The sequence below is a fragment of the Populus trichocarpa genome, chromosome 5 (genome assembly GCF_000002775.5).
Source record: "Populus trichocarpa isolate Nisqually-1 chromosome 5, P.trichocarpa_v4.1, whole genome shotgun sequence".
NCBI classification, from domain to species: Eukaryota; Viridiplantae; Streptophyta; class Magnoliopsida; order Malpighiales; family Salicaceae; genus Populus; species Populus trichocarpa.
In genome coordinates, this window is record NC_037289.2 from 6061395 (window position 1) to 6123440 (window position 62046).

A 62046-nucleotide genomic window follows, 5' to 3' on the forward strand; every position below is an offset into this window, starting at 1 on the left:
TTAAAGTTTTTTTTAATTTAAACTACTAATTAAGAGAATAACCTCTCGAGATCAAAATTAATCTCTTATTTTTAAGGCCCCATTTATTTCATGAAAGTTAATTTTCTAGAAATTATTTTTTAAATTTTTCTATATTTGTTTACCAATCAACAAAAAACACTTTTCAATCAACGAAAAAATTGATTTGGTTTTCAGGAAAGTGTTTTCCTTTTATTTTGAACGGAAAACACTTTTAAAAAACCATGAAAAATTATAAATGTCTTGCTATATGTTGATTATATCAAATTTGATCATCAATATTTTGATTATTATATATTTTATTTTGAATCTTTTTTTTTCAATTTTATCCCTTATAATTTTATTTAATTTTATTTTTATACCAATTTTGGTCTTTATTCTTTTGATTTTTACTTGCTTTTCTCTTATAATTTTCTTAATTGAAATTTTTATCTATAAAATTTGATCCCTATTCTTTTGATTGTATTTATTTTATTTGAAATAATTTATGAAATTATAATTTTTTTAATTTTATCATATTTCAATTTTTTATATGCCAGATTTGGTTCTTAATTTTTAATAAACTTGAAAAAAAATAAAACATTAATGAGTTATTTTCCAGTTTATTTTCTGTGACATCGTCAAATACTAAAAAGTATTTTCTAACTTATTTTTCATGATACATAAAAAAATTAATTTATTTTTCACAAAAATTACTTAAAAAAATACTTTACAGTAAATAAACAAGTTCTTAATATTAAATATGTATGGCTACCGCTCTCTTTGAACATTAACAACTGAACGCCTATAATAAAAGGAGCCCATAATATTCAAGCCGAAATGGGCACCCAGCCCAAGTAATTGACCTCCAGCCAGCAGCGTCTGGATTGTTCCAGTACACAAATCATAGCCGTCCATGACTATCACGCATAAACCCTGAAAACCCCAACCCTCTTCCATGCCCCCTCGCCGAAATGGGCACCCAGCCCAAGAAATTGACCTCCAGCCAGCAGCGTCTGGATTGTTCCAGTAAACAAATCATAGCCGTCCATGATTATCACGCATAATCTGTGTCTGTAATTTAGTACCTAAATTATAGTATTTTTTTTACAAGTAAGCCCTTACATGTCAAATTTTAGTAAGAAAGTCGATAAATAATGATTTTTGTCTATTTGCATTGGAGAAACTTATGACAAGAATCTTGTATTGGAGACAACTATTGTGAAATTTGAATTTGATACGTGTATTTATAAAACAATCAAGATGTATAAATAAATTTTTAAAATAATTGTGAATTATGAATAATAACTAAAAATTAAATTGAGAAGGGGAGAAAAAAAACATTAAGATATCTGATCAGAGCTCTTATTGTTTTATTTAATTATATGAGAGTATTTTTTATTGTAAAATTTAAATTTGATACGTATATTTAATAAAATAAATTAAGAATTAAATATATAAATAAATATTAAAAATGATTGTGAATGTTAACTAAAAACTATATTGGGAAGCTGGGAAAAAAAATATTAAATATCTTATCTTGTGTCATGTATAGCTCTTATTATTTTATTTAATTATATGGGAATTAGCTATTTTGTAAGAAAAATAATAATTTAAATTCTATTGAAATAAAATAATATACTATTATAATTCATCCTTTTCTTATTAATATTTTTTTATTTTTACAAAAAAAATTTATTTTTTTGTTCTTTGTTACTTATTTAATAAAAATTAAAGTAATCAAAACACATACTAAAAGAGAGTTGCCTTTTTTTATTTTGTTTTAGGTCGGGTTTCAAATTGAATCGGCGAGAACTGATCTTATATGACCATGTCAACCTAGTTGGTCCAAATGCGACCCAAAAACCTAGGTTGTTGTCAATAATTTTTTTTTAATACGACATAGTTCGAACCCCTTTTTGTATATACTAAGACCATGTTGTTATGGATCAATTTAAGCTAATTCGACAAACTTGCAACCCAAACCATAAATCCAATATCTTCTCAGATTTGTTCGTCAGCTGTAATTTAAAAAATTACATTTTATATTTCCCATCAACAAAAAATTTTAAATATAACAAAATAACTAAATTATCTTCATAGATAGATATTACATATTAATTTTGATTTCATGACACGAATCAAAGTTTTAATTTTATATTATATAGAGAATATATCATCATCCATAATATATATAAATTATATTTTACGGTCTTATCTAACCATTTAAATTTTTAGACTGTGATGATTATTTGACATGTTATAAGAGTCTTAATAATCAAATAATTAATTATGGACTTAAGTCTCATCATCTTCATTTTAATTAATAAAATTAACCTTTAGATTGAGATAATTCTTTAACATTATATATAGCAAAATATACTTATATTATAAAACATAATCTATTAATATTTTGAGTGATTGGTGGCATGAATTCAATGGCTGAGTTTAAACCATACAAGATGTTATTTTTTGAGTGAACTACCAAAACAAAATAATAATTATTTTTTCCTTTTATGAGAAGAAGAATAAGTTTAATGTTAATACATTTTATTTTTTATTTTTTATTTTTTTGATTTACGTGGGGTGTCCGGGCCAGCTTACGCGCACCACGACTATTCCCCACGGCCCACTGGACATCCTGCAAGCCCAGGAGCAGGTAAGGCACCGCGGGGGTGACAGGCGTGCACATAGAGGGTCGAACCCGGGACGGGAGCGGAACAAGTCACACGGTTGACCACAGCAGCTAGACCCTCAAGTGCATGCTTAGTACTATTACTATATCATTTAATTGCAATATAAAAGAAAACATGGATAGTTTTCGTATCATTGATCAGATTGGACTTTAATCTCATTGCATGTCAGTTAAAGCCCAAAGAAAAATCAATAAAATTTTGAAAAGAAAAATATTGTTAGTTTCAGCTCACTTAAAACTAAATAATCTAATTTTCCGAGGAAGAGAGAAGGACAATCCATGGCGTTATCTCATATTCCAACAAAGCCTCAAGGAAAGTTCATTTTCTTCAGACTACATATGAAAACTTTCGCCATGGAGCAGTCAACAGGCAAAATGTCTGTGACCGAGGGTGCTTCGGGAATTTTCTTGAAGTATTCTGCACCAAGACAAAGTCTTCAAGAAACAATTTCCGGGCTTATGTACAGGAAGAGATGCCCATGCGTCTAGCCCGAGAAGTGAAAATAGATGATTCAGAGGGAGACAGTCGAACAAAGTACAAGACAATCTAGAAATTGATAATGATTAATGACCTCTTAAAGATATCCCAGCGTCGTGATGCTGTAGAGGCTGATAACAGTTGAAGCTGAAGGCAGCAGATGCTGAGTTCTCTTTGCATCAGGAATCTCAAGTTGAGCCATTGATGAAACACGCTTATCTCGAAACATGGTAGAAAAAAGGGAGGAGTTTGGGAACTTGTTTGAGATTCTTGCAAATAGTACGTAGTTTTTTATAGCAAGATTTACAAGATTTAGATGCCGTGTGATTTCTTTGATAATAGCACATATATCCTGGGAAGTTATTGGAGAACCCCATTTCAGATAATAACATCCTAATAAATCTATACTCGTTGAGGACATGATAAAGATATTAGTCATCATGGAAATCTATCACATGAGTAGAAACTAGAAATCTTTCTAGTTCTGGAAAGCGACTATCCAGTTCTGGAAATCTATTTAGATATAATGCGACTCAAAAACTAGAAATTTTTCCGGTTCTCAACCTCTCCCACCATCACTAAAATTGCCACCAGCCCATCCTCTCCTCCTCCCTCATGGTCTTTCTCATTTTAGCCAACCCACTTCCACAAGATTCCACCTCTGCCAAGAGTACGTGAAGATTGGGTTCGTTGCAATATCTTTTTCACCCGTTGCAAGGCAAATGAAAAAGTTTATGATGCAATTATTGATAATGATTTATAATAATTCATGTGTTTTAATGTTGTATCTACTGATATAATGAACAAGCTGCAGCTGAATACCGAAGCATAGGACTCAGATAAGGTTAGAAAATTTGACTAAATAATAAGGGAATTTTATAAAAAAAAATTAAAAAATTTATAAATGGTAGCTGACAGCCTGACATAGGACTCAGTTATAAATGGATATACGACTATAGGGATTTCACATTGGTTTCTCAAACCGAAAGGATTAGATATTTATATTGCTAAAACAACAGGGACTAAAGAATAATCTAATGAAATGGCATAAAACAACAAAGCATTTTTCAATCTTCGCTCTTTCTCTCAACCAAAACACCTCCTCCATTAGGGTTAGTAAGGTGCTGAGCTGAACAGAACTTTCTCCGACTCAAGATGGTAAGAATCTCTATCAGATCTAAAATTAACTTATTTCAATAATTTTTTCTTTCGATTTCGCTTCGATTTTGTGTTTTTGTTTTAATTTATGAACAAAAAATCAATCAGGAGGGAAAAGCGAATTTGGAAGCGGCGATAGAACAACTGCAGAATGTCGAAAAGCAGATGAGGCTTGCCGGAGACGTCGCCGGCACTAAGAAAGCCGTTACCGAAATTCTCCAACTCTGCTTCGAAGCTAAAGATTGGAAATCTCTAAATGACCAAATTGTCCTTCTCTCTAAAAAACGTGGTCAACTCAAACAGGTAACATTATTTTTAATTAATTTGTAAATAAACTCAACTAAATTATGTGTTTTGTATGCTATGATTTGTTTGGTGGATTTTGATTTTTTTTTTTGGTTTAGGCTGTAACTGCAATGGTCCAGCAAGCAATGCAGTACATTGACGAGACGCCGGATCTTGACACTCGTGTAGAACTTATTAAAACACTTAACAGTGTGTCTGCTGGCAAGGTTTGATTGATTTTCACGCTCCTTTTATGTATATATCTATTTGGATTTGATTTTGTAATGTGGGTGTAAACACGCTTGTTTCTGTGAATTTTGTGGGTGTTGTTTTTGTAAGCTTGTTTATTTATATGGTGTGTAGATATATGTTGAAATTGAGAGAGCAAGGTTGATTAGAAAACTAGGTAAGATCAAGGAAGAACAAGGGCTTACAGCTGAAGCTGCAGATCTGATGCAAGAAGTTGCGGTAAGATTTTGGTGCTTGTATTCTTAATTTATAGAGCTGTTTGTTTTCCTGTAAGAAGATTGATGCATTTTGATTTTTTTGAGTTGCAGGTGGAAACTTTTGGTGCTATGGCAAAAACTGAGAAAATTGCGTTTATTCTTGAGCAAGTACATATCTCTTTCTTTTGTTTGCGCTTTTTTTCTATTTGGTACTTGTTCTTTTATGTTAATTAATGTCTTTGAGATCAAACAAAGAAATCGGATAGCTAAGAGGCTAGAATTGCAACTATATGCAATTAATGGTGAAGGATATGATTGTATCTAAGGCGCCTTAACTGGGGGTCCTACTGCTGTAGACCATGGACGAGTAGTGGTCTTTTTAGCTCTGGTTTGTTAAGTTCCAGGCCCTTATTTGGGTTGTTTCGAGGTTTTAATTTGAATGTGCAACAATTTTGTTGGGGCAGGTTCGTCTATGCCTTGACCGCCAGGATTATGTTCGTGCACAAATTCTCTCAAGGAAGATTAGTACAAGGGTTTTTGATGCTGATACTTCTAAGTTGAAGAAGAAACCAAAGGAAGGTGATAATGTTGTGGAAGAGGCTCCTGCTGATATACCATCACTGTTGGAGTTAAAGCGGATCTACTATGAATTGATGATACGGTATGTAATTTCCATATATTGTTTGTCATGTTCTTGCTTTAATTTTCTTTTGAATAATTTTACTGAGTTTCTTTAGTTTCTTTGTTTTATGTGATGTTCAATAGTTTCATGATCTCCTTGGTTGCACAACCTTTGTATCTTTTTAAAGTGCATCTTTGAATTTTGCTGAGCTTATTTGGCCGTGTTTCTTCTTGGTTTAGCAAAATTTACTTCTAATGCAAAGAAATTACAGAAACGGTCCTCAGGATCTTTATAAATTCTATTTATGTACTTGCATGCCCCATGGGATGCTGGAAACAGATGTTTTTTACTTGTTCTGAAGTCTGTATTTGGTCTGTACAAGGCCTTTGATTTGGTCTTTGGATTGTAATTGTTAGCTTTATTAAAAGTAAATTGGAGTTGCTTTTACATACAATGTGTTCAAGTGACCCTGTTGGTAGGGTAACACACAAGATTACATGTTTTTCATGTGGATGTACAATGGATTCTTGTTTGGAGCAAAAGGAAAAGGCCTTCCTCTTTTGAGATTATTTGTATTCTTTAATCTGGAGCGGTAATGCAGATAAATATGTTAGCCTAACTTAATATGCATACAAATCCATGCCCAATTCTATATATCCTGGGAGTTGATTTATTTTCAACTATGCATTTGAGTTGGCAAGCCCCTGTATTGCTTTCCAAGATTTTAAGTCATGCAGTGAGAACTATTGAATAGCGCTGTGATCCTGCATTATATTTTGCTGCTCATAGTTAGCAATCTGGATTGGCGATGGATTTAAGCCTGGTTGTCATTTGTCCTTTAACAGTCACATTCAGTTCCAAACTCTAGCAAATTAATATGCTTGATTTAACCAAGTAATAAGTTGTCAAATATGATTTCTAATAAAAGGTTTGAATATGCTTGCTCAGAATGCTCTGCTGCTTATGCTGGAAAGTTTCTTTTTCTTCCAACTTTTTTTTTTCAATTTAAAATAACATGTTGAAGGAAAATCAAAGTTCCTAACATCGAAAGCAGGCAAACTCGAACTTCAAATACATTGCTGATACTATTTTGTGATTTTTGATGGCAAACTGATATGACCATGCAATTGTGGATTTCTATAGTCTGATAAATATCTGTTGAGATTTCATGTTTGTACATTCTACTGTAAGAATGGTCTCCGTTTCTTTTGAACAACAACCTGGAATTTCCTTCAAATACAGTAAAAAAACCCCTGCAAAAAGGGTCTTTCTTTGCAGTATCTTTTCTGAATATCTCTGTGACGTGATTGCCATGCATACTTCTTCTACAAGGCCAAGTTTACTTGGTGATAAATTTTCACTGAAAAGATCTTTTTGATTGAAATTCCTTTGATTTAAAAGTTAGTAAAAAATCCAAAGCATCCAACATGTCCCTGCCAATTATTATTCAAACTCCATAACTTGATTTTTTGTTTGCTAAGTAGATTTTGAGTAAGAACTCTATGCAATGACTTTTTTCTTTGTGCTTTCCACTCATGTTCTAGGTACTACTCACACGACAATGATTATCTGGAAATTTGCCGTTGCTACAAGGCAATATATGAGATTCCTTCTGTAAAGGAAAACCCTGCCCAATGGATTCCGGTAAGAATTCTTTTTTCTAGTTTTTGGTCTGTTGAGACTTCTATGGATTCTATTGGACGGCCTTGATATTTTACAACACGTAGGTCTTGAGGAAAATCTGTTGGTACTTGGTACTTTCACCTCACGATCCAATGCAGTCAAGCCTTCTGAATTCCACCTTGGAGGATAAGAATCTTTCTGAAATTCCAAAATTCAAGTACGTGTTGCTTTAGTCAGTTCCTGCATGTTGCTGGTCATTTAATTTATCAATCTTGTCATTTGGTGTGTCTTTTCATTGGATGCTATTCCATAGGTTGTTGTTGAAGCAGTTGGTGACAATGGAAGTCATCCAGTGGACTTCTCTTTGGAATGAATTCATGGATGAGTTTGAAAGTGAGAAGAACTTACTTGGGGGATCTTTGGGTGACAAAGCAGCAGAGGATTTGAGGCAAAGAATAATTGAACATGTAATCTACTTTCAATTGTCATATTTGCATAACAGTTATGCCTTTTTCTTCAATCTACTGTTGAGTTTGGTTGTTCATTCATTTGCAACGTGTTTTCTTTTCAGAATATCATTGTTGTTTCAAAGTATTACTCGAAGATTACTGTGAAGAGAGTAGCAGAGTTATTGTGTCTCAGCATCCAGGTTCTCTCTCTCTCTGTGGCTGTGTTGTACACATGCTTTGTTTGCTCGCATTAATCTTTGTTTTTGCATTTGTGTCCATGGTGTAATTATGCCGATCTTTGTTCTTCATTATGTGAACTTGAGCAGATTTGTGTGAATGTGTTTGTTTCAAAGATTTGAATTTTATCAGGCCTTGGTTAAATTAATAAAGGCTTCATGGTTGCATGATGCTTCTGTTTAACTATTTATTCTAATATTCTATAATGGTGGTTAAAATATAAGCAATTTGCTTCAGAAATTATTTTGTCAACATAATACTCAAACTATACTGTTCCATCCTAATTGTAACTTCTGGTGTTTTTATCAGAATTTAGATGTTGTGTTCAATTGTTGAACAGAGTCACAGGTAATATTTAAAGGTCTGGTGTTCAGATCTAAAGTGGTCAATTTTTAGATTAATTGGTAATATGGTTGTCGAAGGTATAAAAAGCCTATCTGTGACTGTTACCTGATAACTTAAGTTTTTGAGTAGAGTGGTCAGTTAATAGTATTAGAGCCACTTTGACCTAATGTTTAGGAGTTGGAATCTTAGAAATCCCATTATTTGTAACTTAATTTGATGACATTGCAGTGGCTAATGCATTTGTGTTTAATCCATGTTGGAAGCCCAATTAAGTTTCTAATGATCTGGATGGTTAATAGTTAAATGATCTTTGTGTTCACGTAATAACTTGAACTTCTGAATCGAGTGGAAGTTTGATAATGGCACTGGATCTTGGCATTCAAGAATGACTTTTGTAATCCTCTTGATAGGCATTCTCCTTGAATCTTGTTTCAAACATATCGGGGTGTAAGCTTATTAGCAATCATGAGCTCTGCTTTGCAGTTGACATTCCCATGTAACCTCGCTGCCTATCCATAAATATTCTTTTACTTTGTATTACACTTTCATTCCCTTTCTGTATGCATTTCATATTTTATTTTTATTGTCAGTTAAAGACAACTAGGCTAAGGGTCAGGTTGGCTTTGAGGGGAATAAGATCTGTCCATACCCATTTTGTGAAATCTAGGTTCTTGGTGACTTGCAAAATTTGGCAGACAACCATCTATCTTCTTCGGTGACGCGGGCTTGAAAAAACAATAAATCAGGGCATTGCATTCTCTTGAACCGTCTAAAGGGTCTTATAGACGCCCCTTTGAAACTGGTAGCTCGTATAGACCAACAATGATAGCTATTTTTTTTTGTTTCTTATGCTGAAATCATAAGAAATAAAAGTTAAACTAGTACCTGAGCAAAAAAGGTCATCAACCATGTTTAATGAGATGTTAAGTATGTATATTGTTCCAGTTCTTTTGCATTTAATCCATCCTTTTCTCCAATTTAGGAAGCTGAGAAGCATCTATCTGATATGGTTGTTTCCAAAGCTCTGGTGGCAAAGATTGACAGGCCATTGGGAATAGTGTGTTTCCAAGTAGCAAAGGATAGCAATGACATTCTCAACTCGTGGGCAATGAACTTGGAGAAGTTGCTTGATCTTGTTGAGAAGAGTTGCCACCAAATACACAAAGAAACTATGGTCCACAAAGCTGCTCTAAAAGTTTGAAAGGTCTGATTTCGCTGAATGCATGGAGGTCTGTGTTTTAATGGCAGTGTGCAGATGGAAGTTATCTGAGAACCCATTTAAATATCTGCTGACTGGGTTTTGATTGGACATTCATCATGTCCCAAAGATGTTTCTTTTGTTGGTGAGGCTGTTAAATCATGTATGCTTCCTATAACTGAGAGTAAGATTATTGTTGTATACTTCTGGCACAGACTGTACCGCTGACTGACGGCAGGAACCCAAAGGGGCTTTGTTTATAGCAGTGGATGGAAATTTCTTGAGTTTTGTTTAAGATTCTTTTGTTTAGCATGGTTTCTCTTTATCACTCGTGATCACAACTGGGGGCATTTATTTTGTGTTTCTCGGTGTCCTTTTACTGTAGGCAAATATGCTTTACTTTTCAAATGTTTTTGATTTAGAAATATATTAAAATAGTATTTTTTTATTTTTTAAAAATTATTTTTGATATTAGTATATTAAAATGATATGAAAATATATATAAAAAATATTAATTTGAAATAAATAAATAAATAAATTAAATTAAATTAAATTTTTTTCAAGATTTTTTGAAACGTAAAAAAATCAACTGGAATTAATGTTTCCCCATGTACATATTTGTATGAGATAGCTGGATGTCATTCCGTTCTGGAGATTTAAAAACCAGGAAATTTGATTTATTATTGTTGATACCCGGATTTAGGGGTGTCGTTTGCCCATTTGACTCTCTCTATCTATCCCACGTGACAGCTTGAGATTGACCCGTGACAGTTGAATATGACGGGTGGTTTTAACTGTTTTAAAAATATGTTAAATTAATGTGTCTTTTAAGTGTTTTTTTTTTTGTCAAAAATAATAATAAAATATATATATTGCATTTTTGCATTGCTGTTGATATCTATCCTCCTCCTTAAAGAGTGTTGGTGTTGGGCACTAGTACAAAATGTGCATATGTTGAAGTTTTGTTTTGATCTGTGCGGACGCTATGTTTTTTTCATACTTCTCCCCACCGGAAACGGAATGAAAGTTGGGAGGAAGAATTCTTAATTGAAATACCAATTTTGATACCAGTTTCCCACCATAGTGGGCACAGAAGAGTCCTGTGAATTCACCATTATTGCAAGAACAAAAATGTTGCTGCCGAGATTTATGTTTTGATAAATGATATTTTATTTTCTTTTAATAACGAATTACACCTTCGCCAACAGGAAAAAATCGATGGTAACATAGAAACACGGGTATCCTACCAAAGCAGGTGGAAAAAGTTGTGTCGAAGAAAAATAAAAGCTGAGATGTATGGGCTATCCAGAAGACGAAGTATAGTAATGGCTATAATCTGACCACGCTGGCAACTGAAATTCTTCCCCACCACTTTGGCTACTAGTGGCAGGCATAATCTCGCCTGGTTGCTGAGCTGGTAAAAACATAGGATCGGAATACTCTGTTGAAGAAGACATCGAAGGATAAGACGAAACAAGTGGAGGTGACAGAAACATTTGGTCGTATAGACTCATGGGTTGCCTTTGATAGCCACCAACACCTAAGATCAATTGAGGTTGGTTCACCTGCTCTCTTGAAATCTCACGGTTCTGCGTATGGTGAAGAGCTTGGGAATGAACTATGGCCTCGGTGGATGTAGGAACGGACAGAAGGCCGGTGCTACTCGGAGAATCAGAGACGGTCAACTGGTTTGCTATTGGATTTGGGGGAGTCGGTCGTAGCTTGACGTTTTCTGGGAAGTTTAGTTTGGCCTTGTTGCCTCTAAATCTGAGAGCGGCTTCATCATAGGCTCTTGCTGCAGCCTCAGCTGTGTCGAAAGTGCCTAACCAAACTCTACATGCCTTGAATGGATCCCTTATTTCAGCAGCCCACTTGCCCCATGGCCTTTGCCTCACTCCCCTGTATTTTCTCCTCGGCTCGTCTCTGCAGGTTTCATTATATTCATATACGGGGGTGAATGCCATCCGTGTGGCTGCAGGTGTCATGGTGATGATGGATTTTCCTGAGGCTGTAGATATTGGGGGGACGAGTACATCATTAATCAGCATTTTGGTGCTCATGAGACAAGCATAAATCAAGCTCATGCAACCATAAGAGATGGCAGAAATTACGCGTATAAAGTTAATAGAGATTTGCGAAGACAGGGCAGACTATTATATTAAGGTACATGCAATATTATGTTTTCATTTAACCAGCTCCAGAATAACTCTCACCGTAAAACCAGAAAAAAAGAAGAAAGAAAAACTAGTTAGCTTACCTCTTCCAGCAGAAGATGAGCCCCCATGCAAGAAGTCATCGCCAAATGCTCTACCGTGCCTTTTATACTCTTCACTGCCACCACCCCCTTCTTCCCTTTCTCTCTTCGCTGACAAATCACCATGAGCACAATTATCTTGATTATTTGGAAATGCTTCACTTATGCAATCAGAATCATCTGCAGGCACATTTCCAGCCACTACATGTGTCAAAGCAGTCACCATAACTGACATCTCTCTTTCCCTATTCAACCCAGAAAGCATTACTGGTAGCGGCCATTCTTCAACACTACCCGCTTCTTTTTTAACAATTTTATCTCCTTTGTTCGCCACTTTAGCTTGTACATGCAGCGACTTTGAAAAACTGTAGCTACCTAACCTGATGAATCGCAAAACAAAAAAGGGAAGGAAAGAATGAAAATTAATTAATATTCTACAAGTTTCAACTCTCCAGAACTAAGACCCTTTAAGAATGTCTTAAAGGAACCGAAAAAAGTCGTCTGTCAAAAGATATAACCGCCACAATTGACATGACATATTGTAATTCAAGTCGGTATTGAGGAGATACTTCTTCTTGATCGTGAAGGAATTAATTCGGTGTGTAAGATTAGTATATTTAATTATTTATTGTCGAAAATTCAATTATTGTTTCTTAGCTGCAGCGAGTGGCTAAGACATATCACGGAAGGTAAAAGCCAAAAGATGGTCAAAATCTGTGGTGTGAACCTTGAAAAATAACACCCACAAATTATTTCAAGCCGGTGCTGAGATGAAGACTCTGACAGCCGACAAGTGTATGTCGGCCCACTCTCACCTTGAGGGTGTCCAGTCGGCCCAATAGCTTTTTTTCACTGTACAAATAGTCTACTCCCTACCCACATATCTGTTTGAACAAAAAAAAAAAAATCATGTCTTTAATCATTTATCTCTCCATCATGTTTTTCACACATGCATATTTGAAAATACCTTTGACATTTCTTCTGAATTAAACAAAGTCTTTAAATCATTCCTCCTTTTAAATAAAACACTTTGAAAAATTGAAGTTCGGTCGATTGAATATCATTATCGAATTCAACCAACGATAATGTTTGGTTATTGTTTTGAAATAAAAAAAATATAAACAATAGAGATAGATGAGATAAGAAAAAAAACAAAACATAGATAAAATTCTATTTGGTAATAGTGTATAAGATAAAATGATTATCTATGTATTCTGTTTGGTTATGACGGACATGACATAATAAAATATAAAAAAAATTATTTTACCCTTAATATGTATTATTATCAAAATTTTATTTTTTAAAAAAAAAATTAGATATTGCACTTTAGTTTATATCAAGTGTTAAAATTAATAATATTATAATAAATATAATTATAAAACCAAGACTAGTATGGTGGGTTGACCCTGAATCAGGCCAATCTGGGGGCTGGACTAGTCTGAGTTTAAAACAAAATAGAGAAATGATTGACTTAACCTAACTTTTTCAAAAACCTGGGATAAAGCACGGATCAAAAACCTGTTAATTATTTTGAAAATTTATTTTGGTCGAAACAAGGTTGTTTTGATACTACAATGACAATAACTTTTATTCTTACATTGACCCGAGTCAATCAGGGTTGACCCTCCTGACCCGTGTGATTCGAGCGTTGCTTCGAGTTAGCTCCCAAATCGAGTTTTAAAACTATGATAATAATTATTTTTATTTTTATGTTGACCTTCTTGACTCGGGCCTTGTCCCGGGTCAACCCTAGAATCTACTTTTAAAATTGTAATAATAATCACTTTTATTCTTACGCTAACTCGGGTCCACCAGGGTCAACTCGACCTATGACCCGGTTCTTGACTAGTGACTCGGGTTTTGTCTCAAATTGGCCCTCTAGTTGAGTTTTAAAACTATGATAATAATTATTTTTATTCTTATGTCATAGTTTGATAATTTTAGAATTGAGAGTTTTTTACAATGATATTTTAGGGGATAAAAATAATAAATATAGACTCTGGATACATGTTTTCTATAGACCTCATGTTTTGAAAATAAAAGAAATTTATTTTCAAAATTATTCTCGAGGCAAATTTATATTTACATTTTTATTATTATCTCTATAATTAAATATATTTTCATCTCTATTATTTCTTTTTTTTTAATTAGAGGAAGCACCCAACCTACTCGAGAGTTGAGGTGAATAATATTTTTCTATTTTGTATATCAATAGAAGATAACTAAACTTCCTTTTTTCACTTTAGGAACTGTATATCTCAAGAGTGATAAACTGAGATCATTGCAATAGCCATGACCCACGAACAAAGTGAAAACTGCAGTTCCTGTCGTCACCGCTGCTGATACCGCACGCTCCAACAATGGTTAAGGAGGGTAGAAACGTCCAATGCGATCAAATCAAGTCCACGTCATGAGATCGATTTTTAATCCAGAGCTGATGCCGACATGAGAAGGTACATCCTGCTCTTATCCACATTGGTCCAGATAACCTAGAAGTCCCCAAACACATCTTTATCTCTGAGATCGGACGCTGTCTTGTTGTTGCCGATGCAGATGTATCTCTCGCGAGTTGTGTGCACGCAAGCAAAGGCCTGTTCCATTCGCTAAAGAGGCTTCTGTGACAGTCAACGTTGACGGTGGTCAACCAACGCGTTCTTACAGGGAGTGATGATGTGGTAATCTATAGTCAGTCTTTTACTTTATTGAGTGCTGTGTCATTCCTTAATTTACAAGGCCAGCAAAGATTTTTTTAATGTGTTGGATAATAATTAAAAAAAAAATCTTATCCCAAAACTAAGTTGCTGGTCTCCATTTCTCAGTATTTTACTCAGTTAATCCACACTGCTAATTGCAATTAACAGAGCTGTTAATTTTAGAGCCCACAAGTGGCAGAGCTTTGACATGGGAAAACGACATTATTTATGGGCGCATCAAATCCAGTGTGAACAAGCTTTAGGTTGGGGGAATTTGGATGAATGCTGTCATCTGCTTTTGCATCACAGACCTTGTTTTCATATTTACTAGGTCGGGGTGTGAGTTAATAATAATTTTTAAATATAAAATAAATATAAAGAATATAAAGACTCCGACCTAATTATTATTGGGTTGATTGTTATTGGGTCTCAGAGCATAGCAAAACCTAAATGTATTGGATCTCGCTGTTGAGTTAGACTCAATATCCTACAAAAAATACAATTAGAAATATCTTAAAATATTTTAAAAATATATATATAGAGATAATATTTTTTATTTTGTAAAATATATTTTTTATATCATCACATCAGAATAATACAAAAACATCAAAAAATATTTATTTGAAGTAAAGAAAAAAAATTCAATTTTTTTTAAAAGCATTTTTGAATAGTAAAAACAAACATGCTTTAATACGGAAATTCAACCTAATTTCAAATGAAAAAAAAATTATCTTCACCCAACTTTTGTATAATATAAAAAAAAGTTCCATCAATTTATTTTCTCTTTACAGTATGGAAAAAAAATAAGAGAAAAGAAAATTTAAGAGGAAAAAAATAAAATTGAAAATCTCTTAAAAGGAAAAAAAAATTAAAGGAAAAAAAATTAGTTGTCAGTGTATTGGGCGTTGCTCTGCTATGCGTTATTCATGGTGTGTATTGGGCGCTGCCATGCTATGTGCTATTTATTGAGCTACTATAGAAAATACATTATTGAAGATGGTGATGGTGTAAATATATTTTTGCATTTGAAAAAAAATTATTATTGAACCGTTGCGAAGCGTGGGCCAATATGCTAGTTATTATATTATTACGTAATAGTTATTTTGAAAATATTTTAAAAAATATATATTGAGATAATATTTTTTATTTTTAAAATTTATTTTTTATATCATCACACAAAAATAATACAAAAACATCAAAAACTATTAATTTGAATTAAAGAAAAAAGTAAAAAGTTTTGAAAGTTTTTTTAAAACATTTTTGAAATGCAAAAATAAACATGCTTTAATAAGAAAATTCAACCCAGTCTCATATGAAAATAAATTATCATCACCCAACTTTTATATAATATAAAAAGAGTTCCATCAATTTATTTCTTCTTTACCGTATGTAAAAAAAAATTAAATAAGAGAAAAGAAAAAAATCTAAAAAGGCAAAAAAACAAAATTGGAAATATTTGGCGGCCCAGCTAGATCCAAGATTGGTGGGTCTAGCTGGGCAGCCAACCCCCAAGCAAGACCTAATAGCATTGGATCTCGCTGCCCAGCCAAACCCACCACCTTTTAGAAGTGATTTGAGTCTAGCTGTCAAGCCACATCCAATAGAGTTAGGTCTGACTGCTAACCCAAACCCAACAAGTTTAGGTAAAAAAAAGATAACGCCCTCAATAATATTTTTTTACTAAAAAACCGCAAAGACAACGCTCTCTATGGCACTACAATGTCGTCCACAGTACAAGCACTCTATATCTACAGTATGGTCTACAGTGCAATGAGTCTATATCCACAGTACATACATAGTATTTTTCTTACACCTTTTAAAGTGTAGTATAATATCGTTTGGATCCATAGAAAACACCATGTTTTAAAAATTATCAAGACTTTAATAAATGATGCTGTTTTTCTCTTTTCAAAATGTATCTTCCTGCACAAATATGCACTTGAGAAAGAATATAAATGACTATAAATAGGGGGCTTTCTTTGAGAGGTGTTTTGTACAAATAGTGAAGTTTGTATTTATATAATCTCTTAATAATATTTTCTTCTAAATTGGATGGAGTTGATTAACCTCACTCCTGGTCAATACAAACACCGATAGTTTGGAGAATTGAATTTGAGAATTTTCTTTTAAATTGATGATGTCAATTTAGTACCAACTTTGAAAATTTACATTTATGTAGCCTCTTGATAATATTAACTAAAACTAAAAATTATGTGGGGGATTCATTGTGCAAAATGTACCATGGATCCTCTCATATGGCACTATGGATGGACTGTTTACAATGACAATTTTTTTGTCTCTCTCTCTCTTTCTTTTTTATAAGTTGGCCCTTATTAGACCAGATTATAAACCAATTTGTTGGGGGATGGTGAGATTAAAAGATATGTAACCAAAGTAAAAAACACATAAGGAATGAATGACTTTAAAAAGTTTGGGCAAAATGTTTATTGTAGTTCTATACTTTACAAATTATAGATATTAGGTCCCTTTAGTTTTCAAAATTAAAAGGAAAAATCAATTTTGGTCTCAAACTTCATTTTCCCTGTTTTCTAGCCCCTCGTGTCTAGAATCCAGCGCTAGAGAGAGAGAATTTTTATTGGCATCTATTCTAGCCACCAAAACAGTTGAAATTGGTATTAAACTGTTTCTTTTAATGAGAGGAGCTCACATTAGGGTTTTTTTACCTTGAAATTGCCAAGAAAAACATACGTAATCTTAATAAGATTTTTTTATTTCGGGTTGATTTCGAGTTTTGTGATATTATTTTAGGTTTTTTTAAGGGCATATATGAGTTTATCATGTTAGGGTGTTTTAAGTAAAAAACAAATGGGCTAAAAATTTAGTTTTTGGGTTAAAAAAACCATCAGCCCAGCTTTCTTGGCCACCATAGTGGCCGAAAATTGGGCAATACAGATGACGTATTGTCTGAATGTTTTTTTAAAAAAAACAATTAGGGCAAAGTTGTCCACCTCAGCTGCAAAAACATAAAAGGGCCTAGTCACACAGGCCCTAATAAAATGGGCTAGACGGGCTAGCATGGCTTGCCTGACTCAATAGCGACTAACCTTTTCTTTTCTATTCTTTACTACTTTTTTTTAATTAATGATTTTTTATATGTATATTTTTAGGATCACCTTTTTATTTAAATTTATATGTAGGGAGTGAAATTCAAAAAAAATAGTACACAAATTGAAAAAAATAATAGAACAAAAAAGAGGATAAAAAAAATACATCACCTTAAAAAAAAAGGCAAACCCGAACAAACCTCTTAAACCTGGTCTAGCATCTAAAACTCACAACCCGTAAAATTTTGGACCTGGATTCAACCAAGAAGCTTAATCATCAACCAAATTTATTTTGAAGAATGAAATTGGTGAAAAGGTACCAATAAAAGAAACTAGCGAAAGCAAAAAAAAAATAACAACAAAAAGAATAAGAAAAAAATTTGATAGAAAAAAAACCCAAGGAAGATGAAATTTGAGGGCAAAAAACCAATTTTAAAAATGATGCCAAACAAGATAAGTAGTTATTTAAAGAATAATGACCAAATTAAAAAAATTAAAAAAAATATCATAGGGGGTGAAATTGAAAAATATTTGTAAATTGACAGACTATTTATATATTAAAAAATGGCAAGGGGAGAAATAAAAAAATATTTGTTATTTGAAAGATTATTTATATATTAAAAAATAGTAGGGGATGAAATTAAAAGTCATTTATAATTTTATAGCCTATTCTAAAATATAAAAAAAATAGTAATCAAAAGCATATGGACTAAATGTGAAGGAAAAAAAATTGAAGGGGTTATTCTGAAATTTTGCAGGAGCTGGCGCAAAACTCAAGGAGGAGAGAGACAAGAAGAAGGTAAAAAAAATAAAGAAATAGTTGTCGGTGTCAAACTAGCGGTCATTATGATACACGCACCACACCACCATGTTGAGGGCTCCGAGATCTTCCAAACATTGCCCTAGAAGGTGGTGTCTGATGGCTGAATGACCCAACATCGATGCTTGAACAACACGAGGGGTGTCCACACATTGGTGCGTAACGCACGCACCACCATGTTTTTGTTTAAAGAATAATATCAAATGAATGATTATTACAGTATTGCCTCTAAGAAACCTTTGAATCTAGAACAAAACCAAAATAAAATGACAAAAAAAACCCGAATAAAAGAGTTGTATTGTTCTTGTCTTCAAAGGCACTAAAGTAATTCCACTATCCTAATAAAAAAAAGAAGATAAAAGAACTTGTGAGTCGAGCATTAGAATTATTTATTCCAAGGCTAAAGCTGTAATTTTATTGACATACATAACCTATGCAATATATTGAAGATAATTGTGTGATGTTGAGAAGACAATCCCACTTCTAAAGCTTAGGTCAATGCTTTTTTTTTCATGGGCAGATAAGTGTTGACATGTGAATTTTTTCCTTTGACTTCCTTGTAGTACAATTTAAAATGTGTTGACCACTGACTCGGTCCTTCTATAATATAATGGATAGACACGGAAATCATTAATTCCTTCATATAGTACGTGTCATTTTAATCCAGCTCTTTTTTTTTTCTTCTTGATATTGAAAGGGACGAGTTAATATTTAATTTACGACCGTAGAAGGCTTGAATCTCTTTCAAGAAAACGAGATATCAGTCTACGTGGCGTCCTAAAAATTATTTAAATAATATTTCTTTTGTAAAATTTAAGGATGCATGTCTTAAAAGATGGAAAGCAAAGATGTTATTCTACCTCATTAACCTTCTCAAAACGGCACACCAGCAACACGATCGATGAAGAAGACGAGGGATCAACAAGCTAAGGTGATCTTTATGATAATACTTATGATCCATCCATAAAAACAAGATATGGAAATTTAGCCTTGCAGAATAAATATGATACTAAAGAGGATGGTGCTTAAGAAATATAATGCAAGTTGTGTTTTCGATGAGGGCAAATCCATCACACACCAAGCTCAAGACTCCATAATGAGAGCATTAAGACAAGCAAAAAGAGATGTCCTTAGAAGCATTCATTTCTCGCATTCTCAGGGAGAAAGAGGCTAGAGGACAAGATGCAGTCATGGGACAAGAGAGCTTTTATCTATGGTAAGAGTGGGCAAATGGCTTGAGTTTGCAATTTCTGGACACATGAGCCTAAAGGCCAGGCAAACGTAAGAGGAGCCATTTATGGCTGAGAGCCTGAGATTACAGAAGAAGAGACAAAAAATAAATGAAGAAGAAGACTTCTCACCAGCAGCGAAGACCTTACTTTCAAAAATAACGTAACCGTTAGGACGTAGCTGTTATATTTAAATATGTTCAACACGACAGCATTTTATTTAGTAGATTTTCACCACTAATACGATGCGTTTTAGTTGGTGTAGTTTGTTAAATGTTGAAGCCATGAGTGGCCAGTAAAGAGGATGAAGGAAATGTCATTCTTCTTACAAGAATGCTGTCATAGAATGGTAGTGGACAAGCAAAAAAATGATTGAAGAATGAATTTAATGATTTATGTTCTCTTTGTCGATCTCTCTAACAAACTCTCATCTTCTACCTCTGGAGTTGGCTAACATCCTCTCCTTGCTCAAGATCACATGGAGAGCCTCCAGGTTGGAACCATTCATATTCAACTTGCGCTAAGTGGTATTAGAGTCACTGATCTTTGGATACTAGCCACAACACTAGACACGATCGAGGTTCGAAGATCTCAGAAGATTGGATGTCAGCTTTAAATTTTGATAAAAATAGATGAAAATGCTCTTATTTTACCTAAACTAGAAACACAACTTTCGATGGAAAAAATCAAAGGAATATCACTATAATTTTATAAATTATTTTAAATAAAATAAATATTAATAAACAAACAATGACCAAATCCGGAAAAAAAAAACTAATTCAAGCACTGCCTTGAAAATTTAAAGGGCCGGCATGATTTTTGAAAAAGAGATAAAAAAAAAAAAATGGTTGTTGACGTCAAACTAGAGACAATGAAGCCACTCACTGCCTAGGAATGGAAAGGCTGCCGAGAGAATTCCATCGCTGCCTTGGAAGCCATGGTTTGGCCGCCCAAAGCCACTGCATGCCACCAGAAGCAAAAGCATGCCGATGGCCCATTATAAACACCAGAAGCAATGGGGGCATTTAAGTAGATTGAGCCTCACACGACCAATATTGTTTGACAACAAGATCATAGTGTGGGGATGCTCAACTAATTCGATGCCCTGTAACTACTGGAGGCCACTATCAGAGCAACTTGAGAAAAACAACACTGCAAATTGCTTTGTTACTTGTCAAAGTTTCTAGAATTGTTAGACTAACATGGAAGTGCGTTGCGTAACTGGTTTCTTTGTTGGACCAGCGATGGGATTTGACAAATTGTGAAGCTTCAAGTTATTGTGAGCTGATAAAATTTGAAAGCATAGTAATTGATTTGTGGTGCTGACTTGAGATGGAAAGCATTGACTACAAGGAAGGTCAGCAGACAATGTTATGAGAGGAATTGAGCAAGTTAAGATGGGCCCAATAATCCATTTGCAGCCCACCAATTCTTCAGAGCCCGATTGTTTTAGTAACATGGCTGTGCCTTCGAAAAACTTGATATTTTTTTTATTGGAATCTGGAAATATGGCATTTCCATTCGCGATTGCAATTTGAAGTGCAGTTTCAGCCACCGAATCCATGGGTTTAACCAGTTGTAGTAGCAGGATTAACCTATACAGCCATTGAAAGTAACATGTATATATATACCTATATAATTGTACTGGATTGGATTTAACCCATAAATAAAAGCCCTCTAAAAGCAACACCTAGCTGCGGTTGCCCAGCCACCGTATCAGAGTCCTCCAGCATCAAGAAGAACCTGAACCGAAATCACATCTTTTCTGGCTCCTAAATCAAACCCTCAACTTCCACAGGCCAAGCAGTCATCACGGTTTGCAAGGGAGCAAACCATTTGAGCCATTTTGGTATCATCATCATCAGCAGCAGCAGCAGCAGCACCATCCGATTTCAGCTTCTTATCCTGAATTGCCCATAAATGAGAATTTCTTTCGGTGAAATACACAAAAAAAAATGGTAGAAAAAGTAGTGATTATCACGGGTCATTACTTGAAGAACAGAAGTATCAACAGTGAACTTGATGGCATCAGCTGCAGCACGTGATCGTAGATAATACATCCCTGTCTTTAGACCCTTTAAACAGGAAAAAGAAACAATAAGACACTGAAATTATTGCAGCCCATTACTACTATTTGCAAAGAGGGCAGGGTTTCATCAAAATTGACTTGGCAATGTAAACTTCCGACAATAGCTATAAAATCACTTGTCCATAGCAAACAAATAAAATTGCTCCTGCCAGTGTCAAAATCATTGGACAAACCCGCTGCAAGCAGACTGCATATATTACCCTTGTAGATATAACATGTTATATTTGTCATCCATGATTATTTTTTTTTGGGTATCGTTTCGATGTGCATACCTTTGACCATGCATAAAAGTGTAGGGAAGTTAGTTTTCCAAAATTGGGTTGGTCCATATGTATATTAAGACTTTGACTCTGATCTATGTAGCATCCTCGATCAACAGCCATGTCAACCAATGTCTTTTGCTTGATCTCCCAAACAGTCCTGTTTGCCAAAATAGTTAATTATCTCAACGGTTAAAAATACGGAGAGGAGCACTGGCTATGAAGAAATTCACTTATCCATACTTGTATATAAACTTCAGATCATTTGGGATTTCTGGAATGTTCTGGACAGAGCCATCTTCATAAATTATTTTGTTCTTCAGAGCAGGAGACCAGAGGCCCATCTCGGTCAAGTCATGAAGAAGATGCTTGTTGACCACAACAAATTCACCACTGGAGAGAAAGAGGATTAGAGAGCAAGCACAAGGCAATTGATATTAAAATAAACTGAATAGGATAGGTTCGCATAGCAAACCTTAGAACTCTACGGCTATAAATGTTTGAAGTATATGGCTCAAAGCACTCGTTGTTTCCAAGAATCTGGCTGGTTGAAGCTGTTGGCATTGGTGCCAAAAGAAGTGAATTTCTAACCCCATTCTTAGATATCATTTCCCTTAAGGCATCCCAGTCCCACAACAGATTTGAAGGAGTTACACCCCACATGTCCGGCTGCAGAATTCCCTGCACAATTAAGTGGATCCTTTACTAATCAGAAGCTGGTGAAAATTACATGTTCTGCTAGTTATTGGACCAGAAGGTCTTGGAAATTCTTTCAAATGGAAACTGAAAGTCTACAGAGTAAACCAACCAATAACTGATGTTCACCAGCAATGAAAATTTTCTCACAGAAGACACAAATGAAACTCAATTCAAGCAAATCAAAGTGGAAATGTTATTAGTAAAAAATGTATGGCTGTGCATAACAAAAGTATCTAGAAGCAATAAAAAGATAACAGCAGCACAATTGTGACTTTTTATAAGTTGAAATGGGAAATAGTGTCCCAGAAAACAACATATTCATGCAACTGCACTTGAGGTGTTAGCATTTGAAGAAATCCAGCATACCTTGCTCACAGGACTTCCTTCATATGTTTCATAGGGACCTTCTCTTGCAGCAATCTCAGAAGATGCTTTCAGGGCATGGTAATAAATGGTTTCAAATATGTCCTTATTCAGCTTTTGAGCCTGAAATTGATGGCCACTAAATAATCAGACCAACCAACTATTGAAAGTTTATGTTAAAAAAGAAAAGCTGTTGGGAGTAAACTTTACCTCTGGTGAGTCAAATGACATTCCGAGCAGAATGAAGGTATCTGCAAGACCTTGAACTCCAATGCCAATGGGTCTATGTCGGAAATTTGACCTCCTAGCAGTTTCGACTGGATAGTAATTGACATCAATTATTTTGTTAAGATTGGATGTAACCACTCCTGTAACCTGTCCCAAAAGCAAGAGGAAAACATAAATTACTGGCTGAACTTATGAAACAAAATATGAGGCTTCACAAAGCAGAAGATGCAGGTGAGTGCATATGCTAGGAAATGTCCTGATGCACCTATGTGAAACACAAACCTCAGCTAGTTTCTCAAAGTCAAAATATCTACTCTTGAAACCTCTACTCCCAACAAGTTTAGATGGATGAGACTCCACAGGAACTCCCTGCAACAAAGTGCATGACATTAGGTCACAAAACAAACAACATCCCAAAAAAAAAAGCAAAATTTTCAAATAAGCTCGCAAGCATTCCCCACCATCTCTCTCACAAATCGTGGTAGAGCAATTGAAGCCAGATTGCAGACAGCAGTTTCCGTTGGGCTTGTATATTCAATTATCTCAGTGCACAAATTTGAAGATTTTATGGTACCCAGGTTTTGTTGGTTGCTTTTCCTATTGCAAGTATCCTGGAAAAAACAGAAGAGAAATAAGAAAACAAAATACTACAAAGCCATGATACAAAAAGATTAAAATCCAACAGATTCACACAAATCACCTTGAAAAGCATATAGGGGGTCCCAGTCTCTATCTGGGATTTCAAGATCTCAAACCAGAGGTTTTGTGCCTGGACAACCTTCTTGGCTTTGCCCTAGATATATGCATGAGAATTAATAACAATCAGAGTCCAGTAAAAATCGACATTCAGAAAATACAAACTTTAGGTTAAACCAGAGGAAATTACATTTCTTTCATATCGGGTGTATAGTTCCTCAAACTCTTTGCCCCAACAATCTGCCAAACCTGGAGCCTCATTAGGGCAAAACAATGACCATTGCCCGTTGCTTTGAACTCTCTCCATAAAGAGATCAGGAACCCACAGAGCATAGAATAAATCTCGAGCACGGTTTTCTTCCTATAAAAATGAAAAAGTTACAGCTCGAAGTTAAACAGCAAGTTACGTTGGTGCAGTGAAGAAGTGATGCTATCACATAAACTAGAACAAGACAAAGCGGAAGTGGAGAAGTTTGTTCCTTATGAGTCATACCTTTCCATGGTTTTTCCTAAGATCCAGAAACTCAAATACATCAGCATGCCATGGCTCCAAATACACAGCAAAAGCACCTTTGAACATGATAAGCAACGTTTCAATAGAGAACCATCGGGCATTAAATTTAAAACGACAATACAAGAGCAATAAAATGAGCATACCTTTCCTCTTGCCTCCTCCTTGATCAACATAGCGGGCAGTATCATTGAACACCCTCAACATTGGAACAATGCCATTAGATGTCCCATTTGTCCCACGAATATAACTTCCAGTGGCACGGATGTTGTGGGCAGATACACCGATTCCTCCTGCTGATTTACTGATAACAGCACACTCCTTCAATGTATCATATATTCCTTCAATACTATCATCTTTCATGCACACCAAGAAGCAGCTGCTCAACTGCCAAAAGACATCAAATATCTGGGTTAATCTTCTGCAAAAATAAAAACCTCTTTCCCAAACACCATATTTGTAAACTAAATTAAAAATTTGCAGAAGACTTCCATGAACAGATATGCACACAACATAATACATACTTGAGGTCTTGGTGTTCCAGCATTGAAAAGGGTGGGAGAAGCATGAGTGAACCACCGCTGAGACATCAAATGGTACGTTTTGATAGCTGAATCAATATCATCTTTGTGAATTCCAACAGCAACCCTCATCAGCATGTGCTGAGGCCTTTCCACAACCTTTCCTTGGACCTTCAGGAGGTAGGATCTTTCAAGGGTCTTGAAGCCAAAGTAATCATAGTCAAAGTCCCGATCATAGATGATCTCAGAGTCCAAGCGAGCAGAATTCTGAAGCAAAAAGAAAATGTTATTGACAATCCATGGCTCATAAAATTAGGTGAAGCGTCAGGTAGTGGATATATCTATCTCTACAACAAATAGAACAACACATTAAATTTAAAATTTTATTTCAGTCAAGTTGACAGGAACCAGCTAGATGTGTTTAGCCCACATTTTTGGTAACATGGCCACTCTACAACAATGTTAAGAAGAACATTTTCCTTTTCTCTCCTTCTAATTTCAATAAAAAGAAACAATTAAATCCAACAAGCCATAGAATAATAGACTGGAGAAAATACCTTCATTATTATTTCATAAATATCATCAGCAATCAAAGCAGCCTTCAGTCCAGATTTATCATTAAAATGGTTGTACATGATTTTGATCCTGCAGCAACCACCAACCCAGATCAAACAACAATTTCCAAACAATGAAGCCTATTGGTTAAATAGAATAGAAGTAGCATAATATAGTATGAAACTTACGTCTCAGAAAATGATTTCTGAGTGTTCTTATGCAGGTTTGAAACAACAATCCTGGCAGCCAACTGCATCAGCAAAATAATATTTAATGGTTAAATCAGGAAACAGGCCATTTACCCTTCAGTCCTCAATTTTGTTAACCTAAGGAACAGACTATAAAGTAATAATGTTTTTACAACACAAAAATAGTGCCAGGCCCAAGAATTAGTGTGTGTGTGTGTTTAAGTCTGGAAGAATATTCTCCAGATCCCCACCGAACAATTAGTAAATCCACATAGATATGCACCAACTGTAAGGCCTAGAGTGTGCCCAGAAATCAAGAGAAAACAAAAGGGACCAATTCATGAAAAGAAAAAACTCACGGAGGCATAATCAGGATGATTGGCAGTCATAGCAGCGGCAGTCTCAGCAGCCAATTCATCAAGTTGGCTAGTGGTGACACCTTTGTAGACACCAGCACAGACCTTCTGAGACACCAAGACTGGGTCACAGTGGTCAATGCTAAGGCCATAGCTAAGCTTCTTCAGTCTAGCAGTGATCTTGTCGAAGTGGACAGTCTCTTGCCTCCCATCTCTCTTCACCACATACATTTTTGCTTCTTTCAAGACTTTAATCAGACAGGTTTTGGGCACAGAAAGAAGTAGGAGAATGAACGCCTTCTTATATAGGGAGATGGATGAGAGACGACGAGGGTGCGTGGGTTTTAAAAAAAAAAAAAATCTTGGGTTTTCTTCCCTCCTCCCCTCTAAGACTGATTTAGGTTTTATTTTGGAATTTGAATCTTGGCGCCAAATTGGAGGTTTCCAGATTCAAAGGGATGCTATGGCGGGTGATACTTTTGGAGCTGGCAAGGTTGGGTGGTGTTGTGGGGCCCGCGCAATTATTTGTCCTTTACCATTCCAATCCTCATCTTTGGCTTCGGTAGCCTACAGAATAAAATGTTTTTTCTTTTTTTTTATTAAGGATATATTTTTTGAAATTGTGAAAAATAAAATATTTGAATCATATGAATATTTTATCTTTGATTAGATAAACTTAATCCAAGAGAAAAAAAAATGATCGGAAAATATTAATGTGTTAAAGGAGAAAAAAAAAAGAAATCGATGGGAGAAGGGGTGATGAGTTGGACTTGAGAGAGGATGGGAAAGGGAAGGGGGTTGGAGCCTGCTTGTGCGTTGGCGGGGTTTTGGAGGGAGCGCGGGATGCGGTGGAGTTGACAATGACTCGTGTGAATGATTCCTCTTTTTTCTTTCTATTTTAATCTCTTTTTAGCTGGAGACTGCTGTACCGTTTAATGCTTTCAGAATGTTTATTTTTTTATATTTTAAAAATATTTTTAAAAAAAATAAAGATTTTTTATTTTTTATTTACTTTAAATTAATATTTTTTATGTTTTCAAATCGTTTTTATATATTAGAGTTAAGAATAAAATTTTTTTAAAAAGTATTATTTCTATATATTTTTAAATAAAAAAATATTTTAAAAACTAACTATTTTGACTGATCACATTTATTGTTCCTGGTTTTTAGGATGTTACTCATAAAAAATTGGGGTTTTACTAAACACTTAATGTTATGCACACGTTTATAAATATTGTTTTTTTATTAACATGGATGTCCGGATCAGTTTGTGCGCACCTCGACTAATCTCATGGGTCTTGAAGTTAACGATCATATAAGTTTTTAGTGGCCTTAAGATTTGTGGGACTCAAATTAATGACTTTGAGGGAGCAAATCTAGAGCCTGATCAATTGAGATACATCCCTCAAGATTATAAGCATTATTCATTACACTGTTCTGGGAGGCGTATATTTTTATAATTTAGTATTTATAAATTTTAAATTTTAATCATTAAATATTATTAATATTATATTTTAGCATATTAGATTCGCTTAAAAAGAAAAAATCAATAAAGATAGTTGGGTATTAAATCAAGCTAGGAAATGTAAATTGGAATCTAAAAACTATGTTTCAATTTGATTTTGAGATATTAGATTATTTTTTAGGGTTGGAAATAGATCTATGAAGGTTCTTATGAAAGTCATTTTCATGTTTTTAAGTGAAAACAAACTAAACTTTAGGTTTTTGAAATAAAAAAAACTTTGATTCTAATTTTTTAATCACCAAAATGGCTGAAAATTTATGAAAGGCGTGAGATGCCATTTCCTGGGCGGATAATGAATCGTTTGTTGTGCCTTTTTATTTTCGTCAAGGCACATTGGCTCGACTTCAAGGCCTAAACGTGTATGGCTCATCCTTTCAAGTCCATGCGTGGTTGAGCTTGAGTTTTTTAGCCCTTCCTCTATTTTATTTATAGCTTTATTTTTCAACATTATAAAATAAATTCTCTTTAATTAAAACAATTATAATGATATTTTAGAAATTTCATCATGATTCTATACTTTTTAATTAAAATTATAGTTTTTTATAGTAATTTTAGCAATTACTTTATAAAAACTTATATATGATCCTAACATGCATAATTTAAAAACAAAATCATATCAAGACTAATCAATGATAATAAAATATTTAGTCTTTTTTAATTTGAATTTTTATATAATTTTATCTAAATATTTTTTCCTTTATTAACTTGGTATAATTGCATAAAAATTACCAAGAAATAATTGTTTTCTTTTAATTAAAACTTGCTTTCAAACTATTATATGTTCTTATTAAAAAAAAATCATGTTTTGGTGCCTCAACCAAAAACATTTGGCAACAAAACTCTGGAAAAAAGTCTGTAAAAAAAACAAGGAAAGAGGATTTTAACAAGATAAATTTTTGGCAAAAATTCATAAGAAAAATATTTTTTATCCTAATCAATGCTGTCACAACAATATTTTTTCAGAAAACAATCTTTTACATGAATGAAGTGAAACGGATTATATATGCACTTAGATTTTCATTTTTTGTAAAGAAATTAAGATTAAATAAAACTATCAATTTTTCTATATACAGATTATATAGATAAACCAAATTTTTAAGTAAAAAATTTAAAATTTAAAAAAAATCATATTTTTTTACCTCTTCAATGTATTCATAGACTATAATAATAATACAAAGCGTACCACGCTTAAGCAATTAGACTAGTTGTCATCTAATTTAATAGTTTGTTTTGAATTATTTATGAATGAAGAAACCCAAATGTTTATTAAATTAAAATTTATAATTAAGTTTTAAAATATAAATAATATAAAATAATATTTTGATAATATGATAAAAATAAATATTAAAATAAAAATACGATAGCAAATTATATATTAAGTTTTTAAGATTTAGCCTTGGTTACATATATAAATATCTATGAAATATCTTAAAACCACCTAGATAGTAAGAATTAACAAATCGAGATTAAAACATTTATTAAAGAAAATAATTTTAGCATTGTTTACAATTAATTTTGAATTTTGAATTTTTATCATAATTTCAAGGCTAATTTCTTTTAATTAGGTCAAGATGGATAGATTTTTTTATGACGCGCGGTTCTTGTTGGATTATCTTTTGGGAATATGCATTGTTTATACCCTCTTCATTCCTCAAAAATTCTTATAATCAACAAGCTTTTCTCGAGTTCTTCAAATGTAATCGGATTCTCCCTTGCTCTTATAGCGGCTGATCAGATCCTTTTGTATTCAAGACCTAGCCCATTCAACGTGTTGATAACAAGATCGACCTTGTCTAAGGGAGAGATAATTAACAACGCAGGTTCATCCACTATCATTTCGATTGGTTGAATATACTCGGAGATTGATCTAGTTCTCTGAAAGAAACTGGACAAATCATCTCTAAAAGCCATTCACGCTCATGTTAGCGAGATCAATTGTATGGAGATGAACAGGTTTGGATATATATAAAAGACATAACAATTCATAATGTTGATGTGACTATAGCATGCAGTCATAATTGACTCTAGTTTGGATCGGAAATAACAGCTCCTCCTTCCACTGCGGTCTGAGGTGGACAAGGCTTATTGCCATCTACATAACCCGTAAGGTCGTAACCATGGAGAAGCAGCATCATTAATGGATACAAGATTGCTACTAGAACTTGATTGTCGAAGAGTTGGAGCACCATTGATGCTCTGGGATGTTTCTTTAACTAGAATTTTAAGCCTTTTGCAGTTAGGCTAAGAGCTGTGATACTGTGTACACAACAAAGAGATTCGGTACTGGTGGTTATATTTCTGCACATTGCTACGGCGGTTATATATACAGAGGATATAGCAAGCTATATATGTTATGGGAGAAAATAAAGCAAGGAGATACAAAATAAAGATTGTTATCTGCCATTGATTCTATGATCCCTGATCTATAGCATTGAATACTGTAGAATTTCTTTCCTCGATCAATAACTTTGATCGATGGTGATTGTCTTGATTCTGTTACTCCTGTTCTAAAGCCTTGCAAGAATATTGCATATATAGCCGTGACAGTTAGCTAGCTGTCTTTCATCCTTGTTGATTTTGATCTTGTGATTCCATGGTAACCTTGTTTGATTTTGTGTTCATTGCAAACTTAAATCCATGAGTTAATTCTAGCCCATCATAATCAATTTGTTATCAATTGATTATCATAAATGATGTCAAAATATATATTCACTTAAAATCTATTTTAATGAGAAAATTGATTCTCTAAAATGTAATTAGTTCTAATGAGAAATTTAATCTTTATCTCTAATCAATTAATTTTAAAGGGAAATATGAAACTTTTCATGAATGTGAGATTTTCTAAACGAGTTAAAAATGAACAGATCATGAGTTACAACCTCGCACTTAGCTTGATAGAACTGCATGCGTTGAGGATTTGAATCCCCCGTTTGATACAGAAGTGTTGGCAGTGGCAGCCATGGAATCAAAACGGAGCAAATGCATTAAGAAAATCACTTGAGTAAAGGAACCTAGCTAATCAATTCAAAAAATTACTTAATTAAAATAATAAAAATAAAAATATTAACGTATAAATAGAAATTTCATGAAATCAAAACGGAGTAAATGCATTAAGAAAATCACTTGAGTAAAGGAACCTAGCTAATCAATTCAAAAAATTACTTAATTAAAATAATAATAATAAAAATATTAACATATAGATAGAAATTTCATGAAATCAAAACGGAGTAAATGCATTAAGAAAATCACTTGAGTAAAGGAACCTAGCTAATCAATTCAAAAAATTACTTAATTAAAATAATAATAAAAATATTAACATAAAAATAAAATATATTAAAATTCATTTACTTGATTCACATAAAATAAAAACTATAATGATTTAAGAAAGAATAACACGTTATCAAATAAAAAAAATTAATAGAAAATGGATGAAAGTGCTTGATTGAAATTTTTGAAAATGTCGATGTGCTCAAACAAAAAAAAAATCACCATCAATTCCCTTCAATTTTTCTCTTTTTTGCAACTTTCTTGTGTTTTAAAAAAAATTGGATGCTTGTAAATTTATGAAGTTGCAAGTTTTAAGTATAACATTTATATGTTTTAATTTCATGCAAGATTCGACTTCCTGGCATATTAGATGCCTATGATCAGAACTTCTACTTCCATGGGATATTAAGGATTTGTGTTCATTTTTCTCATACATTCTATTATATTTCATGCATCTTATTGTTGCTGGAATTTACAACCATAGTATATGAACTGGGTATATCCATGGCTTGGGCACCATCCTCTCAACAATATTATCTCATCGGGGACAGGGGACAAGGCTCGCTTAGCAAGCCTGCGCACAACTTCAACAGTGAAACGAAGGATCGAGGAAGAAAAGGAGACGGACAAAATTAAAGAAAACATCCCCTTAGGCCCTAGCTAACCAGTGATCCCACTTTAAAAACGCAAAAATGGAAGTTTCATCATCATCCTGTCCACACCAACGCAACACATAATCATCAAGAAGAAGAATTGAACTTAATTCTTATCCATAGAGTGCAAAATCCTGAGTAATTTAAGTAGAGGGAAGAAAAACATTACTTTGAGGGTGTTTTGCTATATCGATTAGCTTCCACTAACGTTGCTAAAACTCTATTAGGGTTTTCATCCATGCTCACCTTGTTTGCATACCACTTAACACTATTCATGGCGCCTGGTAAACACTCACAAGAGACCTGTATCTTTTCTTTCTAGGTCGAGCAACCTCCTCTTCTTTCCCGAAATTCTCTTCAGTCGTCTTTGAAGTGATCTCATTTTGGCTGCTTCGATCGAACTCCTCCTCATCATCTTCAAAATCACCGTCATTCTTATTCTTTCTCCTCCTCTTCTTCTGATTGTTATTGTTGTTGCTGTAGTCTTCGCCGCTTAGCCGGACGAGTTGTTGCGCTGCAGCCACGTCCAAGTCCGTTAAGGTCATGGGATGGATTCTAAGTAAAGCTTCCAGTTCTGCCATAATTTCCATGGCCATGATCATCAAGATTCAAGAAATCAACACGAGAGAGAGAGAGAGAGACAGAGAGAGAGAGTGGGAGTGGGAGATTAGCTTGCTTTCTCAGTTATCTCTTTCCTCATTATTGATCTTAGACGGTTTTATCTTCGGTTTATAGGATTGAAAAAATTGGCAGAGAGCGCGTTGGAGGGCACGTTCGTGTGTAGTCTGAAAGAAACTGTAAGGTAGGTTCTATGAAGATGGCAGGAAGATGGGTAGCTTGTGAGGGATACGCAAATAAAGGATTATTTTAAGAAAACCCACGCCATGACTTCCTTTAACTTCTTGTCTGGGGTCCACGAGATTGCCCACGTCATCAATTCCAAATTAGTACTTCAAATCAAGTCCCCGAGGATTGTAATTTAAATGCCTTTCGGTAGTCACTGTCTTGTCGTTATTGAATGATTTGAACGTTATTTTATGGTGCTTTCTTCTTTTTCTACTCCGCGCATCCATTGATTTTGTTTGGATTTTATGATAAAACAAAGTATTTTCAGGAGCTTTACTGTTTTTTTTTTTGTTTTTTTTCTTATAGGCTAATTAGTTGAAATCAAATTTGAAATTGTGGTGAACATACCAAAATAAAAGATAAAGTACTTACATGTAAAATATGAAGAAAAAAAGCATGGTTAATTCTAAATTTGCGATAATTTTTATTTTATTTTTGTTTTGTTTATTTTTCAATCCCTAAATTTAAAAAATAAGAGAAAAACTTGTTGAAAAACAACATAAAATATAAAGTTGATGTTTATCCTGATAACCAAAATAACAAAACTCAACGTAAAAAAAAACACATAAATTCAAAAGAAAAGTGGATGTTAAATATTTTTATATTCATCTAAATAGCATTAACAACTCTTTCATGGTTGATTGATTCAATAATTTTTAAATTTACTTTCCTAAACATAAATAGCATCTTTGAATTTCTCAATTAAAAAAAAAATTAATACAATAAAATGCATCCATAACATTGGTATATTCTTCTATTATGTTAAAAATTAACTTGAAATCCTACTAGTTACATAGCACGGGTTTTAAAATTAATAACCAAACTATATCTTAGATCATTTTCCTTCTATGCAAATTATAAATTGAAGTAAGAGTAAAAACAAAATCTATTTTTTATTTTTATTTTAAGGTATTTTAATTTATAATACTTGTAAAATAACAAAATAATAAGAAAGAAGTTATGATATTTAAATGTGTGTTAGTTATTGCAATAATAATGATTTTTAAAAGTATTTTTCAATTGAAAAAGAGAGAAACCATTGTCTAGAGAAGGGAAAAATTACTGACCGAAGAAGAGATAGCTAATGACTATTATTATTGAAGTGGAATTTTCGATGAGTTATTACAACGAAAGATACCGTTGCTAAATTCGTTGAAAAATGACGACGTATCATATTAAAAACAAAATCACTAAATAAATATTTTTTATTTTTATTTTTTATTATATTGGTGATACTGTAAATAATTAAGAATGGGATTTTTTCTATCAGTAATTATGTTGAAAATAACCAACAAAAATATCTGATCGCTATTATAACTGGTAAAAAATATTTCGTAAGTAACTCTGTTGCTATTTTATAATTTGATGGCAGTGTGATAAGACTAGCAATAATTACTATTTTATTTTTATTTGACAACGACCATGCAAGTAAATGCATGTCAGATTATTTATTATACTAGAAAACATGATTAATTGCACAGTATCATGCACTACATAATATTATTATTATTTTCATACTCTCAAGTCTCAATCTTGGTAATTTCCTTGTTAATACCTCATGAGTTCTTTCGAAATATTTATTCAGAGAAGCTCATTTGAGGTCTTGAAGAACGTACGAGAGACATTTGGGAGCTCATCTGCCATGAAACTTACAAAAAGCGGCCAATCTTCGCGCTTCTTAGTGGTGGAGTCATTGCGACGACGATCCGAACCTTCAACGAATTTCCTCTCGGTGGTCAACACACCACCAATCAACTTTTTGGCTATGGTGTCTGCCAACAACCCTCAAACAATTTGCAAGGAGCAAAGTGGCTATTTGCAAGTTAGATAGCCAAGAGTTTTCTTCAGAGTCTAGCTGAAATCGATGCAGGGATTATGCAACATAGTATTTTACATTATTTTCTGCCTTTTGTAATATGAAATCTGTAAAAAGAAATTGATACTGCTATATATATATATATATAATAGAATTTTTGTGACAATTGTTCTATAATTATTATGTATGGATTAATTACCATGATCACAACAAGTCTTTGTCCGACAGACAATTTCTTTCTTCCTCGTGTAGATGTGTTAGTTGTCAGCACCCAAATCACTTTCTTTTTCTTTCTTTTTGGTCCAACACGCCCCAATTTAAATAACCTCTCGATCAATCTTGCGACTTAAATATTCAATGAGAGAGAGCTTTAATTCGATATTTTAATATATTATTTATGATTTCTTATCAAATGATGAGATGTTATTTAATTAAATGGGCGTACTTTTTAATTATATGGCAGTTATTTGATCGATAGAGCTCTATGAGAAACTTGATGTTATATGATTTGTAGATTTAAAATTTAGTTCTCTTATAATGAAATACCGAGTTAAAATGGAGAGAGTAGAAATAATTAAATTTGCAAGAAAAGAAAAAAAAAAAAAGGATTGTCATCGATCCTCTTACAATCATAATAATAATCGGCTTCACTAATTAAATTTAGTAGATGGATCTCTTGAAAGGATCTCTGATCCTTTCAAGAGATCCATGGACATATATTCCTAGCTTGGCAACTAAGCTGCTGTTGAAGTCGACGGATAATGACAGGAGCAGAAATGATGAAAGGATCTTCAATGTTTTCCAGGAAAGGGTAGAAGTGAGACCGCATAATGCCATAATATTTGCACTCTCAACACACGGCGAGACAATAAAACAATTATATAGTCGAGTGGTTTAAGACACTTGTATGGATCCCCACATTGATGGGGATAATTTATGATTCAATGCCCTTGAGATACAGAAACCCGTGTGAAGAACACAACCCTCTAGAACCCACAAGAATTTAATAAAAGAATTAATGAAAACCCTGTAAAGAAAAAAAAGTGTCATCCCCAAAACCCAAAAGTATCTACACCCTCAAATTACAGCTTTCTTCTCAAAAAAATTTCCTTTCTGGCCATTGACAAGGCATGTCGCGTCCAGTCTGTGGACTGCCTCCAGGCCCCTTGAATCCATAATTATCTTGATGTGGCCTAATCACAGTTCAGTCCACACAATTCCAAGACAGGACCATCTCTTGACACAAATGGGTTTACACGAACCCACAAGAGAGTTAGGATTGAAGCCAGTAGAATTGACCATACCAAAATGATGGTGGGCATGCGATCTTGTTTCCCAAGAAGCCCTTTGAGGAAGGGGTAGAGGTGGAGGATGACCCATAAGGCAAAAAATAGCCTCCCAAACAATGGACCCCATGAATCATACCCATTGTTGATGGCGTCTGAGACCCCAACCACAACGCCAACTATGTTCATGATCAACAACGTTGTAGGAGGGATCAACAGTGATGTCCACTTGAATATGTAAAGCTCTGAGAATTCTCCATCATCCGCTCCTTTTGATGTAACAGTGAAGTTTGTACTAACACCAGCCAAAACCTTGAGCAAACCCTGGAAGAGAGCGAACAGGTGTGATGAAACACCTCCAATCACCCAAAATTGTTCATTTCTCCACCAGTCATCTATCCCGACACCACCCCACTGCATCTCGAGGATACCAGTTGCAGCTATAGATATGAAGAGGGCTATGAACACGATACTGGCATAATTACTAATCTGTACAACATAAAAGACCCGATTTAGATTGAAGTGTAGATGATTAGTAGCGGCTAGAACCACATAAAAAAGCATCATTTCCATGCTATACAACAACTACATGAAAAACAAGCTTTTTAAAGAACAATAATTCTTTCAAATCCCATGCAACCATGAGCTGATTAACAATAAGCGATCAAGCTACTTAACAGATCAGGTCTTGTAGAAAGAAGGGATGGTTGATAAACATAATAGAGCCGCAACAGATCATAACAGAAACACGTTTTCAGTTTTGCTACTTGAAAACAAGTCTTAAAGTTGAAAGAAAAATTTCCTCGCATCACTTGCACATCCAATAACCAATAAACAATGAGATTTGAACATTTTAGGAAGAATAACCAACTTTTATCAAGAATAACTATGTTTCAATTTTCCAACTGGATGTAATAACACAAAGCGGGGTGTTACCTCAGGAACAATGAATTTCCCAGTGAGAAGGCATATAGCTGGTAGTGTACAGTAGACAAGCAAGGGAATGGATGTCCAAGGATACACAACTGAGTTTATGTACGAAAATCGTTCCAACCACTTCAATCCACCCCCATAACCATACCAAATTGGACAGTGTCTACTGAAGAAAATCTCAACAGAACCGAGGGCCCACCGAAGAACCTGGTGTAGACGATCTGACAGATTAATTGGAGCTGACCCCTTAAATGCAGGCCGCTTAGGTATGCAGTAAACAGACCGCCATCCATGGCAGTGCATCTTGAATCCTGTCAAGATATCTTCTGTAACAGAGCCATATATCCAGCCAACCTGGTTCAGTACATAAATTTTAGATGATATGTGGGAGATAAAAGCACAACTTTCTTATGGTGGGTTTGAACAGTTCAAGTCTCTTTGTTTTCACTTACTTCCTTTCCCCATTCTGTTTTATCTTCATAACCACAGCTGATAACTTGGATGGCTTCTCTCAACAGTGATGCAGGAGATGCATCCCGAGGAACTCCACCATTCTCCAGAAGAGTGGAAACTGCAAACACTGGAGATTGCCCAAACTTCTTTTCCAGCTTCATTTGGGATGTTTCAGAAGATTTTTCAGAAGTTGATTCTGCAATATCAGCCAACTCTTAGAGATCTAAAATTTAAACACAGATGAATAAAACACAATGGGTGCAGTAGCTTAGTAAAACCTTCAGTTCCTTCAATATTTTCAAGGGCATGTATCTGCTTTGATGCTTCCCTGTTCTTTGACTTCTTCTTCTCCTTCTTTGGCTTTGATTTCTTGTTTTTTCTGGACCCACACCATAGATAGCACCATTTTGGCAAACAGTTGCAAGTCTTCCCAGGGGGTTTCTTCTTGACAGGTGCATCATAACCATAGAGTGCTTGCTTCCGAAAAACACACCCAGTTCCAACATATATTGGTCCTTGTAAACCATCTAATCCTTTCATATTTATCTGTTTTCAATTAGGAGATTAGCTTTTCCATCATAGTCAATAACGTCATAACAGAAAAGAAGATGCAGGAAAGCGAAATACACATACATCAAAGAATACAACGTTCCGATTTGAGTATCTATCATGACGATCAATGCCATCAAATCGTTGAGGAAACTGCACATAACAAACTTTTTTCCCTGATGTTGGATCCATCATGAAACACATGGCTTCTCTAAGTGCTCTGCTATTGTTAATATAATGGTCACAATCAACATTCAGAAGATAAGGGGCATTTGACAGAACTGCAGAGACCCGCACCTATTACAATCATAAAAGAATAGACAAAGCTTATTAGTTCTTGGCCACATGTTAAATGTTAGATAAGGCATGTAACAGAACAAAAAAAGCCTATCCATAGATGTTAAGAATATACAAGTCATCCAACATCCATCGCTTACCAGTGCATTCATGGCCCCAGCCTTCTTATGGTGTTCAAACCCTGGTCTCTTCTCACGAGAAACATAAACCAGACGAGGTAACTCGCATCCTTCCACATCACGAACTCCACTTTGACCAAGGAAAACCTGCAAAGAAAAGAGCATTTTCTTTACATGGCACACGAGTGAATCCCTACAATTTACAGTACCTAATCCTCTACTTGAGTGGCGTAAACCCCATAATTAGTGAGGGAATCTAGTAACTTTTAGACTGACTAGTCACTTGACAACAGTATGTGGAGCAAGAACTGTAGAATTGGTACAATCAGCATGTCAAAAGCAATTTGGATGACAGAATTTCAGGAAACATGACAGGTAGCTGGTAAGAGTAGCACCTTGATAAATCACAAATTCTGCTTCGACAAGTAACAAACCCAGCAAACAACAAAATAGTAAAGACAAAAGTAACATCATGCTTACCAAAAAATACAAAAGGAACAACAAAGCATAAGCATCAAATGTCAGGATAAAAAAACATGGTGCGTTTATCAAGGAAAAATGACTAATTTTTACCTGAACATACATTATTTTGCAATCGGCAAATCAAGAAATCAGAATCAATACTTTTATAAAGAATCGTAATCTTACCTGAATCATGCCAGGATGGTCTCGTACATTGTTTCCAGGCCATGGAGTTCCATCTTGCATTGTCCAACCATCTTCCGGAACCTTTTGTGCTGTGGAAACCAACCCATTTATCCTCACTTTGAATTCTTCATATTCTCTCTGAACCAAAAATAGAACCAAATAGAATCATGAGCTAATATTGAGAAATAATCATCATGTCACTGAACTAAATTTTATGTAAGTTTTGAGAATGTACATCAGTTTGGAATTCTAATCCAGTAAAACTTAGATCAACATGGATCTTAATGAAGAGAAATCGCTAACCTTCATGGCACGCCTTTCCCTGACAAATGCTGGATGAACTTTATTTTTCAAATAGTCAATCTTCTGAGAAAAATACCACTCAGGGGCACGGGGCTCGATGTTAAATTTCTTGCAAAATGGAACCCACTTCCTAGCAAATTCAGACGTCTCGGAGAGAGCTTCAAATGTAAGCATGGCGGCACCATCGTCTGACACATAGCATGCAACTTTATCCACAGGATAATCAACCGCGAGAATAGAGAGAACAGTGTTCGCAGTGATCAGCGGAGGTTCTTTCATAGGATCAACTGTACTTACAAAAATGTCTACACTGGCTAACTCAGATGGTTTCCCTTCTTTTTCATACCTGATAAATGAGCACAGCTATAAGCTATTGTAATTCATGCACACAACAAAAAAGAAGTAAATGAAGAGGAAGAATGAAATGAAGCCTGATAATTTCAGGTAGCAAATAACATATTACACAAGGAACTAAATGGATCGGCTCCACATACCTCAGTGATAGCCTATCAAGGTATGTTTCCCGTTCTATAGGGTACCATTTTGGAAACTGGTCTAGAATCCATGATACTCCGAACCATATTTCACATATTACTGATGTCAGCCACAAACCATATGCGTCATTGACTGGGTGGAGAATTCTATAGTGAAAAAAGATGCCAAGAATCACAAGACGTAGGATGATTATCATTCTGTATGGGTTTATCTTGCTTGAGGGAATTGGTAACTTCCTTGAAAGTGGCTGCCTGCCCTCATCCATCCTGACAAAGTACATCAAGAAAGCTTGTAAGTAACCCAAATAAATGAATGGATAAACCAACAAAAATAAACAGAGAAAAAAACCAATACACTAAACAATTTTGAATAAAACTCTAATAATTTTGTCTAATTAAGATTTTACAACCTTATTGATCAACAGATTACTGATTCCAACAAGAGTATTACATAGGAAAATGTAACATTCAAAAGATGAATCCATCTCTGAAAGGTTAGGTTCACAACAAAAGAAAATATAAGGTTGTTTAAGTAGTAAATGTCAGCATTCAAGAGTGTAGATTAAAGTTGACCCTAACATGAAACCAAACTGTTTTCTTTCCTGCCTCAGTGTCACCCCAAACCCCAAGTGGATAGACGGTCACAAACAATTATGTGATCCACCATATTGTCTCAAGGCTTATGCAAAGCAGTGGTTATTGTGAGTTTTCCAAAAGGCAACAATGTCGAACAAGGCATTTCAGATATTAAGTGATTTCTTTCCAGAAACCCTTACAAATATTTAAGATTTCTAAAACTTTGTCTTTGCATGTTGTCACACCAAACATCTGCCGTAACAGATTCAAGTATATGTAATGCAAGAATGGTATAAAGAAAAGTTTGCAGGAGAACTTCGCCTTTGCATGTTGTCACACCAAACACCTGCCACCACAGATTCAAGTATATGTAATGCAAGAATGGTATAAAGTAAAGTTTGCAGGAGTCACTCACATGGGCAAATCAGGATCATCCAGTTCATCCCCTTCAAAGTTTCCACCATCATATCCTCCTTCATGCTTAACAACCTGAAGTTTGTCATTCTGTCTTTTCTTCCAGTCCTCCATTCTGTCCTTCCAGGCCACACTCCCATACCCGTACACTGCAATGTCTTTCTTTGGAACCATTGGTCTTGGTTGAGCTACAACATTGGAAGCATTCAGTTAGCTGATAACAGGATCAATTGAACAATCAACAGAAGGATATGCAAGTAGAGGCCCAGGCTTACAAGGTATAGATGGATCAGAAAATGAAGTTGGATGAACTCTATTTCCATGACTCATGTGTGGTGGTACAATAAGTGCATGTCGGTCAGAAGAAATCTCGGCATCCTAAACAAAGGAAGAGGAAAACAAATAAAAAGCATTGCTTAACCCACTTTTGCTGGTTTTCATTTAATGTGCACATATCAATGACATACTGAATTACCTCCTCGCCATAAGTTAAAAGAGGAATTTTAGAGCTGAGGGGAGATGAATCAAGTTCCCCTTGTGTGGGAATTCCATATGTATTAGAGTGAGAAGCACGGCCAGTGTTTATGCGTGAAGAGAGCATTGCCTCTGCAACTTGTTCTGGGCTTAAACCATCAAGGTTTCCATAATCAAACTCGTGTTCCAAATCATCTGTATCATCTTCTTCCTCGTCACCCTCAACCCTTGGACTACCTGCAACATGGTTGATCGTTATTGATACTCCAAATGATGAATGGAATCTCAATAAACCACAGACACACAAAAATAGTTCAGGAAACCCTAACCTTTGAGGCGCTTGTATCTGGTCTTGCATTGAGGGCAAGCTTGATTTCCCTCTCTTCTCTCATATTCATAGCAGGGGCGACACACAGGGAAAGCACATTCATTGCACGCAACAAATGGCTCTCCATCCACTGTGATTTCAATCTCATCCCCACATATCTGACACACTTGCCCACTCAATTCTTTCACTGACTTAATCTGTACATACCCAGTTACCGCAAAATGAGTTATCTGAACACTTGATCATGAATGACACCTTCAACAAAAATACATAAATAAATGCATGGAAAATTATGATTTAAGTTATCTCAAATCCAATAACTCCTCTTGGTATATCATCACAATCCATTCATAAGCTAATGTACCATCTCCTTTCTTGCTTGCCCGAGTTTCACCAGTTTTGACCAAGCAAAACACCAAGAATTAGAAATTTAACTCTCTTCTGCGGGATATAAAGTGTAAGGTTGAACAATATGGTGTTCACGTAAACTCCAAGAAACCTAGTAATGATCTCTACACAGGATATAAAAATCCTAATAAAACATTAACTTTCAATAAGAAGAAGAAGAAAATCCCAGAAAGCTGTTCAAATAATAAAGTACAAACAAAAAAGTAAACGTTATTGCTCCTACACTGCATCAACCAAGTAGTGCTTGTTTTTTCCTCGTGTCATGAACCTCAGATCAACATAATGTATATGGATCTGGAGGACCTAAAGACTGGACATAAGTTAATCCTCTGCAAATCTGCACTGCAACTTTCATTTCCTTACCAATTGGAGATTGACTCCAACATTTACATAAAGAAATCATAATCTAAATCTCCATTTACCAAATTAGCGTCCTTTTGTAAGAAATGAAACTAAAAAATGAAATGCATCGACTTGTTCAAGCTTTAAAAAAAAAGAAAAAAAAACCACAACCCAGAAAGTGAAATCAGTGAACATGAGTACGGAAAAAAAGGAGGCAGCCCAGATCAGGAATCGGGAAAATGAGAAAATGGGTTCTCTTACTCTTGCATTCTCATCCGCATTTATGAGGACAAACTCGTTCCTGTTGTGAGAACCGGCAATGAGTCGGCCCCCGGTATTCATCTTGTTGTGTAAATAAGATCAAAACCCAAACTCAAAACTGAGTCAACTCGTGCATCCCACGCCACTTTACCCACACAGTGTAGTTTTTGTTCCTTTTTCCCTCTCCTAAGAGATATAAAAGAAAAGGGTGGAGGAGGAGGGGTACAAGAAAGAAGAGGAAGGGCTGGCTGTTTGTTTTTGTAGGGTTTTGTTATAATTTTTATATATATATATATATATATATTAAAATGATTGCTTGAGAAGACAAGTCGCTCTCCTCTCTGTATCTTAGCTGGTTTCAATCTGTTGCAAATCAAGATAAGAGAGAACGGATTTACAAGTAAAAAGTGATAGTGGTACTACTAGCAGCGATGACTGACTTGATTCTTCTTCACTAATAACAATTAAATAAAGAAAAAAATTAATTAAATAAAAAAGTGGGGCCAGAATGGAGGGTGGCACTGCCATGTGCCCCACCCTACTTGCTTTCTCTCTTCCTCTGTCAATTTATCAAACTACAAGTGGTTATCAACTAATTTGTCTCTCCATTTATTTCTTTCCTGTGGATGATGGACAGAGGAGACGAACAAACTGGCAGAAAACGAAATCGAGGATGCAGATTAGTTTATCTTTTTCATTTTTAAGTATATGGGTTTTTTTTTTGTAAAAAAAAAAAAGAAGATGAATTTTTCTAAATATTAAAAATAAATTTTAAGAAATTAAGAAATATTATTTTAATATATTTATAAATAAAAAATACTTAAAAAAAACAATAATGGTATAACTGTACAAACTACAAACAGCCTCTTAATCTTATTTTGGAAAGGGAGGGGGGAGATGGGAGAAGAGAAGGAAAAGAAAAACGCGCAGCGCTCACAGCATACAGAGCAGTACAGACGAGAAGAGGGTACGAGTAATGACATAATCTACGCCGCTTGAGCAGATCCTGATTCATAGCTAGCTTGCTTTCCTTTTTTATTTGGTAGACTTTTTTTTATTTCCTTGAATATAAATTCATGCTTCTCTTCTGCATTATCAATTACCAATTATTAATTATATTATAATATATATATATATATATATATATATATATATATATATATATATATAAAAAGTAATAGCCCTCTGTCTTTCAAGTAGATTGTCAGGGGAAGCAGTTTTTACTCGAACAATGCTTTTTTCTATTTTTAGGCCCTGTAATTTTTTACACTTTTATCCCTCAATTTCTTTGCTTTCTAATTTCATCCTGCAAAATTGCTTTGATTTGTGATTGGTCTTACTGATTTGTTTTTCATATGTGTGTATGGGGATCTCGAGATGTTGAGAAATTATTACGTCGCTCGGTTAATTATATATTTTGCAAAACAAAATTCATTTTAATTGATTTACAATCACTAGAGCTTTAAGGACCAGATTTGAAACCTAAAGAAATAATTAGCCCCTTCTTTTATCAAAATTACGTGATGATTTACACGGTCAAAGGAGGAGTTCATGTAACTTTTTTGTTATTTTAATCCCTTGACTCTTTTTTTTTTCAAATTGATCCATTCATAATGGCTTTGTTTGTAATTTAACTTGATAATTTGTTTTAATTTTCTCGATACACGAGAATCTTGCAATAATAATGATCAATAACTTATTTCAAGTGACTAGTTACCTTACTATATTAAAAGATAATGTGTAAAACCGAGGTGCTTCACTTCCTCTTTGTTTTCTTTCACTTTCAACCTTTTTTTTCCCTATTTCTACCATCAATGTTTTTTCTTTCCATTGAAATCTTTTAGGGTCTAATTAGTTATTGAGTTTGGAATTATGATAAAAAAAAAACAAATTAAAGAACAAATAACTAAAATATAAAACACAAAAAAAATATATGGTGAATCCTAAATTCACAACAATTTGTTTCCATCCAAAACTTGCCGGCAAAAATAGAGCGAAACTTAAGAAAATTTAATAATTTCAGGTTGTTTTTTATGGTTTTTAATTGTTTTGTTTTTCTATTTAAAGGTCATAGGTAGGTTTATTAAGCTTTCTATAATGTTGTTTTATGTGGTTTCATATGGAAACAAAAAAAAAAAAACTTAAATGTTTTCTAGGCCAAAAGTAAGAAACTAGACTTTTTGGCAGGTGTTTGGTCAACTAGAGTAACCTGAAACTACAAAGCAAACGATGTTTTGTCTACCATAATAAATATGTTTTGGCTGCTTTGTTTATTTATTTATTTTTAAAACAAAAATGGGTTGTACTACCCTTTATGGTGGGTTTGCGACCACTTGAGCCTAAAAACCAAGCAGCAGGGCAATGCATTGTTTGCTTTAATTTTTCTGAAAAATAAAATTGTCTACCTTTATTGCCAAAAAAAAAAGGGTGAGATATTTGATAATAAAGAGTGAAATTGTATTTTTTGTTAATTTTAAGTTTAATAAAAAAAACAGTGAGATTGTATTTTTTAAAACCAAGCAACAAAAAATGCATCAGAAAAATAAAAAAACAATAGTCTAGATGTTTTGGCTGAACCCGTCAAAATTTATATCTTAAAAAAATAAATTTTTATATCAAAATTGAAATGCATAATAGTTCGGGTACCAAACGGAGTATAATTTGTAAAGGTGGGGCTAAAATGAATTTCTTGCGAGAACTTTAAATCCAACACTCATTTTCAGCATCTTTTCCACATTTATCCTTCTTTTTTCAATCTTGTCTCCGGTGAACAAATTTGAATAAAATGTTCTTTAATTCCATCCTAAAAGAATGGAATCGCCCAAAACAAAAAGTTTAGGGACTAAATTAAAAAAGTAAAAACATTCTGAACAGTAAGATTATACTGAAATGCGAGGGCGTTAGCCATGCAAATTCATTAATGATTTAGAATTTCTGTTAATGCTAAGAATAATATGACGAAAACAAATGGTTGCCTTTTCGGTTTTGTTTTTATTATTATTCAAGAGGAACAGAAAATCTGTCACCGTTCAAAAAACTGTCATTACGGTAGTTATTATAGCTGTGGAACATTTATGAAGCCAACACTTATGGTCTCACCGAAACTCGGACAGGTTCTCCCTTTGCCAGTTAATTGACCATGATGCCATGTAACACTGGAGTTTTAGTGTTGGACACCTCAGAAAATGCAGTTATTCTTCAGTCCCACAGAAGGGCAAAAGGGACATAAGTCAGTTTTTAGCAGAAGCAGCAGTTTGGGAACGCGGTGCAAACCGTGTTCTCAAAAAATTTAAATTTTTTTTTTACTAAAATTTAATTTTTTCTGTATGTTTTGGATTGTTTTGATGTGCTGATCTTAAAAATAATTTTTAAAAAATAAAAAAAAACATCGTTTTAATATATTTCAGCACGAAAAACACTTTAAAAAACTTTCATAACCACACTCCCAGACCATCAAAAGCCTTGCTTAAAAAAAAGAGAGGGGTTATTGTAAGTTAGTTTCCATAATTCAATCAGACTAATTAATCGATACCCGTGATTTAAAAAAAAATGTTTTATTCGTTTTTTTACATCCATTTATTTTTTTGATTGAACATAACATGTTATTTTATAGTTTATTTTTCCATTCCTTTGAAAAACATGAAAAAAAATGATATAAAACAATACATTTTTTTAGAAAAAAATACTATCTGAACATGGTCAATAAAAAGGATTGATTGTTAGTTGTTAGATTGTTTTACAAGGATTTTTTTATATAAAAATAATATTTTTTTTATTTTTAAAATCATAAAAACGATTTAAAATATTAAAAAAATAATTTAAAAAAAAAAACGGTTAACACACAATGCTTAAAAAAAGTGTATGGCAACTTTTCATATCCACGCTTTTGCTATATATTATATGAGGGGGCTTGTCCTTTTATGCCACCTGTGCGTCGGGTGGGGGGAGACCTAACCTAACTGATACGCAGAAATACACAATCATACTTTTGATATTTATGGCAAGACTTTAGAGAAGACTTGTCTTTCACATAACATGATTTTGATATTGATTTGATGACTTTAATCATTGCATCATGAAAAAAAAACTACCTTACGTAATTTTGCTTACATCTCTTTTCACGAACAGCTCCCCCCGTAAATTAAACATAGTTTTGTACTGTTAGGCAGTGATTAAAGTGGACGTGAACAATAATTATCCAGAACTTGACCATACATGATTGATTTGATCGCCTCAACTAGTCTTTTTACGCTACAGGCTTCCTGAAGGTTCATTTCTAACGGAATTAAATGTTATTTAATTATATATGTATATGTATGTATGCATATGTATATGTATATGTATGTATGTATGTATTTAAGTGTGACTTGTTTTTTTAATCAAATGTCTTCGGACTTTATGGCTATAATATGTGTCAATAATCAATGCTGTGTCCCGTGAATAACCCATTACTAATTAAACAGCCATTCAAGAAGAATAAACGGATAAACTTCCCCGTTGAAACATGATTACTCTTCCTCTTCTTTTTTTTTATCCTTTTCATTTTTTTTTAGGGTTGTTGTGTTTTGATGATAAAAATATATATATTTTTATATTCTCTTTACATTTTTTTGTTTTTTTAAAAAAAATTATAAATATTGGACCCTACAATAAAAAAAACAATTGTTTATTTATTGTACACTAGATATTGACTTGCACTACACTTTGAGTCGGATTAAATTTTTATTAAACACAAAAAAAATATTCAGATGTTGCTAAATTCTTTTCTAATGAAAAAAATATAAATCATGTAAGGGTTGATCTAATATATCAGAATGAATATGTGAATCCAAAAGCAATCTATACAATTTATTAAAATATAAATTGACTAATAAAAATTAAAAATCATATTTTTTTTTTTAATTTTAAAATAGCGACATTAGAAAAAAAAAGCATAAAAACTTAATTGAAGAAAATAAAGATCCGTAGACTCGAATACAAAAACTAAAAGTATAAACACTTAATTGTAAAAATAGAGAGGTATAAACACTCAAATAGATATACAAAAATAGATATTACTTCATTAGAGTTAAATTTTATATAAGTATAGCACTTAATTTTTTTAATCACCTACTTTAAAGACCCTTCATCTGTGGAATGTGAATTCGAAGGAACCAAATTGCCGAGTAACCTTCCCATCTGGCGTGTGTTATCACTGGTGAAAGGACCTTTTCCTCCGCTAAGAACATGTCACTTGGTAACTTATTTCAAGAAGAATCCGCTATATATAATACCTTACAGCATGTTTATATATATATATATATATATATATATATATATATATATATATATATATATATATATATCAACATGTTTTTTTTATATATATATAACCAGAGAAGTGGGACCTGGATATAATGTTTATTTAGTGCACACATTTTGAACTCTGAAACTATGTTTTTATTAGTCTATGACGTCTCAGCTTTGATTTGAACGTGTAGAGTTTTTACATTTAATATAAACTGCTATGATAAAATTATTATTTTACTATTGAGTGGTAAAAAATGGGAGACTTGGTTATAAGGGTAATTTAGCATTTTTTAATGGTTAGTTGGTTATTAAAAAAATGTTCGAGATATCTAAATCATTTCTATATTTTTTATATAGTAAAATTATATTTTTACCATCAAAATCAACAAATTTTAGAATTGTTGATTAAGTGTTTTTATTATCTTTCCATAAATTTTAGAAACAGTAAAAATATTTAATTATCCTTAAGGTAAAAGAAAAGGAAATTAGATATTTACCAATGTTTTTTTTTTGTTCTTCCCTTCTCATGTTATAGTTAAAATACATCTTCGCCCTTAAAAAAAATAATTAAGGCATGCATTTAATGGTTTTTTTACCCTTTTACACATGTTTATTTGTAATTTTCAGGGTTACAAATGGTATTTTGGTGTTTTTATAATTTTTTATTATGAAAAGTTGTTGACACGTGCATGCTATGCTTCAGCATGTGAGTAAAGTCTGCGTTCTTTGGATGGCGTATGTGACGCCGTCTGTTAATCAAACTTGGCTTTTCATCGTGTCCTTAGTAGCGCCACCACTCTCTCTTCCTCGTAAGTGCAGCGTGACAGCAGATGATGGGCGGTTTGTCGCTAATGGTTTATTTTTTTCTTCTTTCTATTCTCTCTTTTCTAGAGAAAGTACATGTGTGTTCTTTTTTCTTTTTCAATTTATGTCTTTTTTATTGTTTATTTTCATCCTTGGCAATTTTATTAAAGTTTTTTATGTTTTCAATTTAGTTATTAAATTATAATTTTTCATATATTATTTTTTCCAATTCACTCCTTATTATTTTGATTTATAATTTTTTTCCCCTGGCTCTTTCGTTAAAGTTATATTGGTTTTTAATTTCATAATTTAATTAAAGTTGATATTGTTTTATTTTTTTCAATTTAGCCCTCTTTCTTTTTATTATTTTTTTGTAAAAGTTTTTTTTTCAATTTAACCCTCCAATTTAATTTTTTTCGATGCCCTCTGATTTATTTTTTTATTTTATTTTTTTGCGTGATTGATTTTTTTTTAGTGTCATCCTTTGACGTCTAATCTATTCAAGACTGGGCTTCGTGGCTTTCCTATTTGTCGCGCTTCCAATCCAATGACATGAGTCATGAGTTTTAAGATTTAACATTGTTAGATATCCTTTTTTTTTTCTTATTTTGATTTTACTATTATACATTGTTTTTTTATAAAAAATAGTTTTGGACTATATTCAATTTTTTTTTCTATCGGTTTATCACAATCTCATAATTTAGACCACGAGTTTTGCAGGCCTTTTTTTATAGAGGTTTTTTAAAAATTTGTTTTGCATTTTATGTTCGAAGAACTTTTTTTAAAAAAATTATACATATAAGCTCCATTCTATAAAAAAAAATTAATATTTAAAATTAATATTTCTAATTCGTCCGACCTTATATAATATTTTTTTTATTCATCCAGTTTCATATGTGTTTCTATAATCCATTATCTTTTATTGATTTCAATGGACAAATCAAGTAGAAACAAACAGATAAATATCTCATTTTTTTCATATCAAATATCGCAATCTACATCTTTCTTTTTTAGTTATTGTTAACGATTTTTTTTGTTTGTTTACATAGATAATTATCGATTTATGTAATTAAATATCTGGATAAGATTTTCAAGTTACAATTTGAATTTCTTTACGTAAAAAAAACATAACAAAATAGCTTATAAACTCCTTTTTTTTAAAAAAAAATTATAACCCGCGGCGGAGAGGGTGGAGGTTTAGGGACCATCCGACGCAACAATTGGACCATTGTTTTGTCATTTATTGAAAAAGAATTCGCTTCAAATTATTTTTTTATGTTTTTGAATTTTTTTTATATGTTAATGTTAAAGATAAATTTTTAAAAATAAAAAATATATATTATTTGAATGAATTTCCAAACTAAAAATATTTTGAAAAATAATTTATACCACTATTTCAAACACCCTATTAGAGCCCATTTAATATTGTGTTAGTTATTTTTTTTAAGTACCTTTCTACTTAGAAATGTATCAACATAACATCTTAAATTTTTTAAAATTTATTTTTAATAGAAGTAAATCAAAATAATTTTAAAAATTTTAAAAATATTTTGAAAAAAAAAAAGCGGTAAAAGCTTTCCACGACTACAAAAACAAACGTGCCACAAATGTTGTTAAAAACTTCTGACATCTGGTAATTTGGTTGTTAGAATGATTTATACCACGGAATATACAGAACCATGGCCACCCCTGGTTCCTCAAATTGAAAACATGCCACGCGGTAATGCATGTGATGGTAGGGTCCACTTACAGACAAATGAGGGGCTTCCTTTCACATTTCGCGTGGGTCCAAGTTGGCCTGCAGCCAGCCGAAAACGATTGATTTTTGTTCTGGGGTCGTAAAGACAGCTGGCGACTGTGATTGCTTTGGTGGAAAATGAACTGTGAACCACAGAATTTCCAGCCACAGAAAAAGTAAAGAGGAGAGAGCAAAAATTCACCAGGCAAGTGTCGGTCGCGATGTAATTTATTTTTTATTTCAATTCTTTCGATTTCTTTTATTTAAAGAGAATGGGTATGATCAGATGATTTTTAAAAATATCACTACAATTATTTATTTTAAGAGGATTTTGTTCTCAAATATATAAAAAAATAATGGTCAATGCTTGAATAATAAGTAAAAACCCATCTTTACTACCATTCCTATATAAAAAATATAATATTATTTAAGAATCATGACAAAATTTAATAATAATTTAAATATAATGTTAAGCATTTTAATCAAAATAAAAAAAATATTGAAAAACAAAAACATATAAAGGACACAAAAGCTTGGGCCAAAGAAATGGGGTCTCTCATGTTTGACCAAGGAAAGAATGCTCAGCGCACGTGGGCCACCAAGGCTATGCCGCGTGCCTTGCATTTTTTACACAACAATAAACAACATGTTATTTGCTTGTTTAAATTTTGCCCACCGAAAGCGGGGCTGAAAAATCAAGTAGGATATTTTGGACTAAAATACCATTTATTTATTATATATTCATTTAAAAAATATAATAAACACACTTAGAATCTTGATAAATTAAATTTTCAATTCAAAACTCTCATGGATCAATTAAAAACATAAAATTAAACAAAAACAAAAATTCTTTTCAATCATGATACATAATATTTGACTAGCCGATCGCATTTTCTCTCATTCATTATTTCCCCGTGATTTTCTCTTAAACTCAGAAGCTAAAATGTGAATAAAATAAAATTTTATATCAAAACTTGAAATTTTAAAACTATAATGATCAAAATAAAAATGAAAAAAACTTTACAAGTCAAAGTTGGTAAAAAAAGCTTAATTGATAGTTAAAAAAAAACTTGCATTGTTGCCTCACAGTCAAATTTGATCACCGGATTTTTAATTTATTGGAAGCAACAAAATTATTATTATTATTATTATTTTGTAAAATCAAGTAGCAATTTAAGAGCACAATGTTTTTTGACACCATAACAACACGATAAAAAATAAATTAAAATAATTTATTAAATTTAATTCTAAATCAATACAATATAAAATAATAAAATTGAAAAATAAACTTCTACAACCAAAGAATCTTCAAAGGACAAAACAAAAATAAAGAACATTATTATTATGATTTTGTTTATTCAATTACAACTTTTAATATTTTACTGCATGCTTATTATGCATGCATGTTATAAATTTGTTTTAATTAAATTGCAAGTTTAAGTATTTTATTTTGATTTATGAACATGCATGCAATCTAATTGAGTTATCATACTTTTAATTAGTGCCCTAAATTTTAGTTTAACAAATTACACCCATGCATGCCTTGGAAGAGAAGAATAATCTATCTTTTTTTATACGAGATAAAATCTACAGGCCTTGGAAAAGCAAAGAAGAATTTTAATCCGACGTGGAACAAAGTTTTATGATAAAATTTTGATTTTTTTACTAACCTCATTAAGAGTTTTTTAGTTATCTATAAATGATTTTAAATATTTAAATATTAATAGTATTTACGTTAGAGAATATTTTTTAAATTAAAAAATAAGTTTTTTCTTTTTCAAGCACAACATTTTCTTTTCCAGCTTTGTTTCAAGGTCTCTTGTAATAACGTCTAGATGACTTAACTTATCTGGATTTTAAAATATTTAGAATATGAAAGTAATTATTTTTCAAAGTTTTTTTTTTAAAGTATATTAAAATAATATATTTTTTTAAAAAATTATTTTTAATATTAATATAAAAAAAATTTAAAATTTGATCAACCAACATTTCAAAATTCCACCAACAGTTTGCAGCATCTCTCCTAAAATCCAGCCATCATTAAAATCATTAGAAAGACAAACCCATACTGTTACATCAAAAAGTTCCCTCCTTCACTGCTTCACACACAAGCTTTTTTTCTGCTAAACTATTCTTTCCGAGACCCGCCATCCCCGCAGTCGAGACGACTGGAATAACTTGTTGATTTAATAAGCAATCCCATAACTTTAGACACATCTTCCTCCATTTCTATGACAATTTCCGAGCTGTCAAAGAAGGAATCTGTCTCCTGGTCAGGATCCCAGCTAACTTCATGAGTTCGCCCACAGCCAACTTACTGAAAGTTTCTTGATTTCGCTGAGGGCTCTATTAATTTTTTCATATCAAATGCAACAGGATTGTGTAGTGAAAAGAAATCCCATTCCTCTCCCTTCTGCTGGTCTTTGCGAAGCGCCTCATAAGCAAAATCGTCTAAAACTTCTTCGGCATTATAACCTACGGTAGCTTCATTCACTTTCCTTTTCTCAGCATCTCAGAGAAAGCTTCTATTAATGTCATTGACTCGTTTACATTTTGCACCTGTCCTTTCACTGGCTCGCCTTTCACTTTCCTTTCCCCAGCATCTTGGAGAACAGCTCTCGACTCGTTTACATTTTGCAGCTGTCCTTTCATCCCCACGCAACTCTGATCCCTTCAGCAGCGAAGGAGCCCACCCTTCCAATGTCCCCTCCTAGGCAAACTTAAGAAACGCAGCTGCCATTGTTCTTACTTCGGTAAAAAAACAAAACTTGTTTATCGCGAAAATAAGGGGGAAATGCTCTGCAATCTTTGGAATGGTGGTGAAATGAAAATTAGGTGTGATCAGCAACAAAGTAACATCAACAGGAGAGCAGAGCAGAGCAGAGTCGGTTACCTATAGGAGATTGCGTGATGACAGATTTATTAAAGGGTGACTCTTAAGAGTAGTTCCGAAGGCACTTTCAGAACATATCCCGTAAATAAAAAACACCGACGTCGATTTCTTGGATGTCCATTACTTTCAAAGGAGCAAATGTTCTAGCAACCTCTTGAAGACCTCACAGCAAATGCAAAGTTGCCCTAGTCAACCTTGTAATTAGAGAACTTGTTACATGAATATTTGTGTTTTTTAGCAAGTTTTTCCCAGGACTCCACCAATGGGAATGATTGATTGCGCACATAAACATAATCTACAGAATCAGTGAACGAATCTGAGATTCATTTAGATATAGAAAAACGGCATTTCAAGTCAAACTGCACCATGTAAAGTAGATCAGGCCTTTAAATCAAGCTTGCTTGCTCCATTGATAGATCAGGCCTTTAACTTGAAAAAATATGACTAGCAAAAATAAGAATAACAAAAAAAGCTATATTTGCACTAGTCGAATGCAACGCCATGGCTGAAACTCTTAGAAACTCATTTTTGACAGTGTACAAAAGCTACTGTCTGTTGCTTCAAATCACCTCGCTCTAAACAATTAATGATGTTAAGTCTTATATAATACATACTTGCATGTTGACTAGATAGAAATATCACAAATTGAAAACCAAAAATCTAAAAAACAAGCGTAATTCAACAAATTTTTGCCAGAAAGTCGATAGTCCAACTAAATGATCCAGTGGTAAATTTCACTACAGAATGAGTTGGGCTCCATAGCAATCTGCAAGAATGAGAATAAAAACCTTTATTTTTTGCACCTTAAATCATTCAGAAAAAGAAAAGAAAAGAAAATAAAAAACAGTCGAATTATATGACAGCACAAGCACTCACCAAAAAAGAAAGTTGTGGTGCGCAATCCTCGTGAACGTTGTAAAAACTTTATCATTACCAATGTATAAACCACAAAAGAATGAGTTCTACTGCTGTTTTCTTTTTTTGAGAAATATCCTGTAATTAAGGATGCAAAATAAATAAATTTAAGTGCAAAACATAGCTAAAATGACTATTTTTTTTTTTTAAAGAAAAAAGGGAAGGTAGAGTAGCAGTACCACCTGCCTAACAGAAATTAACGGAACTCATCATGTATGTCATAGTCGTCATCTTCGTCACTGAAAATAGCACTGTAAAATACATATGGGTTCTCAATCATCTCTGTCAAGGATAGACGTCCATCTTTATCCGTATCAGCCTGCGATATATTTCATATAATATTCAAAACGGACCTTCTACACTCAAAATATCTTCTAAATCGTCATTTTGCCATCACAAATACAATGGTAACAAGGCTAGCAAGCACAGAGTCATACATCAATTATCAATCAGACATAAAAGCTATATGCAGTCAAGATATTACCTGTGACAAGATGTAATCAGCTTGTTGTTTTGCATAATAACGCTCTGATGGATGAAGTTTCCCAATTATAGGTAGCAATTCTATGTCTGACAAAAATCTATGAAGGGCACACAGCCAGGTCAAGGTATTAATGGAACTTCTAAACCATTTGTGGAAATAAGATTACTAGTCAAAGAATACTAAAGAGCAAGGAAAAAAAAAAAACAGAGAGAACACCAGATGAATACCCATCACCATCTTTGTCTAGCTCATCGAACAACTTCTTAGCAGGGGCCTCCATTAAATTGTCTGACAGATGTGAAGAATTATGACCTTCTTCATCATAATTTCTCACCAAATCGAATAGCCCGTGGAAAAACTCTTGAAAGTTAACCTTGCCATCTTTGTCAGAATCTCTTTCCCTGAGAGAAGGAATAATTAATAAAGAAGGTACAGTGAGACTGAGAGTAACTAAATGTAAAAGCACACTACTGATAAGTGAATTTTTGATTTGCAATACATTTAATTCATTAAAGCAGAAACCTAGAAACCAAGAAGAAAGTACTGCATTCTACAACTTATATAATAATATTTTGATACCTATTTTTATCCACAAGGACAACGAGTTCTAAACCCAAACTCTTCATGCTAGATAGACCATCTAAATGACCTTTTATGAGCTTATGTTATTATCAATTCCAAACCAGATAAAAATATTTCTCCAGATTTTCCTGCTAAAACTTTCCACAATTATGAACGTAAAATGATTGTGACAAATAGTCCCCCATGGAGCCATAGGATCAGAGAAAAGTCCATGAAATGTTTCTAGAACACAGCTCCTTGGATTATACGAAATCATGTAAAACTATTGTTTTTTGTCTGAACTTAGATGGACCACAAAGTTAGGTCTTCATGTTGATTCATTCAATCAATACTCTGATTTAGTCTATCTAGAATAAGCTCACTAAAAAAAGCACTAGCTATTCAAGTTAGGCTAGCATACTGCAATGAGGAAAAATGAAGAAAGTGGAAACTGGAGTCAAACAGTAGTATGTTTCAGCTTTTCTTTCCTTTTGATTGTAATATTCAACCCCCAGGCTTGACCTCACTCCCCTCAATCTCTACCCCAGAAGCCAAAGCCAAATGGCAATTCAAAGAATACGCAGATTAGAAGAAGAAGCAAAGTACAAAACTCTAAGAGAGGCAAATTGATGTAATCTCTGTCACCTTACTTCCTCCTTGCACAACCATTGAAGTAGCTTTGGGTTTTTGCTGTCAGCAGGATGTTGAAAGCTGAAATATAGAAAATCAGGAATAGCACACATCAATCAGAATAAAGTAAACGAGTTATCTTTTTCAAAAATTGAACTTGGTAAACAAAGTAGAAACTCACTCATTGAACTCAGTTATATTCAGAAAGCCATCTCCGTCTGCATCTGATGCATTGAAATGTTCTTCTTTCCACCAACCCATATCATAACCAAAAGAATTCTTGTCTGAAAATCACATAAAACAAGGTCATGATGGCTTATGATTCTGCAATCAGCTACTTACAGTTGCGAGCACACACACAAAAAAAAAAAAACAATAGGATGTTGACACGGATCCTCAAATAAAGAATTCAGGAAAAAAAGGAACTTTGTTGGTAATGGTAAAGTGTACATATAAAAGCGTGATTCAAATGTAATCTTAGGTGTCTGAGAAAATCGTTACAGACACAGTATCAAGAATAACATCTGTTTTTTGAGCAGCTTCTAAAAAAGTCCCCGAATCAACTAACACCACAAGGTTAGCAATTTGCTAGATATTTAACCCATATTGTTGTATACTGATTCACATCACTGACTTAGAGAGTAGAACCACAACCTATGCACAAGGCAACATGTCTCAGAGTTCAGCAAAATGGATAGCTTGTCAACTTTCATTGTCGAGAAGATGCTTTTACACGATACTTTTATTAATACAGAATGGGAATAAACTTCAAATATATAACTCAAAAACATAAGAATGTTCACACAAACATCTATACATATAAAAATGCATTACAAGAGAGGAGCAAGGACATTTACCTGAATTCCGTACCCAACTGGGCGGCTCATACTCCGCAAATGAAACAAACCCATCATGATTTTTATCATGAACATCCATCTCCCTTTTAGTCCTATGCATAACTTCCTTCTCAGATTGTTTCAAATTCCACTCAGTCAATTCATGTTCACTCACATAACCATCATCTGGTTCCACATCAATCTTTGGAAATAACACCAACAACCTATACATGCACTTCAAAAAATTCAATATATACCACATACAACATAAAAATCCACTCTCTATCACATAAAGACCAACGAAAATCCAATCTTCAACACATAAAAGCAAAATGCAAGATATCCTTTCTTTATTACCTACTAATGACAGCATAAGCACCATAAAAATCCAAACTTCATCACAAAAAAACACCTGCAAAAATCCAATCCTCAACACAAAAACACAAATAACCCATCTTTACTTACCTATTAGTGACATTAAATTTCTCTTCATCATTCACATAGTCTTCAGCATCAATAAAATCCTCCCACTCGGGCTGTGACTCGTGACCAGCAGCAGCTGAGTCATGAACAAATTCAGGATGTGAATGTTCAAAGTACTGTTTCTCCCATTCCTTGTCTTCACGTTTGCGTTCAATGTCAGCAACAAGGGGGTCAAAAGGCACGGGTTCATGGTGGTGGTTGTGCTGACGGGGTTCGAAGTCGAATTTAGAGCGGATCTTGATGCGGCGGTTGCGGTGGTTTGATGGTTTATTCGGAGTTTGAGTCACTAGTAAAAGAAAAAGTAGAGCTATAGTTATGTATATAATTATTGAGGTCTTGCTCATTGTAAGTGAGATCTAAATTACAGAGGGTTTCAGAGAGAGAACGGACAGGTTTCTAGAGAGAGAGAGGTGGGGTTTGACGATTTGGAGTCGGACAGTTGAAACTTGAAGGGGAAAAAGAAACACTAGTAGAGTCTATCACGTTGTGCGTACTTCGAAGCTGGGATCAACCGACTCTCTCTCTGTCTCTGTGCTTTGTGGAGAATTATTATTAACCTGATATTAATTATACCTTAACAGCTGTTGGGACAGTAATCATGTTGTTAAGAAAATTCATCTTAGGTAGAAGGCTACAAGAGGATGATGTTCTTGTTCATATTTTTTACTAGTTTTCAGTTTTCATATGGATGATAATGACAAGATCTTTTGGATAAAAGAGTTTTGATGTTTTGTTAATGTATTAAATCGATGATTCTTCTTTTATTTTTGTATTTGTCCATATTTCTTATGGTTTATATATCAAATCCATCCAAAAAAAAACATTGGTTTATAATGTATTTTGAAAATTACTTAATTAAATACTAAGCTTAGAGATGTTGAGTTTTATTTAGAGTGAACATTCTTATTTTATTAGCTTTGATATACATAAATTGATCACGTTTAGTAGAAATCTTTGTAAATCAATTCAAAATTGATGATACACCAAAAAAAAAAGTGGAAATTTTTGGAAAAAAATATATAATTATTTTGTCTGTTTCAAATTGATAAAATTTTCGTCATAAAAAAACCCTATAATTAGTTTTTGACCAGATTTTACTAGTTTCACCTAACTCTTTTATGTATTTGTATAAATTTCGAGTGTAGTTATGGTTGCTTTTCAAAGCATTTTTTAATTAGAAATGTATCAAAATAATATTTTTTTATTTTTTAAAAATTATTTTTAAAATCAGCGCATTAAAATGATCTAAAAACACCAAAAAAAATTAATTTGAAATAAAAAAATAAAAAAATTTTAATTTTTTTTAAAAATACTTTTAAAACACAAAAACAAACAAAACATGAGTTATCAACATTAATTTTTTAACATGAAAAAGAATTTTTACAACTTTTAACGGGATAGATATGATTTTCTCTCTACTTGTCATGCCTTTTACTTTTCTTTTTTTTTTCTTTGTTTTGAAGAAAAGGTTTGCCCCCTCAAGAAGGAAAGAGGGAAGAAAACCTAAAGGTGTGAGTAATTTAGAGGCGATAATTAATGATAATAGCCAAGCTAAAAAGATGAGTTAATTAATGAGAAGTCGTGTTAACATTAACTAAAAGGCCAGGCCTGGTAATTAGAGCATGGGCTACAAAACAAGGCCTTGATGATAGGACCCAACTAGCACATGACGAGCCCATTAATATTCAGTTTAGCTCCCAATCATGAGAAATCCACCCCATACATTGTTAAAATCAAGCATTTTCTTTTACTGTTTTTCTTTTTTATTTGAGAGACCTTAATATTAAAATAAAATAAAATTGTGAGACCCATAATATTAAAAAAAACACCTCATAACTACGTAAAATTATATTCAAAGACAAACAAATAAAAAATAAAAAAAAATATTTGATTTGTTAAAAAATATTATTAATGTTGTAGTGTCGCTAAGCATTAGCTTTAAAAGTACGAAGAATACTAGATTAATATTTACCCACGTGTACACATATAACTACACTAAGCAATTTAATGTATTGATAACGTATCTAAGTCCTCATATCCTAGCATGAATTGCTTGCCTATTTTTACCTCGAAAAAAAAAAAAGTAATTTTGAATTTAAAAACGTTTTTAATAAAATTTAAATTTTTTTTATTTTAAATTAATATTTTTTTTATGTTTTCAAATTATTTTGATGTACTAATGTTAAAAATAATTTTTTAAAAATAAAAAAATATATTATTTTAATACATTTACGAGTAAAAATTACTTTGAAAAATAATTACAACCACACTTTCAAACACGTGTGAAAACCTTGAAAAAAGAAAGGGAAATAAACGGTGGAATGAATGAATGTTTGGAACTCATGTTTGCACGAACTAATTGAAAATATAATAACAATTATTTATTAAATTGTTTTTTATTTTAATATATATTAAAATAATATTTTTTATAAATCAATTCAAAAACATGTAAAAAAAAAATTAAGCCCAATAAACTTGAGAAGACCAAACCCAAAGGCCGAAGCTTCCATGGCTCTGGTCCCCCGAAGCTTGGATTATCTTAAACTTTGCTTGATTCTCCATTCCAAAGCCGAGATTAACGACATGGATTAGGCATAAACACATCCAAGAGTTAGCATGAAGCCTCGTGCTTTTGACAACGTTCTACACCATGGCATGTTAAAATATATTTTTCACTGATGCTTACGTTAAAGTAATTCTTAAAAGCACAATTAAAAAAAATAAATAAATCCTGGGCAGCTGATAAGAACTAGAGTATTTGCTACAAAGTTCATATAAGCTTGACAAAAAAAAAAATATAAAATCTGTGGGGCCGGAGAGAAAATCAGGAGGAGATTATCCAAAACTACGGACCACTCTTTTTTGCGACCATTGATAAAGTTTGACATTTACACGCTTTCTGCGCTCAACCTTTATGATTTCAAGCTCACGAAAGAATTATGGTTATGAGGTAGGTTTAACCTTTGTACTTTTTGACACATGATGTGAATTAAGTTCTTTTATACCAGTCATGGGATATGTTTGAATCCTGGGAATTTATCTATAAAGTGTCTTAAGTTATGAAAATCTATTTACGAAGTAGTTGAAATATTTATCTTGATGAAATAATCAAATAATTTGATTTTATATAAAATATAAATGAACATTGTATTTACAAAAAAAAAAAAAAATAGTTGAAGTGGAGTCGTTTTTCTAATATTATAGACAAACGGCACATTATTTATAAAATACATAATCACTTTACTTTAGTTAGTAGAGATATAGTTGTCCAAGAATTTCTTTATAAAAAATACGAGAGAAAGCAACCTATATATCAAGAATAAAGATTTATAAAGATAAATTTACAAGGTTGCTTTGGTTGTCTCAATTCATTTACATGACCAAGATGTTAAAATGGTTTAGCATGAAAGAATCCAAAAGATGATACTTATTTATTTTGCATATGCTATGTCCCTATAAGAATATGTGTTTAAAAACATAAATTGAGAGATGTATGATTGAGAGATGTATGATGTAAGTGATTCAACATACTTTGAAAATGTTATGAACAAGACCATATGCATCTTATACTTTGAATATAATGAGTAAATACTAATTTAATCCAGGTGAGAGTCGCTGGAAGATAATTAAAAATATTCTTAATTACTTAAAATGAACTAATAATATTTTTCTGGCCCACAAAGGAGATGAATTAATAGTTCATGGTTATTTAAATGCTAGTTTTTAATTAGATATTGAAAATAAAAAATTTAGTCTAGTTATATTTGACTCTAAATAATGGTGCTATGAGTTGGAAAAATTCTAGACAAAACACTAGAATAGATTCTACAATTAAAATTGAATACACCTCAACGTTCGAGGAAAAAAAATTGTTTAGATTAAGAAGTTCATCACTGAATGAAATGTGATTTCTAACGTTATTGATTTAGTAGCCCTGTATTATGATAACAGTAGAGCCATTACACTAGCAAAGAAACTAAGGTTCCATCAATGATAAAAAAAAAATACTTACATAATTTTATTTAATTATAAAATCATAAAAATAAAAGATGTAAAGATAGAGTGAGTACTCACTAAAAAAAACCATGTAGATCATCTTACTAAGCCATTGCACACACAATTTACTATTTACTATAATAGTATATTTACATCATTGGCCTTCCTAAAAAAATAATGGTCTTGTTGTTGGGGGTATTTTGATATTTTCACAAAAGAATTGACCAAAGGTATATATCTTTTCAATTTTTTTAGTACAATGAAATTATCTAATTATCTTATAAGTCAAAAATTTTAAAATTGACAAAGGTGTTTTTATCTTTTTATTTTTTAAAAAATACAATAAAACAACATGCATACCCTTATAATAAAAAAAAATTAAGCCATGTGTATAGGGCCTTTTGGTCTTTTCACTTTGGCTCTTGTGATTTTCAGGTTCATCAAAGGCATTGTGGTCCTTTAATAAAGATTACATATTAATTAAATTAAAAAAAGTAACTAGGGCGTGCAATGCACGGGTCAGCGCGTGCGGCGCCTCCTAGTAACATAAGATGCCTTTTTGTTGTGTCCTCTTCCTCCTAGCATGACTTGTGTTAACGATGATAAGACTGTTTGTCACCGGTCAATCTTTCCCCTTTCTTTTCTCTCTCCTTCCCCGATAATTACATGCCAGTCCACTTTGTTATTGATATTTCAACTTCGGTTTTTATTCTTTTGATTTTTAATTTTTGTTTATTGTTCTTGGCATTTTTAATTTATTTATTTTCAATTTAGTTATTCAATTTCAAATTGTCATATATTTTTTTTTTCAATTTGACTCTTATTCTTTTGATTTTTTGATTTTTTGATTTTTTTTTCAATTTAACTCTCTAATAAAAAATTTCTAGTTATCATCTAATTTGTTTTTTATTTTGCTTTTCACCTTGATTTTTTTAATTTTTATTTTTTTATTATCTAATTAAAATAAAACCTAACTAGTAATTGATTGATTGATTTATTTATTTGAAACAACTTGTAATATCTATATATATATTTTTTTATAAATAATATGGACCCACACGATATATCGCATGTCAACGTCTAGTTGAATCTAAGCATGCGTTGTTCCCCGTCCTAATTCCAAGCTTGAAAATCAACGCTTATGTTTTCTTGAAAGATTCCCAATTAATATTTTTTTTTTAATTTTTGCCCCAGTGAACTACATGCATTTGATGAAAGGTTTCTATTCGGTCCGGTCAAATTGACAATCCCATAAATAAAAATTGCCGTCCCTTGTTATCAGGACCAAGATAGTCGAAGAACAATATATATAGACTAGAAGACGGGCAAAAGGAAGAAACAAAGCAGTTTCCTCACCTGGGAAAA

General features: G+C 33.0%; 5 protein-coding genes and 1 pseudogene across 7 annotated transcripts; 1 reads left to right on the top strand and 5 right to left on the bottom strand.

Annotated features, from left to right (window-relative positions):
• The first annotated feature begins 4123 nt into the window (after positions 1-4123).
• LOC7477143 (26S proteasome non-ATPase regulatory subunit 12 homolog A) lies at positions 4124-9828 on the top strand. Its single transcript, XM_002306329.4, has 11 exons — positions 4124-4328; positions 4437-4631; positions 4733-4840; positions 4977-5081; positions 5171-5227; positions 5524-5720; positions 7226-7325; positions 7409-7521; positions 7618-7771; positions 7876-7953; positions 9318-9828. The coding sequence occupies exons 1-11, from the start codon at positions 4326-4328 to the stop codon at positions 9534-9536; spliced, it is 1329 nt and encodes a 442-aa protein (XP_002306365.3). The 5' UTR covers positions 4124-4325; the 3' UTR covers positions 9537-9828.
• Positions 9829-10679: 851 nt separating this feature from the next.
• LOC7477144 (ethylene-responsive transcription factor ABR1) lies at positions 10680-12361 on the bottom strand. The gene is made up of 2 exons (XM_002307106.4): positions 11791-12361; positions 10680-11541 (listed from the first exon to the last, which is right to left on the bottom strand). Exons 1-2 carry the CDS (start codon positions 12050-12052, stop codon positions 10835-10837), a joined length of 969 nt encoding a protein of 322 aa, XP_002307142.2. The 5' UTR covers positions 12053-12361; the 3' UTR covers positions 10680-10834.
• An 8701-nt stretch (positions 12362-21062) lies between these two features.
• On the bottom strand, positions 21063-26749 carry LOC7486350 (ribonucleoside-diphosphate reductase large subunit). The gene is made up of 17 exons (XM_002307107.4): positions 26064-26749; positions 25705-25766; positions 25519-25606; positions 24965-25228; positions 24587-24827; positions 24423-24499; positions 24120-24290; positions 23934-24026; positions 23695-23844; positions 23516-23602; positions 23216-23380; positions 23009-23128; positions 22419-22624; positions 22187-22336; positions 21956-22103; positions 21586-21669; positions 21063-21499 (listed from the first exon to the last, which is right to left on the bottom strand). Exons 1-17 carry the CDS (start codon positions 26289-26291, stop codon positions 21380-21382), a joined length of 2454 nt encoding a protein of 817 aa, XP_002307143.3. The 5' UTR covers positions 26292-26749; the 3' UTR covers positions 21063-21379.
• A 4515-nt stretch (positions 26750-31264) lies between these two features.
• Positions 31265-32309, bottom strand: LOC7486351 (uncharacterized; annotated as a pseudogene).
• Positions 32310-35029: 2720 nt separating this feature from the next.
• LOC7486352 (cellulose synthase A catalytic subunit 2 [UDP-forming]) lies at positions 35030-42458 on the bottom strand. Its single transcript, XM_002307109.4, has 14 exons — positions 42053-42458; positions 41043-41238; positions 40715-40950; positions 40515-40617; positions 40241-40427; positions 39250-39516; positions 38756-39101; positions 38453-38590; positions 37826-37951; positions 37473-37685; positions 37118-37385; positions 36839-37035; positions 36390-36740; positions 35030-35942 (listed from the first exon to the last, which is right to left on the bottom strand). The coding sequence occupies exons 1-14, from the start codon at positions 42131-42133 to the stop codon at positions 35361-35363; spliced, it is 3291 nt and encodes a 1096-aa protein (XP_002307145.1). The 5' UTR covers positions 42134-42458; the 3' UTR covers positions 35030-35360.
• Positions 42459-53278: 10820 nt separating this feature from the next.
• On the bottom strand, positions 53279-57398 carry LOC7486353 (uncharacterized). Of its 3 annotated transcripts, none has more exons than XM_006382875.3 (9): positions 56668-57398; positions 56224-56426; positions 55548-55650; positions 55382-55447; positions 54403-54576; positions 54176-54272; positions 53878-54010; positions 53653-53769; positions 53279-53542 (listed from the first exon to the last, which is right to left on the bottom strand). In XM_006382875.3, exons 1-7 carry the CDS (start codon positions 57027-57029, stop codon positions 53888-53890), a joined length of 1128 nt encoding a protein of 375 aa, XP_006382937.1. In that variant the 5' UTR covers positions 57030-57398; the 3' UTR covers positions 53279-53542; positions 53653-53769; positions 53878-53887. The 3 variants fall into 3 exon arrangements, with proteins under 3 accessions (XP_006382937.1, XP_024456140.1, XP_002307146.1); XM_024600372.2 differs by having other exon boundaries at positions 53871-54010; XM_002307110.4 differs by having other exon boundaries at positions 53874-54010; positions 56668-57396.
• Positions 57399-62046: the final 4648 nt, after the last annotated feature.

Bases quoted from the DNA above. Each gene is read 5' to 3' on its own strand.
- LOC7486350 (XM_002307107.4), bottom strand. From the start codon at position 26,291: ATGTATGTGGTGAAGAGAGATGGGAGGCAAGAGACTGTCCACTTCGAC. The intron at 23,381-23,515 runs GTTTGTGTTTCA...CTTTTGGGACAG, and splicing joins ACTTTGAGAAACTAGCTGAG to GTTACAGGAGTGGTTACATC. The intron at 22,104-22,186 runs GTATGGATAAGT...TTTGGCAAACAG, and splicing joins GATCTGAAGTTTATATACAA to GACTGTTTGGGAGATCAAGC.
- LOC7486353 (XM_006382875.3), bottom strand. From the start codon at position 57,029: ATGAGCAAGACCTCAATAATTATATACATAACTATAGCTCTACTTTTT. The intron at 55,448-55,547 runs GTGAGTTTCTAC...TCTATATTTCAG, and splicing joins AATATAACTGAGTTCAATGA to CTTTCAACATCCTGCTGACA. The intron at 54,011-54,175 runs GTAATATCTTGA...AATATATCGCAG, and splicing joins CTGATTACATCTTGTCACAG to GCTGATACGGATAAAGATGG.
- LOC7477143 (XM_002306329.4), top strand. The intron at 5,082-5,170 runs GTAAGATTTTGG...TTTGAGTTGCAG, and splicing joins ATCTGATGCAAGAAGTTGCG to GTGGAAACTTTTGGTGCTAT. The intron at 7,954-9,317 runs GTTCTCTCTCTC...TCTCCAATTTAG, and splicing joins TATTGTGTCTCAGCATCCAG to GAAGCTGAGAAGCATCTATC.
- LOC7486352 (XM_002307109.4), bottom strand. From the start codon at position 42,133: ATGAATACCGGGGGCCGACTCATTGCCGGTTCTCACAACAGGAACGAG. The intron at 40,951-41,042 runs GTTAGGGTTTCC...ACCATGTTGCAG, and splicing joins CAGATACAAGCGCCTCAAAG to GTAGTCCAAGGGTTGAGGGT. The intron at 37,036-37,117 runs GTTTTACTAAGC...CTGATATTGCAG, and splicing joins AAATATTGAAGGAACTGAAG to AATCAACTTCTGAAAAATCT.
- LOC7477144 (XM_002307106.4), bottom strand. From the start codon at position 12,052: ATGCTTTCTGGGTTGAATAGGGAAAGAGAGATGTCAGTTATGGTGACT. The intron at 11,542-11,790 runs GTAAGCTAACTA...CAATATCTACAG, and splicing joins CTCATCTTCTGCTGGAAGAG to CCTCAGGAAAATCCATCATC.